The sequence below is a fragment of the Stegostoma tigrinum genome, chromosome 20 (genome assembly GCF_030684315.1).
Source record: "Stegostoma tigrinum isolate sSteTig4 chromosome 20, sSteTig4.hap1, whole genome shotgun sequence".
Lineage (NCBI taxonomy): Eukaryota > Metazoa > Chordata > Chondrichthyes > Orectolobiformes > Stegostomatidae > Stegostoma > Stegostoma tigrinum.
Window position 1 is genome coordinate 1,301,216 of NC_081373.1, and position 72,089 is coordinate 1,373,304.

The following is a 72,089-nucleotide window of genomic DNA, read 5'->3' on the forward strand; positions in this document are numbered from 1 at the left end:
ATCTGCAGTTCCTGTTATCACTCAGACTGCGACCATTACTGTCCCTGCAGACAGAGTGAATTACTCTATTTCTCATAATGCCACTGTATCAATTGTTTCTCGGACAACTAGTTCAGCAAGCGTTTAGAGTTAATTGATTAAATGATTTACCGGATAAATTGAAAAGGGACTGTTGGTGAGACTGTAGATGAACTGTAAGACTGAGTGTTAATAAACTCTAGCCAAAAAGAAAGGTGTTTTGGTTTCTGTTCTACTGACTGGCCTGGATATGGTTAGACATCTAGCTGTAATATTTGTATTATACTTCTTTGGAGCATTCAAGGATCATCTACATTTACAAAATAAAAGCACTCACACTTTCACTCAGTCAGACCTCCAAGCCCCACAAGAGGTTATTTAAGGTAAAAGAAAAACAGACTACTGTTTAATTGATGCTAATGAAGCACCTAGAATTATCTCTTGCGCCATGTAGGACGTGGGGATGGGGTGAGCTGTGCAGAGTAACATTTCGCTCAGTCCCAAACCTTTGGGATAATGCTCTAAAAAGTTTCTAATTGGCTGCAAAGCATACAAGTTAACACTGAATGCCTCTTCATCTTCTTTCTTGCTCACCTTGGTAATCACTGTGCTTTTTTAACCTTTTGAACTTGTATTCACTGCACTAAATCATACGTGCATTCACTATTTAAGTGGTTTTCTAGTTCATTATCTTGTACTATAGTCAGAATGAAATTCACAAAATAAAATTCCTTCCTCCAATTTAACAACGCGTAACAGTACGTCTCTTGATTTCCCCATGGCAGCTGGCCCACGGTTAGTTCCTAGCCTTGGCCTGCCTCACTCTGTGCAGCTCTTATAGAACACATTGTCACAACATGCAAACATTGGCATCAGCACCTTTAAACTCCTCACCCAAGTTACATGCTGAACTGCTTCGTTGTTGCTCTGGGATATCTGAGTCACTACAAATCCACAGCCAACACCAATAAACCAGATTGTCTGGTCACTATCATGGAACTGTTGGTATGGCTCTGATTGTTGGAAATTGGTGCCATGCTTCTCATTTTACAGCAGTAACTACACTCCAAAAGTATCACATTAGCTGTAAAACACTTTGGGACAACTTGATGCCCTTATCATGAATGTAATTATATTTTGCCTGCATGTTAAACAGCTGTCATGCAGTCACGTCCTAGCCAATAGTGTTTTTACAGGGTTACTCCAAGTAAAGGAGAACATTTAGGAAGACATTAATGCATGTGTTCTAATTTCTTGCATACTTTTGATTTTTCAAGTAGATCATTTGTCAATGTTTCGAGTTAGCTGAGGTGAGCCAGAGTAGACGTGTACTACTATAATTAACTGTCGGTAATTTCCAGAATGAGGTCAAAAGTCTAATCTGGTTCTAACTTCTGGCCATTATTTAATCACTTTAATTACTCGGGAGTGGATATACATTTGGTAAGTTGAAAAACTGCCTGATATAGCAATCCTACTTTTCCCTATCCTCCTGGGTTAAGTAGCCAGCTTTCCAACATAGGTTTTCTCTAGTATTCCTGTCACAGCACATCGAAACCTAAATCTCCAGGGAGTTACAGAGGAAACCAGTTTTGTTGGTTGCCGTCCCATTTGTGTTGTTCCAATATTGAAAGAGAGAAGTAGAAATATGTCACACCAGGACACAATGGAGGCTGGGAAAGACAACACAGGAAAAAATCAAATTTGTATGAAGCAAATTGATTTATCTTTAATGCTCATTTTTTTTCAGAACTAAAGAAGTAAATAAATTCAAAACAGGATAATTTTTTTTAAAAATCAATGATATAGCCCCCATTCCATTTAGTCAGCTCTACAATTACAGGGTGGCACAGTGGCTCAGTGGTTAGCACTGCAGCCTCACAGCGCCAGGGACCTGAGTTCAATTCCAGCCTCGGGTGACGGTCTGTGTGGAGTTTGCACATTCTCCCTGTGTCTGCGTGGGTTTCCTCCGGGTGCTCTGGTTTCCTCCCACAGTCCAAAGATGTGCAGACTAGGTGGATTGGCCATACTAAATTGTCCATAGTGTTCAGGAGTGTGGGGGTTGTAGGGGGATGGGTTTGGGTGGGATGATTCAACGGGTGGTGTGGATTTGTTGGGCTGAAAGGCCTGTCTCCACACTGTAGGGAATCTAATCTAATTACTCCACAATGACGCAATGAAATGCAATGGAACATATATTAAAGCACATCTCATTGATCATCACCTCCAACTTAGCTCAGTGAATATTGCTGTAAATCGATTTGGAGAACTTTATTAAGGATCACTATTTAGACAGTGGTTTACAGCTTAAAGAATATAAATGAGATACAGCGAGCGTGACAGAAAACATTTCGGCTTGGTAAAATCTGATTGATTTTGATACCCAAACCCCATGGCTTACCCAAGGCAGATCAGTTTCAAGTGAAAAAGTCCCACTGGAGAAAGTGAGCTTACAATGTTCCTGCCAGGGTGTGATCAAGAATTTAGACTCAAAACTATTCTCCTGATGTCTAGTTGCTCCCAAATTTTATGCCAATCTTATCAACACACACCAAAATGTGAAAATATAGAAGTGAAATTTGACATAAATAACCAGGCCGCGAAGAAAGTGACAAACTGGTGCCAAATATCCCCTGAGGTGCGATAGTTAAAATTTCAGATGAAAATGATCCATGCTGATTCAGTACAGGATCTTTAAGAAACAAAGAAACCAAAGAAACAAAGAAACCTACAGCACAGGAACAGGCCCTTCGGCCCTCCAAACCTGCGCCGATCAAGATCCTCTGTCTAACCTGTCATCTATTTTCTAACGGTCTGTGTCCATTTGCTCCCTGCCCATCCATGTACCTGTCCAAATATATCTTAAAAGACGCTAACATTTCTGCGTCTACCACCTCCGCTGGCAACGCGTTCCAGGCACCCACCACCCTCTGTGTAAAGAACTTTCCACGCATATCTCCCTTAAACTTTCCTTCTCTCAATTTGAATGAAGATGTCATTGTGGAGGGTTATTCATTTTAACATGAATTGTGCAACATTCACTGCAGCAGAAATACGTCAAATGAGAGGAGAAACAGTTGCACTAAAACAGCACAAATAGTACTGGTTCCTACAGCTATTCAAGTTTGGGATTAAATTTTCATCCATAGTGTAACTGCACGTGGATCTTCTGGGTCTCCTCATGAAGTGTCCAAACTTTGTGGCAGGTTCTAGCTAAGTGATACTGAGGATGACCTGACAAAGCTTCTGGAACTTCTGGCGATTTCAGTCAGTGACAGGAGTCACTAAGTCTTCTTGCTTTCTCATCTATTAGTGACTTTCCAGAACCTTCCCAAAAAATGGAGAAATAGACTGTCAACAACAGACACTGGTCCATGTTACAACAGAAACTGACTGCAATTTCTGAAAGATCTTTTTTTCACAGACTGAATGGGCTGAAGTTAATAGAATATGGAACAAAAGTGATGAGGGATTTCAACAAAGTTCAAAATTTAACAAAGTCAAGCAAAGCACACAACATACAATGGAACAAAATAATTTGACACGTAAGCAATATTACCGGAAGGATGGAGAGGCTTTGGGGAAAAGACAGGAACGGCTTACGAGAATGTTGATTCGTTTGGTGGGTATTAGCTATGGACAGAGTTTGGACAAACTTTCTTTGTTTTCAGAAGCACAAATACAAATTGCGAGAAAAAAATCTGCAGGCCTAGCAGCATCTGTGGACAGAAAACAGAATTAATATTTCAGGTCCAGTAACTCTTCATCAGATCCTGGGCCTGAAACATTAACTTTGTTTTATCTCCACAGGTGCTGCCAGGCCTGCTGAGTTTTTCAAGAAATTGTTGTTTTTGTTTCTGATTTCCAGCAACTGCAGCTCTTTGGTTTCTTTGTTTTTTTGTGATTTGTTTTCACTTGAACGTTGGAGGCTGAGGAGTGACCTGATAGAGGTTTACAAAGCCATGAGGGGATCGGATAGAATGGATAGTCAGAGCCTGCTTCCCAGGGTAGAAATGTCAGTTCCTAGAGGACATAGTTTTCAAGTAAAAGAGGGAAAGTTTAAAGGAGATGTGAAAGGCAGGATTTTTCTTCACAGAAGGGGTGACAAATACCTCGAAGACACTTCCAGAGTGGGGGATGGAGGAGGATACAATAATAATGTTTATGAGGCATCTCAACAGATGCATGAATAAACAGGCAAGAGAGGGATATGGATCACACAGAGACAAAAGGCTTTTTTTTAAGTTTAGAACATAGAACAGTACAGCAAACCTATTATCCTACTCTAAGATCAAACTACCCTGTATACCCTTCATTGTGCTATCATTCATGTGCCTGTCCAAGAGTTGCTTAAATGCCCATAGGCATTAGAAAGGCATGTGTCAGAGCAGTCTTGTTGGGACAACGGGCCTGTCCTTGTGCTAGACTCTTTTTTGTTCTTTGAAAGCGTAGGCTCAACAGGAGTAGACAGCAATATCCTCAACCCAATACCAGGATCCAGAGGCTGGTGGATACACAGTTTGGTTATGCCAGCTGCATGCCAGTTTGCCAGCACTTTCCCAACCCTAGTCCATTTTGCAGGATATGAGATTGGAAGTGGAAGGGCAACCTACCATCAAGCAGTAAGAAGCTAATGATCAGGGGCTGATTGGAATTGTCCAGTAGGCCTGAGGGATTCCAAAGCATTGGGAATAGAACATAGAACATTACAGCACAGTACAGGCCCTTCGGCCCTCAATGTTGTGCCGACCTGCCATACCAATCTGAAGCCCATCTAACCTATACTATTCCATGTACGTCCATATGCTTATCCAATGACGACTTAAATGTACCTAAAGTTGGCGAATCTACTACCGTTGTAGACAAAGCATTCCATTCCCTTACTACTCTCTGAGTAAAGAAACTACCTCTGACATCTGTCCTATATCTTTCACCCCTCAATTTAAAGCTATGCCCCCTCGTGCTCACCCTCACCATCCTAGGAAAAAGGTTCTCCCAGTCCACCCTATCTAACCCTCTGATTATTTTATATGTTTCAATTAAGTCACCTCTCAACTTTCTTCTCTCTAATGAAAACAGCCTCAAGTCCCTCAGACTTTCCTCGTGAGACCATCCCTCCGTACCAGGCAACATCCTAGTAAATCTCCTCTGCACCCTTTCCAAAGCTTCCACATCTTTCTTATAATGTGGTGACCAGATTGCACACAATACTCCAAGTGCAGCCGCACCAGAGTTTTGCACAGTTGCAGGCATAACCTCTTGGTTCCGGAACTCGATCCCTCTATTAATCAAAGCTAAAACACTGTACGCCTTCTTAACAGCTCTGTCAACCTGGGTGGCAACTTTCAAGGATCTGTGTACATGGACACCGAGATCTCTCTGCTCATCTACACTACCAAGAATCTTACCATTAGCCCTGTACTTTGCATTCTGGTTACTCCTACCAAAGTGCATCACCTCACACTTGTCCACATTAAACTCCATTTGCTACCTCTCAGCAGAGCTCTGCAGCTTATCTATGTCTCTCTGTAAACTACAGCATCGTTCGTCACTATCCACAACTCCACCAACCTTAGTATCGTCTGCAAATTTACTAACCCATCCTTCTACGCCCTCATCCAGTACATTTATAAAAATGACAAACAGCAGTGGATCCAACACTGACCCTTGTGGTACACCACTAGTAACTGGACTCCAGGATGAACATTTCCCATCAACTACCACCCTCTGTCTTCTTTCAGCAAGCCAATTGCTGATCCAAACTGCTATATCTCCCACAATCGCATTCCTCCGCATTTTGTACAATAGCCTACTGTGGGGAACCTTATCGAACGCCTTGTTGAAATCCATATACACCACGTCAACCGGTTTACTCTCATCTACCTGTTTGGTCACCTTCTCAAAGAACTCAATAAGGTTTGTGAGGCACGACCTTCCCTTCACAAAACCGTGCTGACTATCCCTAATCAATTTATTCTTTTCTCGATGATTATAAATCCGATCTCTTAGAACGTTTTCCAACACTTTACCAACAACTGAAGTAAGGCTCACTGGTCTATAATTACCAGGGTTGTCTCTACTCCCCTTCTTGAACAGGGGAACCACATTTGCTATCCTCCAGTCGCCTGGAACTATTCCTGAAGACAATGACGAATTAAAGATCAATGCCAAAGGCTTGGCAATCTCCTCCCTGGCTTCCTAGAGGATCCTAGGATAAATCCCACCCGGCCCAGGGGACTTATCTATCTTCATACTCTGTAGGATTTCTAACCCCTCTTCCTTGTGAACCTCAATCCCACCTAGTGTAGCAGACTGTACCTCAGTATTCTCGTCGACAATGTTGTTGTTTTCTAGAGTGAATACTGTTGAAAAATATTCATTTACTCCTTCCCCTATCTCCTCTGACTCCACACACAACTTACCACTACTATCCTTAATTGGGCCTAATCTTACTTTTGTCATTCTTTTATTCCTTAAATACCTATAGAAAGCCTTAGGATTTACCCTGATCCTATCCTCCAACAACTTCTCATCTCTCCTCCTGGCTCTTCTGAGCTCTCTCTTTAGGTCTTTCCTGGCTACCTCGTAGACCTCAAGCACCCTAATTGAGCCTTCACATCTCAACCGAACATAAGCCTTCTTCTTCCTCTTGACCAGAGATTCCACTTCCTTCGTAAACCACTGCTCCTGAGCTCTACAGCTTCCTCCCTGCATGACAGGTACACACTTATCTAGGACACACAGGAGCTTTTCCTTGAATAAGCTCCACATTTCTAATGTGCCCATCCCCTGCAGTTTCCTTCCCCATCCTATGCTCCGTAAATCTTGCCTAATCTCATCGTAATTGCCTTTCCCATAGGCCTGCTTCCTGGTAGCTGCCTCCCCATGGCAAAATTTCTGAAGCTGACAAGAATTGACTGGAGAGAGTGATAGAATCATACAGCACAGAAGCAGGCCCTTCAGCCTACTGTGTATTTGGTAACCAACAGACACCAACTGCTCTCAGAGACAACAAAGTGTGGAGCTGGATGGACACAGCAGCCCAAGCAGCATCTTAGGAGCACAAAAGCTGACGTCTCGGGCCTAGGCCCTTCAGGCCTAGGCTTCAGCTTTTGTGCTCCTGAGATGCTGCTTGGCCTGCTGTGTTCATCCAGCTTCACACTTTGTTATCTCGGATTCTCCAGCATCTGCAGTTCCCATTATCTCTGATCACCAACTACACTCATCTCATTTACCTGCATTTGATTGATAACTTTTGCCCAACTATTTCAAATGCCCCGGTTAAAGAAAACTGGCATCCTATCTGCCTTCTGAACCACCCTGCCTACCTGTGCTGACTCCTTCAGGGATATGGGCTTGTATACCACAGTCCCTTTGTTGCTCAGTACTCCCTCGGGATCTGCCATTCATTGTGTATGTCCTTCCCTTACTAGACCTCCCAAAATTTATCACTTCATACTTATCAGGAATGAATTCCATCTGCCATTGCTCTGCCCAATTTACCAGCTGATCAACATCAGACTATAGCCTGAGAGCATCCTCCTGTACTATCAACCATCCCATCAATTTTCATATCATCTGCAAACTTACAAATTACATCTTCTACACTCACATCCAGGTTGTTAATATACATAACGTGCTGCAATGGTCCAGCACCAATACCTGTGGTGTACCACTGGTCTCAGGCTGTCCATCACAGAAACAATCCTCCACCATCACCCTTTGCCTTCTATTTGTAAGCCACTTTGGAGCCAGTTTATCAACTTGCCTTGAATCGCATTATCTCTTACCTTGCAGATCAGCCTTCCATGTGGGATCTGGTTAAAGGCCTTGCTACAGCTCCCCCCTCAACATAGTTGGTCAGATTTTCAAAAAACTCAACTATAAAATCATGAGGTGCATGGACAGAGTAAATAGACAAGGTCTTTTCCCCAGGGTGGGGGAGTCCAAAACTAGGGGGACGTAGGTTTGACGTGAGGGGGGAAGATTTAAAAGGGACCTAAGGAGCAACATTTTCATGCAGAGGGTGTTGTGTCTATGGAATGAGCTGCCAGAGGAAGTGGTGGAGGCTGGTACAGTTACGGCATTTAAAAGGCATCTGGATGCATACATGAATAAGAAGGGTTTAGAAGGATACGGACCAAACGCTGGCAAATGGAACTAGGTTAATTTAGGATATCTGGTCAGACATGGGTGAGTTGGATCCAAGGGCCTGTTTCCATGTTGTACGTCACTGTGGCCCTATGACTTTAAGTTAGTCAGACATAATAATAAATTTGTGCTGACCACCCATGATTAATCCCTACCAGGTGTTGATTAATCCTGGCTCCCAGAATTGTTTCCAATAATTTACCTATCATTGATGTCAGACTAACTGCTCTGTAACTATCCGGCCTATCCCTGATGTCCTTCTTGAATAAAGAAACTACGTTAGCTATCGTCCAATCACCTGACACTTGACCTGCAGCCTGTGAAGCAATAATTATGTCAGCCAGGGCCTCGGCAACCTTGTCCCCACACCCCCTCCACCCCACCCCCCCCAACACACACCCCCCGCCCCCCACCACTGCGTAGCAGCCCGGAATACAGTTTTCTTTCATTCATATCTGGAGGTTGCTGGTCGGCCAGCATTAATTACCTGTCCCTAGCTGCCCTTGAGCAGCGTGGCTAGTTAGGTCATTTCAGAGGGTCAGTGAGAGTCAACCACATTGCTGTGGGTCTGGAGTCACGTGTAGGCCAGACCAGGTGAGGTTGGTACATTTCCCTTTCTGAAGGGCATTAGTGAACAGACGGGTTTTTCCAACAATCAACAGATTCTTAACCTCCACATATTTTCCTTCATTTGAATTCAAATTCTACCATCTATTGTAGTAGGACTCAAACCTGGATCTTTAGCGTTAAATGAGTTTCTCGATTATTAGCCTAGCGAATAGTACCACTTAGCCATCACCTTCCCTAGGATTTAGGCACCTTTATGTGCACTATAGCATCTAATATGTGCTCCTTATTAATTTTAGCATGGTCTCAAACCTCACCATCCGAACAAAAATCTCCAGCTACAATGTCTTTGTCCTCTGAATACAGATGAGAAATATTCATTTAAGTGCTTTCCCACATCCTCTGGCTCTCTGCACAGAATGCCCCTTGGTATCTAATAGACAACACTTTCCGCAGTAATCCTCCTGCTCTAAATATAATACAAAATAACGTGAGGTTTTCCTTAATCCTATTTGCCAAAAATATTTTGTAGTCCCTCTTTCCTCTCATAATGTCCTTTTGGGAAGTTCCTACACTCTCTATACTTACAAAGGGCCTCCCCTGTTTTAAATGATCTGTACTGACATATGCCTCCTATTTCTTTATAAAACTCTTGATACCCCTTAACATTCAGGGTTCCCTGAACTTGCTGCTCTTCCATCTTAGAGGAATGTGCTGGCCCTGAATTCCCACGTTACTACCTTAAAAAGGCTCTCATTTTCCAAATATAGACTTACCTACAAGTAGCTGCTCCCAGGTTGTTTGCTAGATCCTGTCTAATGATAATGAAATTGGCCATGAGCTATCATCTCTGCCATTTTTTTTTCACACACCAACAAACAATGCTTTCACACACTTATTGGAGAGAATGATAATGAGAGGAAATTGCTTGACCTGAAACTTTAACTCTGATTTCTCTCCACTGATACTGTCAGACCTGCTGAGCTTTTCCAGCAGTTTTTATTTTTGTTGCTCATCCATTGGTAAATCCTTCAGCAATCCGGGGAAAGCAAATGCTTCCTCCACAGCTTTGTGAAGATGAGCAGGTCAGATTGCAGCTCCCTGTGCCTCCCTCCCAGCAGCAGCACAAAGTTTGCTGCACATTTTTTGGGATCTAAAAGGCAGGCATTTCTGTCTCTGACTAGTCAAAAGATCAGAAATTTCAGGCATAGTTTGCTCGTCTCCTGTCTTGTAGCTGAACTAGTTTCCAATCTGCTGTGTCTGGAGACGTCGTTAATGCAGTTAAGCTTCGGTTACTTTGGTTTTCTGTGTTGTCAGAGATTATGAACTTGCACAAGGCCCTGCCACTGAGGTCAGCGTATAAGTTGAGTTTTGAAATCTCAAAACAGGGGTTAGTTTATGCCGTGGATGTAATAGTGAACTGTTGGAGTGTGTGGTCGTTCACTTTGTGGGTCTGTTTGTGGTGATGTGTCTTCGGCTCCTGTGTATCAGTGGAGAACAGCCTCTGCCACCTGATTGACCTCTGCCCTCAGTTAGGAGGTCATTTCTGCTCATGTTTCCAGAACTTTTTAAGATACTCATGGAAGGGCTAACAGTAGAACTCAGGTGAAGGTGTTAAACTGAGGGAAGGTGAACTACAAAATTATTAGGCAGGAAGTGGAGACTATTGATTGGAGCCAGCTGTTTGAGGGGGAATTTACATTGGACATGGGAGTGTATTTCAAACAGCAGTTGATATGAGTTCAGGGGCGGCACGTTCCTGTGAGAATGAAGGGTAGGTATGGGCAAGTTACATGAACCTTGGATGACCAGGGATATTATGACCCCTTGGTCAGAAAGAAAAAGGAAGCATACATAAGGTCTAGGAGAATGGGAACTGATGAAGCCCTTGTAGAATATAAGGAAAGCAGGAAAGAAGTTAAACAAGGAATTAGAAGGGTGCGAAGGGGTCATGAAAAGTCATTCACAAACAGAATTAAGGAGAATCCCAAGGTTTTTTATACATGTACAAACCAAGAGGATAGCTCAAGGAAGGGGTTGGCATGCTCAAGATCAAAGGAGGAAATCTATTTATGGAGCCAGAAGAGGTAGGCAAGCTCCTAAATGAATATTTTGTGTTGGTATTCACTGAAGAGAAGTGATTAGTGGAGGATGATCTCAGGGAAGGAAGTGTCAAGTTTCTAAGCCAAGTTGCCATTAAAAAGGAAGTAGTTTTGTGCATCTTAAAAAGTATTAAGGTAGATAAGTCCCCGGGTCCTGATGGGATCTATCTCAGAATAACAGGGGAGCCAAGAGAACAAATTGCTGGAGCATTGGCAGACATCTTTGTCTCCTCTTTGGCCACTGGTGAGGACTGGATAATAACCATTGTTGTCCCATTGTTTAAGGAGGGTAACAGGGATGATCCAGGATATTACAGGCCTGTAAGCCTCACATCAGTGATAGGGAAATTATTGGAAAAACACTCTTGGGAACAAGATCTACGTGATTTTGAAGACAATGGACTTATTTGTGATAGACAGCTTTTTTTTTGTACGGGGTAAGTAATACCACACTAACTTGCTTGAGTTTATTGAGGAGATGACGAAGATGATTGAAAAGGGAAAAGTGGTTGATGTTGTCTACATGGACTTCAGTAAAGCCTTTGACAAGGTGTCTAATGGTAGACTGACACAAAAGGTGTAGTGACATGGTATCAGGGTGAGGGGCAAGATGGATACAGAACTGGCTTAGGCATAGGAGACAGAGGGTGGTGGTGGAAGGATGCATTTTGGAATGGAGGGTTGTTCTACAGGGATTAGTGTTGGGGTTGCTGCTGTCCGTGATCTATATAAATAATTTGGATGAAACCATAGCTGTCCTAATTAATAAGTTTGTGAATGATACAAAGATTGGTGGAGTTGTGGATAGTGAGGAGGATTGTCAAAGGGTACAGCATATATAGATCAGTTGGAGGCGTGGGCAGAAAAATCTGGACAATGTGGGGTGATGCATTTTGGAAGGTCAAGTGCAGGTGGAAATTATACAGTGAATAGCAGAACCCTTAGGAATAACAATATGCAGAGGGATCTGGGTGTACAGGTCCACAGATCACTGAAGGTGGCAATGCAGGTAGATAAGGTAGTAAAAAAGGCCTATGGCACGCGATCCTTCATTGGAAAGGGTATTGAGTATAAGGATAGACAAGTCATGCTGCAGCTTTACAGAACTTTAGTTAGGCCACACTTGGAATATTGCATAATGTTACCACATGACCAGAAAGATGTGGATGCTTTGGAAAGGGTACAGAGAGGGTTACCAGGATGTTGCCTGGTATGAGGGGTATTTTAGCTGTGAAGAAAGGTTGGATAGACTGGGTTTGTTTTCACTAGAATGCAGGGGATTGAGGGGTGACCTGATAGAAGCTTAAAAGATTGTGAACGGCAGGGATACATTGGAAAGTATGAGGTTTTTTTCCCAGGGTGGAGGGCTGAGTTACTCAGGGACACAGGTTCGAGATTCAGGGGGAAGTGTTTAAAAGAGATATGAGAGGCAATTGTTTCACACAAAGGGTGGCGAGTGCCTGGAACGCGCTGCCTGAGGAGGTGGTGAAAGCAGACACAATAGCAGCTTTCAAAAAATACCTGGACAGTTGCATGAATAGATAGGGAATACAGGGATACAGATCCTGAAGACAGGTTTCGTATGGAAGGGCAAAATGTGCCGGTGCAGGCTTGGAGGGCCGAGGGGCCGGTTCCTGTGCTGTCTCGTTCTTCTGTTGTTTGCTATTTGTCCATTAGCCTAGTTTTCAGTGTAATGTGTCCATTGGCGTGACCATAACAGTACCTTTGTTCTGGAAATCTAACAGCTGCAATCACTCCTGTCAATCATTAGTTTCAGCTCTCTCTCTGATTAAGCAAATTATGAAATGCATAACAGTGTCAAGCAAGGCTGGACTAAAACGACTGTATTCCAGCAACATGACAAATTGGTAGGAGGAGTCAGGTCTATAATTGTTTATTTTCACGCATATACAAGCAGAACCAGTCTGCAACATGGTGAAGTGTAACTCTCCCATTTGCTTTTACAATATAACGAAGTTTAACCCTCGGATAACTGAAATTGATTGAACTCATTAGAGCAAACAAAAGTGCCGCAATTAAGTATTAGTGCAAAGTATTTGCTTTCTCTGTTGAACTGTCTGTGGCAGACGCACACTGCAAAATGCAGGCTTCATTTGCCCATGTTGTATAATTTATAATAATATTGTGTCTCAGTTAATCGATCCATTAAAAGCAACCTACTCAAATTGTAAATTAAGATCTATTATGAGCTGATGTGGGCTATTGTAACTTTAAGGTAAATGTCAAGCCATTTAAAATAAAAACTGCAATTGAGGTAGCGGACAAAGGAATATAAATAGAAAATGTTGGAAAAGTTCAGCAGGTCTGGCTGCATTTGTGAAAAGAGAAACAGAGGTTATATTTCAAGATCAAAATTATATCTTCAGACCCAGTTTTATAAAAGGCTAAAGAAAATAAATTGAAACTTTAATTCTGTCTCCGCAGATGTGCAGATACTGCCAGATCTGCTGCAATAGAATTACTCCAGCATTTTTTTATTTACTGCAGATCCCCAGCAATCTCAATGCTTTATTTTTTTTTGCTTGAGTGGACAAAGGGATGTTGCACAGAATATTGCATTTGAAACAATGACAAAAAAATTAATAACTGTGAAGGAAACAAGGAGCTCTTGCAGAGACGTTTTCTTGCAAACTTTCATCTCCCAGAGAGTCAGTGCTGCAGTTCCTGCTGAGTCAGAATGTCTCGTTGGACAACAAGAACCAGATCAGAAGAACAGATTTGTGGAACTTTAGACTCGCAGATGGTTTAAAGTTATCAACTGAAATATTTGAATCCATTGCTTTAACTTCTATCATTTAATTTCTCAGTTTCTCTCCCAACAAGCAAAACTACACCCTGGGAGATCTTACACAAAAAACTTACATCAATCCCTATCCAAAGCATTCAACTTCTCTTCAATGCTGCAGTCAACATTCAGCATACGTAAACATTTTATTCTTGCTGGCCTTACGAGAAAGAAGCCTTGCTTTTTTTAAAAATGAAAGATAAATCTTTCTTTATGTCAATACAAAAATTACTAATGCTCACCACCTGAAGTAAGAATTAAAACAGATTCAAAATATACTTTGGTCAATTCAGCAGCATGGTAGCTCAGTGGTTAGCACTGCAGCCTCACAGCGCCAGGGACCTGGGTTTGACTCCAGCCTCAGGTGACTGTCTGTGTGGAGTTTGCATGTTCTCCCCGTGTCTGTGTGAGTTTCATCCCACAGTCCAAAGGTGTGGAGGTTAGGGTGAATCGGCCATGCTAAATTGTACATAGTGTCCAGGGATGTACAAGCTGGGTGGAGTAGCCATGGGGAATTTGGGGTTACAGGGATAGGGTGATGGGATGTTCTATGGAGGGTCAGTGTGGACTCAATGAGTCGAATGACCTGCTTCCACACTGTAGGGATGCTATGGTAATTAAACAGAACAGAAAGGCTCTGAAGAAGAGTTGCATCAGTCCCAAAATGTTAACTCTGGTTGGATAAGAAACGGACACTGCCAAACCTGCTGAGTTTCTCCAGTACTTTCTGTTTTAGATTATAAAAGGTAACTGACATCCTTAGTATGAATCCCCTCAGTAAAACTAACAAGTTGGCTTGAAATGGATAATTAGCTAAAACTAGTCTAATGCTGTAAAGCAAATGGGTTAGAGCAGTACAGACTTTGAGCTTCTAACAAATGACTTACCATAAGAGGTAATCGTTGAATTAGGCATGCCTTGTTCAGTAATAATGTTTGCTGCCTACAGTTGACAATTTTGTGCTTGTTACTAACATTCAAGTAAATGTCCTCCTGCAACAAACTGCAAAGAAAGCAATTTAAATTGCTATTTTCCGTCATTGTAATTACAGTTATTAGGCAATTGTTGCTGAACATCCCATTGCACACATAGAGCAAGCTAGTTATCTTTTAAAATACCATTATTGCTAGAACAATTACGTTAAACGGTGAAAACTTGTCAGCCACGCTTAATTGAAATTGTAAACACAGAAAGCTGCCATTTTCTCCATGTACTGTAACTTTAGAAAGGGTATGATAGTGTAACTGCCACTTGCATACCCACCCAGCGTGTGTGTGAACTCTCAATCTGTTATGTTTAGGCAAGTTTTGAGGTTGCAAGACATCTAACTACATCCCCTGGATGATTTACTCTTGTACCCTTCAGTTCAAGGACATTTTATCCCCATAAATTCACTTGAAGCAGGGTTTGGTGAGACTCCCCCCTTCACCACTCCACCCTCCCCCGCCCCCCAGTGATCCTTTACTGGTGCAAAATGTGAGTGAGTGGTCTACCACATCACAATCAAGGCCGTAACAAAGAGGCTAGAACGATTTCCCTGAAGCCAAACAAACCCCACTTTAGCCATTAGGAACACAAGCAACAGTCTAATCTTGACAAGTTGGTTTACGCTGAAGAGTGACAGCAACAATGTAGTTACATTGAATTCCTGCACAAGTGCCACAAAGGTCCCATCTTCTCATCTTTGCTTCCTGCCTGAGGCACGGTGACCATCAGATTAAACTCTCTCCAGCCGCCTCTCTCCTACATGCAGTCCGGAATGGTCCTCTGGAACTATGATGGCTTTACCTTATAAACAAAATTTACCAAATGTTGGTTTTGTTTAAAGTCAGAAGTTGCATGACACCAGGTTATAGTCCAACAGGTTTATTAGAAATTACAAGCTTTCAGAGCGCTGCTCCATGAAGTGAACATCACTTCACCTGAAAAAGACAGTTCTGGAAGCTCATGATTTGAAACAAACCTGTTGAACTATAACCTGGCGTCGAGTGATTTCTAACTTTGTCCAGCCCAGTCCAACACCAGCACCTCCACATCTTGATTTTGTTTCATTGGAAAAATATGATACAAGTACACAAAGATTACTGTGATGATTCAGAAAGCTCCAAAACTCTTGGACTGTTAATCTTCATCATGTGAAAATGTCTAGAGACTTTTGTCTAGAATTGTGGATTCATAGAATTTTACAATAAGAAGGAGGCCATTCAATCATCATGTCTTTATCAACTCCCAGCTAGTTAATCTACAGCCCTATCTCCGTAGCCCTGTAACTGCATCCCTTCCAAATATATATACAGCTCTTCTGAAACATCCTATGGAATCCGCCTCCATCATCCTCCCAGGCAGCGCATTCCAAATCCTAACTCCTCCCTGAGTAAAGAAGTTTCTCCTCATCTCACTCTGAACTGTGTGGCTGACAATCTTGAAATTGTGATTCCTAGTTACTGACAACTAGAGGCAGCAGAAAATCCTTCTCTCCCCAGTCGAAATTGCTTACAATTTTGAATACCTCAATAAGGTCACCCCTTAATCTTCCCTCACCCAAAAGGGCAATAAACCCAATCTCTCTCATCTTTTCTTCTATTTAAAATCCCTCATCCCTGGTATCCTTTTAGTAAATCTCCTTTGAACTGTCTGCAGAGCTTTAACATCCTTCTTTAATTTAAAGTGCCTAATTCTCCAAATGTGGTCTCCAAAAGTAAACAACATTTATTTTGACTTCACCTAACTGCTGCAACTTTAACTCAGATAACACAGTGTGAAGCTGGATGAACACAGCAGGCCAAGCAGCAGTCCCGACCCAAAATGTCAAGCTTTCCTGCTCCTCTGATGCTGCTTGGACCGCTGTGTTCATTCAGCTTCACACAGTGTTATCTCAGATTCTCCAGCATCGGCAGTTCCTACTATCTCTGCAACTTTAACTCACTTCATTTAATAACACGGTGTGGAGCTGGAGAAACACGGCAGGCCAGGCAGCATCAGAGGTGCAGGAAAGTCGACATCCTAATGGGTTGCGTCCTAATGAAGGATCAGGACCTGATGAAGGGACCAACCCGAAACATCAACTTGCCTGCTCCTTTGATGCTGCCAGACCTGCTGTGTCCCTCCAGCTCCACACTGTATTATCTATGACTCCAACACCTGCAGTTCCTACTATCACTTTGTTTAATTTCACTTTGCCTTACATTATTTAATTCACATTGAACCCCAACTGTAACTCTATAAGTTTGGCTTCTATTGAATCCTAACCCAATTTAAGTGAAGTGGCTGACTTTGTTCTCCTTGTAGATCTAGCTTCATGATCCTTTATCGTCTCTGAAGATCACTCCAGGGAAAATATTTCTCAAACATTGGTCTCAAAGGCTTCTACTGAAAATCCTTTGCTCTTTTTAACTTTTATCTCAAAAATGGGTGCCCCTCTTCCCAGAAACTCCTCTGATAGTCAGGAATGAATTGATCAAATCCTGATCACACTGTTTGATCCTAGCCAATGGAATTTTACTAAATATAAAGAAAACTCCTGAATATTAAACAGCTAAATTCCATGCTTTAAATAAGGTAATATGGTACCAGTCTGTCTAGCTAGTCACATGACACCTACCTTATTTGGTCACATGTGGAACTGCAGGTCACAACATGTGCTGTTTCCAGTTTTAACCAAGGTCAAAGTTTAAACTAGCTTGACCAAAATTCCCAGCAAGCTTCATTGTAGCTCCTAACCAGCCTCAGGGCCATTTCAGCTGCTGGCCACCTCAGCACAAAGGGTCCCAACTTTTACCCCTTCTTGCCAAGGACTCATCAATCCCAAACATTTCTAATTTGTGAACCAACCTGCCGTGTAACACCACATCAAATGTTTTCTGAATGTCCAAATATAAAACTTTCACAGCACTACCTTCATCCACTCCCTGTGCCACCCTGTCAAAGAACACAATTAAATTTAGATTTAAATTAACAAGTTGAGGATTTGAGTATCGGATTAAGGATGCCTTGCTGCGGTTACACAGGGTCTTGGTGAGGCCACACCTTGAGTATTGTGCACAGTTTTGGTCTCCTCATGTGAGGAAGGACATTCTTGAAGAATGAGGTGGGGGTTATCTCAGAAACATATAAAACCCTGATGGAGTTGGGCAGGCTAGATGCGAGAAGCCCAGACCTTGGGGTCACAGTCTACAAATAATGGGTGAGCCATTCAGGGCTGAGATGAGTAAGAATTTCCTTAGGGAGTTGTAAGTGTGTCAAATTTTCTCCCACAGGAAGCTCTCAGAGCTAGTTCATGAGATATATTCAAGAGGGGGCTGGATGTGGCCCTTGTGGCTAAAGGGATTAGGGAGTATTGGGAGAATTGGGCGGGAATGGGATACTGAGATTGCACGATCAGGTATGATCACATTGAATGGTGGGGCAAGCTCGAAGGGCTGAATGGCCTACTCCTGCAACTAGTTTCTGTGTTATCACATGACATTTAATAACAAGCAGATGAAGTTATTACATTTAATAGCAAAATATTTAAAGTTTCTGTAAGCCTTCATAAAATCTGGTGGGATGTTTCTCTGGGCGGGGGGGGCGGTGGGGGAGTGAGTGAAAAATGAGAGAGCTGGGAATAGCAGATGGTTTCTGTAAGTTTGAGAATGAGCAATAGTGAATGGGGGGTGCTCTCAATAAACTTCCTCTGAACCCCCTCCAGTGTGGACACATCCTTCCTTACATATGGAGCCCAAAACTGCTCATAATATTCCAAATGCAATCTGAACAAGACCTCATACAGCCTCAACAGTGCATCACTGCTTCTGTATTCTAGCCCTCTTGAAATTAAAGCTTACACCCATTTTCCTTCCTAATTGCCATCTGAATTTACATATTAATCTTAAGAGAATCCTGAATGAGGACTGCCCAAGTCCCTTTGTGCTTCAGATTTACAAAGTCTTTTCCCACTTAGAAAATAATCTATGTCGCTATCCTTCCTACCAAAGTTCATAACGTCTCACTTTCCAACATTGTATTTTATCTACCACTTCTTTGTTCACTCTCCAAGTCTGACCAAGTCCTCCTGCAGCCTCCCCACTTTCACAACACTACCTGTCCCTCCACACTCTTTGTCTTATCTTCAGGCTTAACATCAATGCTCCCTCAGTTTCTTTGTCCTGATCATTAATGCAAAATGTGAATTGTTGTGAATTCGACACGGGACTCTGTGGAACTCTGCTAGTCACTGGCTGCCATCCTAAAGAAGAGCCCTTTTCCCCCACTCTCTGCCAGTCGGCCAATCCTCTATCCATGCCAGTACCTTTCCCCTAACACCCTGGGCTCTAATTTTATTTAGCAGCCTCCTGTGTGGTGCTTTGTCAAAGGTCTTCTGCAAAACCAAATAGCTCATGTTCACTGACCCTCCTTTGTCTAAGTTGCTCATTACCTCCTCATAGAATCCTAACAGATTGGTCAGGGATAACCTCCCCTTGATGAAGTTTTGCTGGCTCAGCTCTGTTTTACCAAGCATTCGCAAGTATTCTTCAATCACATCCTCAATGAGGTTCCCCAAGGCAGGCTCATTCATAAAGACAGGAGGTATGGGATACAGGGTGATTTGGCTGTCTGGATTCAGAATTGGTTGGCTGACAGGAGGCAGAGAGCGGTTGTAGATGGTAAATATTCTGCCTGGAGGTCAGTGCTGAGTGGTGTCCCGCAGGGCTCTGTTCTTGGGCCTCTCCTCTTTGTAGATTTTATAAATGACTTGGATGAGGAGGTTGAGGGGTGGGTTAGTATGTTTGCTGATAACACAAAGGTTGGAGGTGCCGTTGATAGTATCGAGGGCTATTGCAGGCTTCCGCGAGACATTGACAGTATGCAGAGCTGGGCTGAGAAACGGCAGATGGAGTTCAACCTGGATAAATGCAAGCTGGTGCATTTTGGAAGGTCGAACTTAAATGCTGAATATAGGATTAAAGGCAGGATTCTCGGCAGTGTGGAGGAACAGCAGGATCTTGGTGTTCAAGTGCATAGCTCCCTCAAAGTTGCCACCTAAGTGGATAAGGTTGTTAAGAAAGCATATGTTGTTTTGGCTTTCATTAACAGGGGATCGAGTTTAAGAGACGTGAGGTTTTGCTGCAGCTCTACAAAACCCTGGTGAGGCCACACTTGGAATAGTGTCCAGTTCTGGTCGCCCTATTATAGGAAAGATGTGGAGGCTTTGGAGAAGGTGCAAAGGAGGCTTACCAGGATGCTGCCTGGACTGGAGGGCTTGTCTTTTGAGGAGAGGTTGACTGAGCTCGGACTTTTCTCTCTGGAGAGAAGGAGGAAGAGAGATGACCTGATCGAGGTGTACAAGGTAATGAGAGGCATGGATAGAGTCGATAGCCAGAAACTTTTCCCCAGGGCAGGATTGACTGCCACGAGGGGTCATAGCTTTAAGGTGTTAGGAGGAAGGTATAGAGGAGACGTCAGAGGGAGGTTCTTCACCCAGAGAGTTTTGAGCGCATGGAATAGTTTACCAGTGGTAGTCGTGGAAGTGGAGTCATTAGTGACATTTAAGCAACTGCTGGACATGCACATGGACAGCAGTGAATTGAGGGGAATGTAGTTTAGGTTATTTTATTTTTGGATTAGGATTAATCCACAGCACAACATCGTGGGCCGAATGGCCTGCACTGTGCTGTACTTTTCTATGTTCTATGTTCTATGTTAATAATGGGCTCTAAAATCTTATCAATGACTGAGGTCAAGCTAACCAAACTATAGTTTCCTGTCTCCTGCATCCCTGTCTTCTTAAACAGGGGTGTTACATTGACCTTTTTCCAGTTCTCTGGGACCCTCCCTGACTACAGTGACTCTTGAAAGATCACCACCAATGCCTCTACAATCTCCTCAGCCACTTGCTTCAGAATTCTGGGGTGTAGCCCATCTGTCCTGCAGGATTACTCACTTTCAAAACTTTCAGCCTCCCCATCACCTCCTCCTTAGTGTTGGCCACGCCATTCACCACAGCCCCCTGTCCCAAAGTTCTGGTATCTTCCACTGTGGAGACCGATGCAAATTTCCTATTCAGTTCTTCCACTAACTATTTTGTTCCCCATTTCTATTTCTCTAGCCTCATTTTCCAGCAGTCCAATGTCCACTCTTGCCTCTCAGTTATATTTTATTTGCTTTTAAACAATCTTGCAATCTTCTTTTGCATAACTAGCTAACTTACCCTTATATTTCATCTTCACCTCCATATTGCTTTTCCAGTTATCCTTTGCTCAATTTAAGAATTTTTCCAATCATCTGGTTTCTTACTCATCTTTGCCGCATTGTATCCTTTTTCTTTTGCTTTAATACTGTTCCTGACTTCCTGGTTAGCCATGGTTGCCTCATCTTCCCCATAGTATGTTTCTCTTTCCTTGGGATGAATTTCTGCTGTTCCTCCCGAATTATCCCCAAAAACTCCTGCTGTTGCTTCTCCACTGTCTTCCCTGCCAGGCTCCCCTTCCAGTCAACTCAAGTCAGCTCCTCCGTCATGTCTTTATGGTTACCTTTACTCAATATTTTAATGCCATTGCACCTGATCCCAGCCCCTTCCTCTCAAATTGCAGGGTCACTATCCCCAGGGGGTTCTTTCACCTTAATCTCCCTAATCATATCTGCTTCATCACACATCACAAAGTCCAGAATTGTCTGTTCCCTCATGGGCTCTACCACACGCTGCTCCAAATTAAAATTTATTGATATTGCACAAACTCCTTTTTGTGAGCTCTGCTCCCAACCTGATTTTCCCAGTCCACTTGCATTTAAAGTTCCCCATGATTCCTGTCATGGTGCCTTTCTCACATGCCTTTTCTATCTCCTGATTTATTTTCTTCCCCACATCCTGACTGCTGCTAGGAGGCCTGTACATAACCCCCATCAGGGTCTTTTTCCCTCCACAGTTCATCAACTCTACCCACATAGGTCTTCAATCTCCTGACACTATAACACTTCTTGTTATCAATTTAATTTCATGTCTCACTCACAAGGAAACTCTGCCCACCTGTCTTCCTTTTAACAGGACATGCATCCTCAGATATTTAGTTCTCAGCCCCATTCCCATTGCAACCATGTCTCTGTGTTACCCACAACATTATTTCAATCTGCATTACAAGTTATTTTACTTTGTTTTGCTTTTGTTGCATTTAAGTCAACACATTACTGAGTGTGTTGTACTTCACCCCCTCCTATAGTTGTCCGCTCATCAGCTGTGCCTGAAGTTAAATTCCTGACCCTTTCCATACTCTCTGTCCTATTACTTTTTTCCGGAAATGTTCAAAACCCCTCCTGAGCATTCCAAGCCTTTCACTAGTTTAATGTCCTTGTGACACTAGGATCCTGATCCTAGATGGGTTCAGGTGGAGCCTGTCCAATGATGCAGATCCCTCCAGTTCCAATACTGTTGCCAGTGTCCTATGAAACAGAGTCACTCTTTCCCACACTACTCCTTTAGCCACATGTTTACATCCCCAATCTTCTGATTTCTTCATTAATTTGCACATGGCTCAGACATTACAACACAGTGGCTCAGCAGTTAACACTGCTGCCTCACAGCACGAGGGACGTGGCATCAATTCCACCCTCAGGTGACTGTCTGTGTGGAGTTGGCATGTTCTCCCCATGTCTGTGTGTGTTTCCTCCCACAGCCCAAAGATGTACAGGTTAGATAGATTGGCCATGGGAAATTGGTCATTGTGTGCAGAATAGGTGGGGAATGCAGGGAAGTGGGTTGGGTCAGGTCAGGGTGGGATGCTGTTTGGAGGGTCAGTGTGGACTTGATGGGCTGAATGGCCTCCTTCCACATTGTAGGAATTCTATGAAAACTTGAGATGCTGTTTTATCATGTTATTTCTATTTCCTGATATTCCCCAAACAGGACCTCTTGCTTATTCGTGTGGATATTATTGGTCCCAACATGGACAACAACTGGATCCTCCCCACCCACTCTGATATCTTTTAAGCTGGCTCAAGATGTTCCTTACTTTGGCATGAGGTATACAACACACCATGTAGCACAGTCAATCCTGCTCACAAACGATGTGATCTGCCCCCCCCCTAATTGTAGAGTGTCCCATCACTATCGCTTCTTTGTCCTCACCATGCTTGAAGGGCTCCATGGACCAAGGCGTAGTCGTCACTTTGACCATCCTTCCTGCTGACCCTTCCCTCATCCAAACATGAGGTAAGTACCTTGTGAATGTTGGACAAAGTCAAGAGCTGAGACACTTTTAACACTATGTTCAAGACAACTCTTCCCTACCTCACTTGTCACACCCTCCAGTTCCTGACCAAGGCCCAAATTTGAAATATTTAAGCTATAGGGTGTGACTGCCTGAAATACAGCATCAAGATAACTTGTCCACCACCCCATCTCCAAATATACCACAGTTTCTGAAGCTCAGATTCCAGCTCATCAAATTGGAGACAAAATTGCTTAATCTGCAGGCACACTCTATTGATGTGGTCAGTGTGACACACATTTGGATCCACCAGATCCAACATCATACAAGAGTAATAGAGCTATTTCTAACGTACTTTGTTTTTTTTAAAGTAATAAATAAAACCTTAATTCTCAGAGTTTCTAAATTACTGTACTCCTTTCTGAATCTATTACTACGTGATTGATAACAACATAACACCTTGCCCACACTGCTTCACATTCTTCCCATCTCATCCCCACACATGTAGGAGTGCTCTATGCAGGTCCCACAAGAATTCCTGTACTCTTCATCAACTGAGGGTGAACCAAATTACTGAAGTTCAGTCGTCAATATTTCAACTACTGGTTGAAATTTAGCATTGTCTGTCACTCTGGCTCTTAGCGTGGATGGCAGGCCCTAAAAAATTGGTGACTAATCAGCTGGAGAATATTCACCCCACCATCTGACTCCTGCTTTAAAAGGCCTGTCTTACTGGCAGGTAAGTTATGCTAGATTGTGGTCTTGATCCATATAAATCACAACTAATCATTGTTTTTTAAAATTATTAACTACACTGTGAATGATAGATTCTTTCCAACCAGCAATAGCTGAGCAAAAAAAAAGTATGAAATAGTGACACTACTGAATGGGCTTGATGTGAATGTTAAGTAATGAAGCTCATTCTACTGCTGGGATGAGAAATTCAATGATGTACAGCCTTAGCGTGCAAGTTAATATCTTTCCTGCATGATATATCAGCTCATATCATTTCCAATGAAACTCCAAGCAGGGAACAAATTCATATTGAGCTAAACAACTCAAAAATGATGAAAGCTACTCTCATCATAATATAAAACCAAGTAAGATGGTGCTTCTGTTCAATAAACATCACCATCGGCAAAAGTGTCCTATCTGTATGAAGAAAGGCAGCTGACACTAATGGAAGTGATTTTCTGAGTTTTCTCTAAAATCTGGGGTGAACGGATTAACAGGTGATTCTAACTCACTGCTGAATGACCTCAATCTATCATGGGCCAATCAACTCATTTCAAACTGGTAGGTAGAGAACAGGCAAGTTTCCTGACTTATCATAGGACTCAAAACTATTGTCCAGGGTCACCAGGAGGAGCTGACGAATCATACCTTGCTGGCCAAAGTCCACCCCTCAGTGACCCAATGACATGGTTAGTCATTTGGAAAGGGTGGGTCATAGGAGGGGGCCAGATGGACAGGGCCAGGCTTTCAAAAACCATCTCTATCGCCCTCCTTATGGCCTTTATTGCCTACAGTTTGGATTGATGGGTAGCCAACACCAACCTGGAAAGTAGGTTGATCTTGTTCCCCAGTTGGAAAAGTAAGCACCTGTGCTTCCCACCGGAGATGGCTAAACTGAGCAAACAAAGTAACAATTCACCAGCCATTTCAGGGCCTTACTTTGCTGGTGGGCCCAAGGGCACCTTAGAACCTTCCTTGTGGAAACTAATCATTGGATAGAGAGAAGGGAATTAATATCTCTTCAGAGCTAACTCTCAAAATGATATCCCCTCTGACCAGCTCTCTCTCTCTCCACCTCCAAAGTACTGTCAAATTGAGGTTGGTGCATTTCCGTCTGATAATCATTAGCTTCAAATCAGTTCCAAAGTTAGGAGTGAAACCCAAGTTTTCAGCACTTTTGGCCAATTAGGAAGATCGAGTAACAAAATCTTTTTTTTCTATTTGATAAATTAATCCTACTGCCACAAGAACAAAAGAGCTCTTCAATACTTCCCCCAAGATATTATATCTTATTTTTTTACTCTGCGCTCATCAACAAAATGACTGTCAATGATTCAGAACAGAGCATTTTTATTCTCATGTGCACCAGCGTTAGTCACACCATTCCAAGCAGCATAATTAAATCTAAAGTTGACGCCTCTCAATTCAGTCCAAGTGTGAAAGCTTCAAGTACCATGACGGAGTTTTACCTGCAGCTACAGAGCAGCTGATCTTCAGAGTCAAATTGTGGCAAATTTGTAACTGTGACTGGATAGATGCAGAATTAAATTTGCCAGGCTCACTTGACTACAGTCAAAATGGGGTAACAATAGCTATCCCATTGACTTGCAGGCATAAAGGACTGATACTACTGCAGAGATAAGCATAGCAAACTGAACCGTCCAACTTCAGTTGCACACAAATCAGCTCCCTTAAGATATGACCTTCTAAAGGTCTCATTGTTACAACCCACTGGGCTACTGGTCTTACAGCGAGCCCCACTGCTCCCAGAATTATCCCCACTGTTAAAGAAATTTAGGATGTGCATAGTTCCCCAATTTGCCTCATTTTCAGACCAAAGTTGATAAAACATATGGACCAGATTTCGATATTACTTCTGGCTTCCACACGATAGGAAAGATGTCATTGCATGGGAGAGGATGCAAAGGAGATTCACCAGGGCATTGCCTGGAGTGGAATATTTCAGCAATGAAGAGGCTGGATAAGTTTGGTTTGTTTTTTTTGGAGGAGAGAAGGCTGAGGGGGTAGCTGATTGAGGTGTATAGGATTATGTGGGGCATGAACAGGGTAGATAGGAAGCAGCTGTTCCCTTTACTTGAAGGATCAGTAATATCAGAGTATATTTTAAAAGTAAAGACAGAACGTTTAATGGGGACTTGAGGAAACAGGTTGTCACGAAGAGTGAATGGAAAGCACTGCCTTGGAGGGTAGTTGAGGTGGAAAACTTCACAACTTCTAAAAAGGTACTTAGATGAACAACTGAAATGTCATAACATTCACAATTATGGGCACGGTGTGGTAAAATGGGGATGTTGTAGGTAATAATGCATAATTGGCAGTAAAGACTAGATGGGCCAAAGAGCCCCTTTTCTACTGTGTGATTCTATGAATCTATTCTGTGATTAAATCAGTGCTATAATTATATAAGTAATTAGACAGCAGTTAAACAATTACAAACCATTGGTATTTGACATTACTAACTATAACTCTAACCCCTCACACATCCACGAATGCATGCACATTTGCACAAATTGGGAAAATAGATTATTGGCAAAGGACAGAAAACTGGGAAGTCACTTAAGCTTTGCTCCCCAGTTCTGGTGGTGAGATGATCCTTCTCCAGCCAGCCAGACCCTTTCTTATTCAGTCTTGAAATGCAGAGCAACTGAGTCATTTAGAAAATGCCTCTGATTTATCAATTCCTGATAATAGCTCATAGAAACTGCCACAGTAAAGGCAACTGGTTTTCTTCAAGTTTAAACAATTTTTTTGCTTACAGGGAAGAACAGGTATCTTCTGGTGGAGAGAACTACAGCATACTTCTGTGTCTGTGTGTAAGCAACTTGTTTCATCGTCCAACCTACTCAGTTGGCTGGAAACTAATCAGCTTCAAATGGAAATGTCTTCTTGGTTTCTGATCATCTGTACATTGCAGGAGCCCACAACCACAAACACAGAGTTCACAGTAAGGATCAAATTTCCTGCTGTGATTTTCTTTTAAGATTAGGTTCCCTACAGTGTGGAAACAGGCTCCTTCGGCCCAACAAGTCCACACCGCCCCTTGGAGTATCCCACCCAGACCCATCCCCCTATAACCCACACAGCCCTTCACGCAGACATGGGGAGAAAGTGCAAACTCCACACAGACAGTCACCCGAGGCTGGAATCGAACCCGGGTCCCTGGCGCTGTGAGGCTGCAGTGCTAACCACTGAGCCACCATGCCGCCAATCCTAGTAAATCTTTGATTTTAAAAACAGTTCTTTCTCATTGCAGTCCACTGTTTGTAAAGATGCAAGAATAAAAAGACATGGTTCTTAAATTATAATGACCTTTAAAGGTGTTCTGCACCTAAAAACAGAAGGACAGCAGATACATGAGAATACCAGCAGCTGCAAGATCCCCTCCAAGTCACTCGCCATCCTAACTTGGAAATATATCACCGTTGCTTCAGTATTTCTGGTTCAAAATCCTGGAATTCTCTCCTTGAGGCCATTGTGGATCTATCTACAGCAGGTGGACTGCAGCAGTTCAAGAAGACAGCTCTTTACTCTCCATCTTCGGTCCGCCTCCCCCTCTCTCCCTATTTATTCCAGTTCCCTCCCCCCATCCCCCTCTCTGATGAAGGGTCTAGGCCCGAAACGTCAGTTTTTGTGCTCCTGAGATGCTGCTTGGCCTGCTGTGTTCATCCAGCCTCACATTTTATTATCTTGGAATCTCCAGCATCTGCAGTTCCCATTATCTCTGATACTATTTTAACCTCACTGCGAAGCCTCTTCCAGGGATGCCTAACCTGAAGAAGTTACCCTCCTCCCAACGGACCAACCTCAGGGAATCTCTCTCCCATTGCAACTCTCTTGTAATCTCTTCGGCCTTGAAACTGCTCGACCATGTCCTGAAGCAAACCAGGTACCACAGCCACATCACCTTTCTCAGCACCTGCCTCCCTGGACTGACCTATCCCCTCCCTACCTCCCCACCTACACCCTCTCCACCTATCTTCTTTACTCTCCATCTTCGGTCCGCCTCCCCCTCTCTCCCTATTTATTCCAGTTCCCTCCCCCCATCCCCCTCTCTGATGAAGGGTCTAGGCCCGAAACGTCAGCTTTTGTGCTCCTGAGATGCTGCTTGGCCTGCTGTGTTCATCCAGCCTCACATTTTATTATCTTGGAATCTCCAGCATCTGCAGTTCTCATTATCTCTGATACTATTTTAACCTCACTGCGAAGCCTCTTCCAGGGATGCCTAACCTGAAGAAGTTACCCTCCTCCCAACGGACCAACCTCATGGAATCTCTCTCCCATTGCAACTCTCTTGTAATCTCTTCGGCCTTGAAACTGCTCGACCATGTCCTGAAGCAAACCAGGTACCACAGCCACATCACCTTTCTCAGCACCTGCCTCCCTGGACTGACCTATCCCCTCCCTACCTCCCCACCTACACCCTCTCCACCTATCTTCTTTACTCTCCATCTTCGGTCCGCCTTCCCCTCTCTCCCTATTTATTCCAGTTCCCTCCCCCCATCCCCCTCTCTGATGAAGGATCTAGGCCCGAAACGTCAGCTTTTGTGCTCCTGAGATGCTGCTTGGCCTGCTGTGTTCATCCAGCCTCACATTTTATTATCTTGGAATCTCCAGCATCTGCAGTTCCCATTATCTCTGATACTATTTTAACCTCACTGCGAAGCCTCTTCCAGGGATGCCTAACCTGAAGAAGTTACCCTCCTCCCTCCGGACCAACCTCAGGGAATCTCTCTCCCATTGCAACTCTCTTGTAATCTCTTCGGCCTTGAAACTGCTCGACCATGTCCTGAAGCAAACCAGGTACCACAGCCACATCATCTTTCTCAGCACCTGCCTCCCTGGACTGACCTATCCCCTCCCTACCTCCCCACCTACACCCTCTCCACCTATCTTCTTTACTCTCCATCTTCGGTCCGCCTCCCCCTCTCTCCCTATTTATTCCAGTTCCCTCCCCCCATCCCCCTCTCTGATGAAGGATCTAGGCCCGAAACGTCAGCTTTTGTGCTCCTGAGATGCTGCTTGGCCTGCTGTGTTCATCCAGCCTCACATTTTATTATCTTGGAATCTCCAGCATCTGCAGTTCCCATTATCTCTGATACTATTTTAACCTCACTGCGAAGCCTCTTCCAGGGATGCCTAACCTGAAGAAGTTACCCTCCTCCCAACGGACCAACCTCAGGGAATCTCTCTCCCATTGCAACTCTCTTGTAATCTCTTCGGCCTTGAAACTGCTCGACCATGTCCTGAAGCAAACCAGGTACCACAGCCACATCACCTTTCTCAGCACCTGCCTCCCTGGACTGACCTATCCCCTCCCTACCTCCCCACCTACACCCTCTCCACCTATCTTCTTTACTCTCCATCTTCGGTCCGCCTCCCCCTCTCTCCCTATTTATTCCAGTTCCCTCCCCCCATCCCCCTCTCTGATGAAGGGTCTAGGCCCGAAACGTCAGCTTTTGTGCTCCTGAGATGCTGCTTCGCCTGCTGTGTTCATCCAGCCTCACATTTTATTATCTTGGAATCTCCAGCATCTGCAGTTCCCATTATCTCTCACCACCACCTTCTCAGGTGCATCTAGGGATGGGTAATAAATGCTGGCCTGGTCAGTGAAGGCAACATTTCTGAAATGAATCCAAGGGAAAGAAATGTTCCTGGTCCCACAGGGATCAGTTTCACAGGGACCAGACTGAGAGTAAAGTGGGAGAACATCAGCTTGGAACGAAGTGTGAAGATGAATGAACACAACAGGCCAAGCAGCATCTTAGGAGCACAAAATCTGACGTTTTGGGCCTAGGCCCTTCATCAGAAAAGGGGGATGGGGAAAGGGAACACCATGACAGACACAGTGTCTAACCACCATTTGCTAAACTGATGTGCTACCCCATCTCTATCCTGAAGACAGACAATTCACCAGCTGGGTATCTTCCTACCTACCTATGCTGCCTCACTGTAGACAACTTAGTGTCAAGAGCTGAGCAAGTGGCTATAGGTATTACAGCAAGTTACATTGTTTTCACTTCACCTTTAGTATCTGAAAGTGAGATTATGCATAAGCAAAAAATAATCTTCAAGTGTTTCAGGCACATTACTGTCAAGTACGGTGATGGCGACCACTGTCCCCTGCATTGTGTACAGACATCTTTTTATTTCAAAAATATACTTTGTTCATAAAAATATCTTTATAAACAAGCACAGTCACTAAAGCAGTTCATTTCTGCACAGTAGCGCATGAGGAAGCAAACAAACATTGGAGGAACAAGTTACTGCACATGCTGGGATCTGTACTGAAAACAACAAATGCTGGAGATCACAGCAGGTTAGGCAGCATTCATGGAGACAGAACAATCTGAAGTTGAGTCTAGATAACTCTCCATCAGAGCTGACGAGAGCAAAGCAAAGAACAAAGAACATTGGAATTTACAGCACAGGAACCGGTCCTTCGGCCCTCCAAGCCTCCACCAATCGAGATCCTCTGTCTAACCGGTCATCTATTTTCTAAGGGTCTGTGCCCATCTGCTCCCTGCCCATCCATGTGCCTGTCCACATATATCTTAAAAGACGCTACCATGTCTGCATCTACCACCTCCACTGGCAAGGTGTTCCAAGCACCCACCACCCTCTGTGTAAAGAACTTTCCATGCATATCTCCCTTAAACTTTCCTCCTCTCACTTTGAACTCATGACCCCTAGTATTGAGTCCCCCACTCTGGGAAAAAGCTTCTTGCTATCCACCCTGTCTATACCCCTCATGATTTTGTAGACCTCAATCAGGTCCCCCCACAATCTCCGTCTTGCTAATGAAAATAATCCTAATCTACTCAACCTCTCTTCATAGCTAGCACCCTCCATACCAGCAACATCCTGGTGAACCTCCTCTGCACCCTCTCCAAAGCATCCACGTCCTTTTGGTAATGTGGCAGCCAGAACTGCACACAGTACTCTAAATGTGGCCAAACCAAAGTCTTATACAACTGCGACATGACCTACCAACTCTTGTACTCAATACTCCACCCAATGAAGGAAAGTATGCCGTATGCCTTCTTGATCGCTCTATTGACCTGCGTTGCCACCTTCAGGGTACAATGGATCTGAACACCCAGGTCTCTCTTTTCATCAATTTTCCCTAGGACTTTTCCATTTCCTATATAGTTCGCCCTTGAATTTGATCTTCCAAAGTGCATCACCTCGCATTTGCCCGGATTGAACTCCATCTGCCATTTATCTGCCCAACTCTCCAGTCTATCTATATTCTGCTGTAATTTCTGACAGTCCCCTTCACTATCAGCTACTCCACCAACCTTCGTGTCATCTGCAAACTTGCTAATCAGACCATCTACACCTTCCTCCTAATCAATTACGTATATCACAAACAACAGTGGTCCCAGCACAGATCCCTGTGGAACTCCACTGGTCACAGGTCTCCAATTTGAGAAACTCCCTTCTACTACTACTCTCTGTCTCCTGTTGCCCAGCCAGTTTTTTATCCATCTAGCTAACACACCCTGGCCCCATGTAACTTCACTTTTTCCATCAGCCTGCCATGGGGAACCTTATCAAATGCCTTACTGAAGTCCATGTATATGACATCTACAGCCTTTCCCTCATCAATCAAATTTGTCACAGCCTCAAAGATTTCTATTAAGTTGGTAAGACATGACCTTCCCTGCACTAAACCATGTTGCCATGAGAAGTGTGGAGGGAGCAGCAGTGCAACTGTGAGGGAATGGATTGCTGTCAGCGTGTCAGCATTGATGACATCCTCAAACTACTGGACATGTACCTCAGCACAGACTTTGTCTTGAGTGCTCAAGTATACAAATGGATCAATGACACAGCCATGGGATCATCCATCTCAGGATTCATGGCAAAAGCAATCATGCAAAGACTAGAACACACCACCTTCCCCCACATTCAACTTAAACTGTGAATCTTATACTTGGGTGACTCGTTTGTCATCATTAAATGCACCAGACTAGAAGAGATCCACCACCTCATCAACAACATATTCTCCAGGATCAAATTCATGAAAGAAGGAAAAAACCATAATCTTCTTTCGTTTCTGGATGTTAGAGTTGAACATATGACCAAGAGGGAGTTCCAAATCTTGAGAGACAATGCAATCTACACTGATCAAATCCTAACTTCCACAGCAACCACCCCACTGTCTACAAAGCTGCATTAGGACATTATTTAAACAGGCCAGGGCATAGTGCAACAACCCTGAACTATGCAGGAAAGAGGGAGAACACCTATATAAAATCTTTGCTGTAAGTCAATATCCCCTCAACTTCATCCACAGGTGCCTACTAAAGAGGCAACAGCAAGAGGGCCCTAACACACTGATCAAACTGCCTTGCATCAATTACATATCAGAACTGACAACGAGTCTCCTCTGACTACAAGGAATCATGGTAACATGCCAGCCCACAGCCACGTTACAAAAAACACTCACAAGGATTGAAGACTCCATACCCACAACATGTAGAATCAACGTGGTTTACAATATACTAATCAATGACTGCCACAAACATTACATTGGACTAACAGTGAGGAAACTAGCCATCAGAGTACATGAACATCAGCTAGCAGCAAAATGACACAACAAACTTTCCTCAATGTCAGTACACTCAGACAGTGAAGGCCATCAGTTTAACTGGGACAATATAACTACAGTATCCCAAGCCAAACGTAGACATGCACAAGAATTCCTCAAGGTGTGGTTCTCATCTCGTAATGCAATCAACAAACATATAGAATTGGATCCCATATACAAACCCACACAGAATAAAACCTGAAATGACACTACTCACCATAACAGACCGGACAGTATAAATTCTAAGTGGAGGAGAATAACATTGCTTCATTGGAGACCTCACTGATGATGTTACCTAACATGGTGACGAAACATCTGAATGAAAACAAGCCAGTTCAGTGAGCAAGTCAACAACGTCACCCACAACCCCAGCTACAGATCTTTGTAAAAATCTTAAACTAGAATGTCTTTCTTAACCACAATTTTTGTCAGGCATTTCATCCAATGTCTCTTGATCATGGAAAAGCAATTAAAATTTGTCTTAGCTATTAATGTCATGATTTTAAATTCTTTACATTTCTGGCAAATTATTATTTTCAAGGAGCCATATGACCCCTTTCCCACTGCTTCAGTTGTTCCATTTCAGAAACCATTGAGAGCAGAAATTGGGAAGGCTATTTATTTCGGGATGCGTATGATATCTCGGGCGGGCTGTACGTGCAAAATGATCTCAAATTGGATCCTCCTTGATTTTCAGTCCAGAGGATGTGATTAGTAACCCAAGCATGGGACCATATCCTGAGTTATCTTTCTGAGGACACAAAATGTTAACTCTGTTTTTTGCTTCAGAGCTGCTGCCAGATGTACTGAACTTTTCCAGCAATTTCTGTTTTTGACCTGTAACCTATTATTCCATGGCGCCATGGTTGCATTCAGAATGGAAAATCATTCCTCTTGCTGGAATTGTCAGCATGAGCTGGCACTTTCTTCAGTAGAAAATGTTTCAACTTGTCCAAATGACGTCAAGCATGCTTTAAATTTATAATGAGTTTTCTTCAACTTCCAATTTCAATACACGATCCAAAGGTTTCCAATATTTTTCTTGAAACCTCCCCATGATCCCACAAAGGAGCTCAAAAACCTTTACATTTCTAGTGAGTTGTATAAACTTCTGACAAAGTTATTTAACTTCTGTCAACTAATAAAATTGAATACTTCACACTGGCCCAATATTCAATGGTTTGACTCCTACACCTCCGCTTCTGAGAATATTCTACCAAAACTCAATAAAAGTGAGTGAATAAATCAATTATTTTTAAAAATCTGTTCTGAATGTAAGTGAAACTTATTGTAAAAACCAAACGAGATGTTAATCTTTGACTGTAAACTTACCATTCCAACCTTAAAAGGGCCTACTTGGTCTTCTGTATACTACTTCATATGAAACGTCTCCCCTATTTTGTCTTTGCTTATCTTGTTATTCATCTGTTAAACATGTGCCTTTTAAACACTGTAGCTGTGCTCTCATCAAATCATCTTCATTCAATCCTCAAATTTCTTAAAATATTTTTACTTTGGACATTTGATTATTAAAAGATCACTTCAAAGGTTTGAACTGATCTTTCTCAGCTTCCTGATCTGACCATCTCACTGAGTGAGTGCTATGTCCAGAATCATGCTTTCTTCAACCGAAAATTCTCCAGCACTGTGAAAGATAGGGGTCTCAGTGTGTCCAACCCATCTCCTGCACTTTTGCTTCCAGCCCTTTCTCCCGTCCCTCAATAGCAATATGGACCTCTTGTTCTCCCCTACTATCCCACCAGCACCCATGTCTAGAGGGTCATTAGCTGCCATTTCCGCCATCTTCAGTGAGATGTCACCACCAGACACATATTTCACTCCCCTGGCTTGTCAGCCTTCCACGGGTATAATTCTCCCAGGGACACGCTGGTCCATTCCTCCTCTACTCCCAACATGACTCCACATCCCCATGGTACCTTCCCCTGCAAACCAAAGGATGTAACACCTATCAGTTTACTTTCTCACTCCCCAGAATCCAAGAGCCAGACACCTTCCAGGTGAAGCAGTGCTTAACCTGCACTTAACTCAATCTAACCTAGTGCGTTCTATGCTCACTATGTGGTCTCCTCTACATGGGGGGAATGACACATAGTCTGGGTGACCATTTCACAGAACATCTACATTTGGTCCCCAAAAATAACCTGAGCTTCCAATTCCCTCTCATTTCAACACACCACCCTGTTGTCAGGCCAACATCTGTCTCAGAATTGCTGCAGTGCCCCAGTGATCCTCAGTGCAAGTTGGGAGAACAGCACCTCATTTTACTTATTCCCACCCACTGATGGTCCCCATTAGCAGCTTTTCATTCTTGCCAGCTCTCCATTAGCCATCTTTTTGTCTGCCCAGCCGCTAGTCTCTCTCTCTCTTTCTCTCTCTGCACTCTGTCTCCATCCAATTGGTTTACTCCTCCCTCCCTAACAGATTCCCTCTCCCTCTCAGCTGTCCTCAGCATACATACCTTCTCCTAGCCTCTAATGCTTCTGAAGAAGTGTCACTGGATCCAAAATGTTAACTCTGTTTCTCTCGCCACAGATGTTGTCAGACCTGCTGAGTTTCTCCAGCAATTTTTTTTCTTTCATCTCTCTCGGTAATGTGTCCCAGCATTTGAACATTTCAATTGCTACAGCTCTCCTGAACAATTAAATAGACAAAAGCAACATGGGATTTTGACACCAATGTTTGAAACCAGCCCATTCTGGTGTTGACTGATCATTGACCATTGCTGGTTGATCACAGAATCTATACAGTATAGAAGAAAGCCATTTGGCCCATTGAGTCCACACTGACCTTCCAAAGAGCATCTCACCCCCTCCATCTTGTAACCCTGCACTCCCCATGGCTAACCCACACTATCAGCAATTTAGCATGACCAATCCCCCTAACCTGCACACCTTTGGCCTATGGGAGGAAACGGGAGCACCCAGAGGAAACCCACACAGACACAGGGAGAATGTGCAAACTCCACAGAGACAGCCACCCGAGTGTGGAATCGAACCTGGGTCCCTAGCGCTGAGAGGCAGCAGTGCTAACCACTAAGCTACCCAATGGCGGGGAATTTTGCATAGGATTCATCAGATCTTTTCCCTAGGCTGGGAGAGTTCAAAATTAGGGGATGTATTTTTAAGGTGAGAGGAGAAAAATTAAAAGGGACCTAAGAAGCAACTTTTTTCACACAGAGGGTGGTTTGTTATGTGGAATGAACTGTCAGAGGAAGTGGTAATGCAGGTACAACATTTAAAACACATTTGGACAGGTGTATTAATAGAAAAGGTATTGGGGGCATAAGGGTCAAATACAGGCAAATGGGATTAGTTTAGTTTGGGAAACTTGGTTGGCATGCACGAGTTGGACCAAAGGATTTGTTCCTGTGCTGTATGACTGTATTACTCTTTGGCTTTCAGTTCCAAACCATTGTAGGTCAGATCACAAACAGTGGCAAGACAGAATACAGGAAAGAGATTGAGTACTTAGCAGCATGGTGTAAAGACAGCAATCTCTTCATCAACATCAGCAAAATGAAGGAGCTAGTCATTGACTTCAGGAAGTGGACTGCAGGGCACACCCCTGTCTGTATCATTGGAGCTGAGGTAGGGATGGTTGAGACCGTCAAATTCTGGGGAATGATGATCACCAACAATCTGTTCTGGTCCAGCCACATCAACATGATGGTCAAGAAAGCACATCAATGGCTCTACATTGTCAGGATGCGAAGGAAGTTCAGTATATCCACAAGGATTCTTACCAGTATTTATAGGATGTTTTCTATAGTGCATCTATCTGGATACATCCCTGTGTGGTGGCACAACTGCTCTTCATGGCAGCAAGAAACTACAGAGAGTTGTGAACATAGCCCAGACCACCACACAAACCAACCTTCCAACTACTTCTATACTTCCCACTGCCTCGGGAAAGCAACCAACATAATCAAAGGCCCCTTCCACCCCGTTATCCTCTCTTCCACACTCTTCTGTTGGGCAGAAGATTTAAAAGTTTGAATACTCATCCAAACAGATTCAAGAACAGCTTCTTCCCCACTGCTATCAGACTTTTCAATGGACCTTTCGAAAGTTAATTCTGATCTCTCTCTCTGCACCTACTCTATAGCTGTAACACTATATTCTGCACTCTGTTCTGCTACCCTGATGCACTTTGCATGATATGATCTGCCTGGACAGCACACAAAACAACACTTACCCCTATATCTCGGTACACATGACAACAATAAATAAATCAATTACCATCTGGTCATTTGCGGTCAATTACAGCCAACCCAATTGCAGTTTCTTTTAAGCAGAGGAATATAATTTCACTTCAGGAGATTAATATTTAACAAGAGCTTGTGTGAGCATATGCCAAATTATGGGATTCTTACTTTAAAACTGCTTTCTCCCTAACAGGGCATTACTGCACCCATCACTCTGTAACCTTACTGGCTTGTCTCAGTGTTACACAAGAACACAGAACTAGGGAGTAAAAGTAAGCATCCTGAGCCTTTCAGCCTGCTCTGCCATTCATTAAAATAACGATTGATCTGATTATGAATCTAGTGCCGCTGTCCTGTCTGCTCCCAAACCAATCCCTTGTTTGTCAAACTTAAATTAACTATGCCTTGAATAAATTTGATGACCTAGCTTCCTCTGCTTTCTGCGGAAGGGAATTCCACAGACTAATGATCCTGTGAACAATAAACGGTCTCTTCACCTCTGAGGGAGAACTGTTATCCCTAAACTGTGTCCCCCGATTTTACTCTTCTCCACAAGAGGAAGCAGCCCACTAGCATCCATTCTGTCCAGTTCCCACCAGATCCCATCTGTTTCAATAAAATCACGTCTTATTCTTCAAAACTCCAAAGGATGCTAGTCCTGCCTGTTCAAATGTTCATCGTAAGATAAGCTTTTCATCCCGGGAATGAGTCAAGTGAACCTTCCTATCTAGGACCACAACTTTCCCCACGCAGTGGTCAAGAACGCCCTTGACCGCGTCTCCCGCATTTTCCACAACACATCCCTCACACCCCGCCCCCGCCACAACCGCCCCCAGAGGATCACCCTCATTCTCACATACCACCCCACCAACCTCCGGATACAACGTATCATCCCCCGACACTTCCGCCATCTACAATCTGACCCCAACACCCAAGACATTTTTCCATCCCCACCCTTGTCTGCCTTCCGGAGAGACCACTCTCTCCGCGACTCCCTTGTCCGCTCCACACTCCCCTCCAACCCCACCACACCTGGCAACTTCCCCTGCGACCGCAGGAAGTGCCACACTTGCCCCCACACCTCCTCCCTCACCCCTATCCCAGGCCCCAAGATGACCTTCCATATCAAGCAGATGTTCACCTGCATATCTGCCAATGTGGTATATTGTATACATTGTACCCGGTGTGTCTTCCTCTACATTGGGGAAACCAAGCAGAAGCTTGGGGGCTGCTTTGCAGAACACCTCCGCTCGGTTCGCAACAAACAACTGCACCTCCCAGTCGCAAACCATTTCAACTCCCCCTCCCATTCCTCAGATGACATGTCCATCATAGGCCTCCTGCACTGCCACAATGATGCCACCCGAAGCTTGCAGGAACAGCAACTCATAGTCCACTTGGGAACACTGCAGCCCAATGGTATCAATATGGACTTCACAAGCTTCAAAATCTTCCCTTCCCCCACTGCATCCCTAAACCAGCCCAGCTCTTCCCCTCCCCCCACTGCATCCCAAAACCAGCCCAGCCTGTCTCCGCTTCCCTAACCTGTTCTTCCTCTCACCAATCCCCTCCTCCCACCCCAAGCCACACCTCCATTTCCTACCTACCACCTCATCCCACCCCCTTGACCTGTCCATCTTCCCTGGACTGACCTATCCCCTCCCTACCTCCTCACCTATACTCTCCTCTCTTCCTATCTTGTTTTCTCTCCATCTTCGGTCCGCCTCCCCCCTCTCCCTATTTATTCCAGTTCCGTCTCCCCATCCCCGTCTCTGATGAAGGGTCTCAGCCCGAAACGTCAGCGTTTGTGCTCCTGAGATGCTGCTTGGCCTGCTGTGTTCATCCAGCTCCACACTTTGTTATCTTGGATTCTCCAGCATCTGCAGTTCCCATTATCACTTGCTATCTGTCTGTTTGCTTCACTGCACAGACACAGATTAACAAGGTATCATTGTTGATCCAAGCTTTGTGTTGTGTCTGCAGCATATGCCATACGACGGAAAGTCTTTTCATTTTCCCATTTTGGAATCAATATATGTCATATGTGAATATTCTGCAATATTTTTCTTATTCCACATCCACAAATAATCCCTCTCTCTCTCTTACACACACACACAGTAACACACATGCACACACTCACACACTCGCACACACACACACGCACGTGCGCCCACACACACTCGCACACACACACGCACACGCGTGCACACACACACACACACACTCACACACACACACACACACACACACACACACACACACACACACACACACACACACACACACACACACACACATACACACACACAATGATCAGTTTTATGCATGAGTCATTACTCTGTTACAGGCTATTTTGAATCACTGCAGAAACAGTTTTGTTTTACATCAGGCCAACATCAGACCGACATTATCAAATAATTGGGCTGCTAGAAAATCGATATCTTATGAAAACTTCCTTTCTGTACGTTGTGCATTTCTCAAGATGCAATATGTGTGTTTATTGAAAATTAGTATAAAAGTAATACCTCCTAAAACTTATTGGAAAAGAGCCCAGTTCAGTAGATTTACAACCAGATATCCATTAGCAGTCTTTTTCATTCGACTCCATGATATAATTTTATGGTAAAGACTGAAACCAAATTCAGAACCTAGGTGAAACATTGTTTCCATTTTTGCACTGAACACTTTCAGAATATTACTTATTCGTAAGAAAAAAATAAATCCTGCATTTAACTTGCTGCCTAATCTTCACATTTGTTGGTCTGCCCGTGGCCATCAACATAGTTAACCATGCTGGCCTTTGGAAGGTAATAAATCTGCGCTGAGAAATTCATCTAATTGCTTTAACAGCCCCATGATGGGTCACACTCATATATCCTGGTGATGTTGAGTTTTCCAGCTGCAACTGGTCCCTAATAGAATTAAACAGGGCTGCGCTTCAGCAGCAAGGCCCTCAGTGTGTTGTTCTCTTCCATGCTCCCCAATGCCTTCATTGACAGTGATCCTGACATCAAAATCAAACATTGCCCATCTTTGAATCTGCTCCACCTGTGATGACTCCAGGCAAAGGTTAGGGTCTCCAAGAAGAAGCTTAGTGATTTAGCAGTTGCCTGCATTAAGTATCAGTTCAGAGTTGGGCATACAATTTAGAAGAGACTTTTCTCCAATGCATAAAGGTGACAAATGTGGCCATATGAATAGCAGAGGGGAAACTGAAATAATATACAAGCTTGATCCAGAAAATACTTGTCTTGAGTCTGAGGTTTCAACCCATGGCCAGAACCTGTCAGCAGTGAATGAGTTCACTTATCTCAGCAGCACATTCTTGGGCTGTGTGACTATGGGATACACTCAAGAATTTCCAAAGTAACTATAGGCTTTGGCGTATCAGCTTGGGAATGATGAAGAGTGAATCTGCCTGCCTCCCAAACAAAGCATGGAGAGAAATGGCCCTGCTGCTAGTCCACACTGCTATATGAAGGAAACACATGGACTCTGGGCTAGCATCCAGCCAAAACACTCAAACACATTCACAAGCTGTTTTAAAAACTTCTGCAGATCAAATACAGGACAAATACCAGGTACTGAGATGCTTACTTCTGTAACAAGTCAAGTGTCCCCAGTCTATTGAGACAGTCACAATGCAGTTGCTTTGGTTAAGTAGCTGGTCACACCTGACATTCACTGACCAAAATAAAGCTTCCATGGGACCTTTGGGTCTGGAACGACCTCTCATGATGGTCTAAGAAAACACGACAAAGTTACGCTAAAGATTTCACTGCAGAGTTTTGATAGAGGCTTCAAGCTCTGGGAGAAACTAAGTCAGAGTGACCAAGTCAAAGACAATGCAGCTTCCTTCAAAAACAAGGAACTTCTCAGAGGCAGAATGGAAATGAGAAGAGGAAATTACAAACCAGGAACTCATCCAGATCTCAACCATATGAAGCCCTCTACCCTGAAGGCATCTGAACCTTTTGAGCTGAGAGTCAAACTAATGGTCACCTACCTTTCTGCTGGAACCCCTCCAAACACCTTGACAGGACCATCTTCACTTGAAGGACACAGAATAATATTCAATATGTATAATAAATATCAGTAATAAAAATAACACAGATATAGAAACTAATAACGAGGTGTAGACCTGGATGAACACAGCAGGCCAAGCATCATAGGAGCAGGAAAGCTAACATTTTGGGTCTGGACCCTTCATCAGAAAAGGGGGAGGGGAAGGGGGTTCTGAAATAAATAGGGAGAGAGGGGGAGGAGAATCGAAGATGGATAGAGGAGAAGATAGGTGGAGATGAGGCAGACAAGTTGCAGTGGGAGAGAGATCCTCTGAGGTTTGTCCGGAGGGAGGAGGGTAACTTCTTCAGGGTCGGCATCCTTAGAAGATGCTTCGCAGTGAGGTTAAAATTGTATCAGAGATAATAGGAACTGCAGATGCTGGAGAATCTGAGATAACAAGGTATAGAGCTGGATAGAAACTAATAACTGTCTGTTTTGGATCTTCCTATTGTTAACTGCAAATTCAGAATTTTCAACTTCATATTTGTCATGCAAGTTGTTGATATTTTATTCAGATTTTTTCCAACATGATTATTCACTGCTGATGTAATTTGAGATTCATTGCTATACTTATGGCTTATTTTGTAGTTATGTGGCACAGTTACATAAATTTGTCATTATTATTCAAGCAGCATTTACGTTCTTCAGTAATTTCTGCCATAGAGTTATAGTCGTTCAGCACAGAAACAGACCCTTACATGACATGATCACAAGTCATGGTCTCAAAATGGGAAAAATCAAGGAAGCAGATCCCTCAAGGACTACTTCAAGGGTCCAGGACCTGCACCTAAACTGTTGGCATCATTTTGCATCATTCCAGCCATTAAGCCAAACTGAACAGCTTCTTTAACCTATAAGGTTCAAAAGATGCTTCAGAGGCACCAGGCCAATATTCAGTCCTCCCTGAAGATCTATACAGGCATACAAATGCCTCTGAGAAACAATGCAATGGTCGTCATGTGGGTATGCAAATATAACCTCAGTGTGAATAGGTGAGGTAGGACGCCACATGATGTATAGAGTAGTTACCTATTACAACCATAAACAACATTTTTTTTCTTCTTAGAATTTTTATCCTTAGACTGGCAGGAAGGTGTCTATTTGCTAAGTAAACTTCTGGTTTCTTAAAAGCATTACCAACAGGCCCTTTACTTGTGGCATTTTCAGGTTTACAAGAATCATGTAGTATTAAAAGTTGGAAGTGAACACTAAAGGCTTGGGGACATGGTGATGTAATGATGATGCCACCGGAGGAGCAACCCAGAGTCTCAGGCTCATGCACTTTGGGCAGAGGTTGGAACCCCATCAGGCTACTCACTGGAATTAAATGGAAACAATTAATAGGAGCTGAAATTGAAATCTACTCTCAGTGATGGTGACTGAGAAGCTGTTATTGATTGTTATAAAAACCCATCCCATTTACCACAGTTCATTATGGGAAGGAAATATGCTGTCTTTACCTGGTTTGGCCAAGTCAAATTTGCAGGGGATGATATGAGGTAGCATTTATAGAATGTATGCAGAAGTTTCCTGAAGCAAGATGCCATGCCTGAAATCAGGGATCAGGGTGACCTGTAATCAGAAAGGTCTAATAATTTCTCAAAGTAAACCATCCCCGAGGGAACAGTGACATGGGAGAAGTCAGCATTCATTTTGAGATTAAGAAACTTGGAGTTGCAAACAACTGTGCTAGAGCTAACTCAGGGTAATTACAAAGGAATGAGGGTAAAGTTGGCTGAAGTGGACAAGGAAAGGGGTTTAGCAGAAAACAATGGTTAATGAATAATAGCAGATGTTGAAGAAAATAGTTCATGACTTACAACAAAGATATATCCCAGTGAGGAAGAAGGAATCTGAAAAGGGAATAAAGTAAACACAGTTAACTGAGGAAGTAAAGGATATTATCAAAGAAAAAAAATACAATGCGACAAAGATTAGTAGTAAATTAGAGGACTTAAAAAGTTCCAAAAGCCGAAAGAATTCCACAAATATAATAAAATGAAACAAAATCAACATATGAGGGTAACTGGCAAGTAAAATAAAAATGGACAGTTAGAGCTTTTCAAAAATATAAACAGGAAAGGAGAGGCCAAATTGAACATAGGTTCCTTACAGGAAGGAAGCAAGGGAAATAATAATGGGAACTAGGAAATGGAGAGGTGTTGAATAAATTTGCATCAGCCTTTCAAAAATATTAAATAATGAGGCAAAATGTGGGATGGAAGTATGGAAGTAACAAACAATAGAAAAAATGGAGCTAAATGCCAATGTATCCTCTCAGCTTAGAATCATATAATCATTACAGTGTGAAGAATGCCATTTGGCCCATTGAGTTTACAGCAACCACCTGAAGAGCATCCCCCCGAGACCCATCCCCCACCCACATGCCTGCTACCAATGTCTAATCCTTCTAACTTACACATCCCTGGACCCTGCAGGCAGTATAGCGAGGCTAATCTAACTAAACTGTGCATCTTTAGACTGTGGGTGGAAACCGGAGCATCCAGAGGAAACTCCCATACACACGGGGAGAAAGTGCTAACTCAGGCATAGAATCAAACCCGAATACTTGATGCTGTGAGACAGCAATATTAGTCACTGAGCCACCTCTAACAGTGACAAGAATGGGATTTGAATGCACATGTGCAGAGCCCATGGCCATAACATCAAGGTCCCCCTTACCACTTGGTGGAGAGCAATGTAGGATTTCAAAGAAAGTAGCTGCAGAGCAAGAAGATGCACTGGTGCTAATTGTTAGGTTCTAGAAAAATCCCAGGAGATTGGAAAACTACCAAAGTAATACCCTTACTTGAGAAGGGAAGAGAGAGAGAGAGAGAGAGAGAGACAAAATAGTTAATTATAGGCTAGAAAGCCTAACATTTGCCATTAGGAAAATACTAATCTACCATAAAAGGCCATTTGAAATCTATAACACATAAAAGTAAAGCCAGCATGTCTTTGTGAAATATTTTGCCAGATAAGTATAAGAACATAAGAACCAGGAGCAGGAGTAGACTATCTGGCCCACTGAGCCTGCCCCACCATTCTATAAGATCATGGCTGATCTTTTCATGGCCTCAGCTTCACTTACCCACCCTCTCACCATAACCCTTAATTCCTCTAAAATTATCTATCTTTGCTTTGAAAACAATCAGCGAGGTAGCCTCAACTGCTTCACTGGGCAGGGAATTCCACAGATTCACAACCCTTTGGGTAACAAAGTTCCTCCTCAGATCCATCCTAAACCTGCTTCCCCCGACTTTGAGGTTGTGCCCCTTAGCTCTAGATTCACCCACCAGGGAAACAACCTCCCTGCTCCCGTCTTATTCATTCCCTTCAAAATTTTATGTGTTTCTATAAGATCCCCCTCATTCTTCTAAATTCCAATGAATATACGCCCAATCTACTCAATCTCTCCTCATAACGTCAAAAATCAGGCAAATCCAGGTTATAGTCCAACAGGTTTATTTGAAAACACAAGCTTTCAGAGCCTCAGTCCTTCAGGTGTTAGTGAGAGACGGAGTATCAGATATAGAATTTAAAAATTTAACGGCATCTTAGGTTTGTTTAACACATCCTCATCAGTGTGTGACCCTTTGATCTTTTACTTATAATCAGTCAGAAGGTTTTAATTGATTAGTATGTATATGTAAATCTCTAAATTTCTTTCAAGTCACTGCCCTGAGAGAATAAAGGTTTTAATAGTTTAAAGAAGAGGTGACATTATAAGTCAGACAACGCGGGTTAGATGTCAGGTCGTGTTTAGAATCTGTGTTTTGCTTTGGAGTCAGACTGGTTTTATTTCTAAAGTAGGAATTTATAAAACACCGCATTGACTGATGGTGTATAAATTGTCTACTTTTTGAACAAAATAGAATGAGAGAGGGAGTGTGTGTGTGTGTGTGTGTGTGTGTGTGTGTGTGTGTGTGTGTGTGTGTGTGTGTGTGTGTGTGTGAGAGAGAGAGAGGCAGGGTGGGAGTATGTGTGGGAGTGTGTGTATGGGAGCGCGTGTGTGAGAGTGTGGGACTGTGTGGGTTTGTGTGGGTGTGCATGAGTGTGTGTGTGAGAGAGAGTATGTGAGTGAGTGTGTGTGTGTGTGTGTGTGAGAGAGAGTATGTGTGAGTGGTGTGTTTGTGAGTGAGTGTGTAAGGGAGGAGAAAATGTGTTTGTGTGTGTGAAAGAGTGAGGGGGAGAAAGAGTGCATGTGTGTATGTGTATGTGTGTGAGTGAGAGAGACAGAGGGTGTGAGTGTGTGTATGGGAGTGTGTGTGTGTGTGTGTGTGTGAGAGAGAGAGAGAGAGAGAGAGAGAGAGAGAGAGAGAATGTGTGAGTGAGTGTGAGAGCATGTGTGTGAGTGTGTCAGTGTGTGGGCATGTGTGTTTGCGTGTGAGTGAGGGGGAAGAAAGGGTTCATGTGTGTGTGAGAAAGAGAGGGTGTGTGTGTGTGTGTGTGTGTGTGTGTGTGTGTGTGTGTGTGTGTGTGAGTGAGTGCGCGTGTGTATCTGAAAATGTGTGTGTGTGAGTGTGTGTCTTGAATTTGGCATTAGCTTTGGGCTGGGAGTCATTAAAAAAAAGCACATAAGCAGAAATTCAATATGTTGACAGGTAACCTGGCTTATTTGTGACATAATCAAAATTTTCTTACAGTGATAGTGGTGAGGATTGAGCTGGCTTTCCATGGTTCAGTTATTTGAGGAATGAGTGTATCTGAAAGGGTAAAACAGAGAGGCTGCCATTCCAAAAGGATAAAAGCAAATGGGCTTCAGGCACTTGTTCTTCCGAACATACCCTGTGGTGAATACAATAAACTGGAGGTTGGGCTGTAGCACCTTATTTCACAATAAATCTGAGTAAATGAATTCATAAAAACTACAGCACATGTGAAGCTCATGATAAGTGCACGAAATACACTCGTAATCATTGGTTTCAAAAGTATTTATTTGACTGAAAATTGAACAACGAGGCTTGGAATTTTTTACAAAGCTCAATTTTTTATAAATGCTCAAAGCATGTTAGAAATCCACTTCAATCCCATTTAGGAAAATCAGACATTCCTGGAGCAATTTCCTTGTGATTTATAGCATCACTCAAGCTTGATTAGATTGCAATCTACAATACTCGGAGTAATATTCTTTCTATTACAAAACACGTCATGTAATGGAACGGAAACTGCTTATGTCTCCAAGTACCACCCTCATTTTCAGATCAGGCTTCCTTCCGGCAGCGGTTCTCACTGTTCGGAATGATTCTGTGGTGCAAAATGGGCCACTTGCTTCCGACACAAAAGACAGGAAGCACAAAGAACATGGGGTGGGGGGGGGGGGCGGTGGGTGGGGGGATGTTAATGATCTAAAGTATATTATTTTAATACCAGGGGTATAACAGGTAAGGCAGATGAACTCAGAGCCTGGATTAGTTCAGGGAGAATATAGCAGAATATAGATACAGCAGAATGTAGATAGACTGGAGAGTTGGGCAGATAAATGGCAGATGGAGTTCAATCCGGGCAAATGCAAGGTGATGCATTTTGGAAGATCAAATTCAAGGGCGAACTATACAGTAAATGGAAAGTCAGGTCCATTGTTCCCTGAAGGTGACAACGCAGGTCAATAGAGTGGTCAAGAAGGCACATGGCATGCTTTCCTTCATTGGGCGGGGTATTGAGTACAAGAGTTGGCAGGTCATGTTGCAGTTGTATAGGACTTTGGTTCGGCCACATTTGGAGTACTGTGTGCAGTTCTGGCGGCCACATTACCGAAAGGATGTGGATGCTTTGGAGAGGGTGCAGAGGAGGTTCACCAGGATGTTGCCTGGTATGGAGGGTGCTAGCTATGAAGAGAGGTTGAATAGATTAGGATTATTTTCATTGGAAAGACGGAGATTGAGGGGGGGATGTGATTGAGGTCTACAAAATCATGAGGGGTATAGACAGGGTGGATAGCAAAAAGCTTTTTCCCCAGAGTGGGGGACTCAATACTAGGGGTCATGAGTTCAAAGTGAGAGGAGGAAAGTTTAAGGGAGATATGCGTGGAAAGTTCTTTACACGGAGGGTGGTGGGTGCCTAGAACGCGTTGCCAGTGGAGGTGGTAGACGCAGACATGTTAGAGTCTTTTAAGATATATGTGGACAGGTACATGGATGGGCAGGGAGCTAATGGACACAGACCGTTAGAAAATAGATGACAGGTTAGACAGAGGATCTTGATTGGCGCAGACTTGGAGGGCCGAAGGGCCTGTTCCTATGCTGCAGCTTTCTTTGTTTCTTTATTTAGATACAGGAACCTGGTTGAGAAAAGGACAGGATTGGCAGGTCAATGTTCCAGAGTTTAGATGCTTCAGGTGTGATAGAGATCGATATAAAAGGAGTTACTGATTACGGACAATATCACAGCTGTATTAAGAGAGGACACCTTGGAAGGCTTCTCCAGCAAGGCCATATGGGTAGAACTCAGCAATAAGAAAGGTGCAGTCACTATAATGGGGTTATATGATCAGCAGATCATTGAAAGGTGTAAAAACAACAGAATTGTTGTGGCGCGTGATTTTAACTTCCCCCATTTTGACTGGGATTCAGTGCCAGGGGCTTATGTGGGGCAGATTTGTTAAGCACATCCAGCAGATTATTGATTACTGGAGTACTCAGTCAGCTTTGTATCTTTTTTGGCCACAGGTGACGTCCCAGAGGACTACAAGATAGCTAATGTTGTCCAATTATTGATTCTAAAACAATCTGTAGTTGCTCTAACTCATGAAGGGACAGTGTTAGAGCTTGCATTGGGAAATGAACCTGGCCAGGTGGTCAAAGTTACATTTGGGGTCCTCATGTGAAAGTGTTAAATTGGGGATAGGCTAATTACAACAGTATTACATGGTAACTGGAAAAATTGGATTGAGGGCGAATCCATATCTGTCACATGGGAGTCTTTTAAAAACCAGTTGATCAGAGTTCAGGACCAGCATGTTCCTGCTAGGATGAAAGATAAGGATGGTTAAATTCAGGACAACGGAAGTTGTATAGTTGAAAAGAAAATGGAAGCATATATAAGGTTTAGAAAACAGAAAGCAAACAAGGCTTTTGAGGAGTATAAAGGAAGCAGAAAAGAACTTAACAAAGTAAGTAGGAGGTTTAGAAAGGGTCCTTGAATAAGGAGAATTCCAAGGCATTTTATCTGGGGAGGTGGTATAATCGCTAGACTGTTAATCCAGAGGGCCAGGTAATACACTGGAGAACATGGGTTCAAACCCTGCCGTGGCAGAGTGGAATTTTATTTTTAAAAACTGACTTGAGAGTCAAATTATGGCCGTTTACCAATTGTTGGGAAAAACCCATCTAGGTCGCTAATGTCCTTTAGGGCTTACCTGGTCTGGCCTTGATGTGATTCAAGACCCAAAGTGATGTGGTTGAATATTAACTGCCCTCTGGGAAATTAGGGATCGGTAATAAATGTTGCAGTAGATAGTCGTGCCCACATCCTGTGACTGAATAAAACAAATGACCACTATGAACAAGAAGGCAATTAGAGAAAAAGTAAGTCCATTCAAGGACAAAATAGAATTTTCATGTGGAGGTGAAGGAAGAGTTGAGGCCCTAGAAAAAATCATAAAATGGAAGCATATATAAGGTTTAGAAAGCAGAAAGCAAACAAGACTTTTGAGGAGTATAAAGGAAGCAGAAAAGAACTTAACAAGTCCCCGGGTCCTGATGGGATCTAGCCTAGAATATTGAGAAAGGCAAGAGAACAAATTACTGGAGTACTCAGACATCTTTGTATCTTTTTTGGCCACAGGCGACGTCCCAGAGGACTACAAGATAGCTAATGTTGTCCAATTGTTGAAGAAGGGTAACAGGGATAATCCTGGAAATTATAGGCCTGTAAGCCTCACAACGGCGATAAGGAAATCATTGAAAAAGATTCTCAGGAATAGGATGTATACGACATTTAGAAGCAAATGGACTAATTAGCGATAAACAGCGTGGTTTTGTGCATGAGGTTGTGCCTCACTGACTTGATTGAGTTTGTTGAGGAGGTGACAAAGATGATTGATGAGGTAAAAGCATTTGAAGTCGTCTATATGGACCTCAGTAAAGCCTTTGACAATGTCCCTCATTGAACACGGGCACAAAAGGTGTAGTGACATGGTATCGGGGGTGAGTTGGCAAGATGGATACAGAACTGGCTTAGGCATAGGAGACAGAGGGTGGTGGTGGAAGGATGCATTTTGGAATGGAGGGTTGTGACTAGCGGTGTTCCACAGGGATCAGTGCTGGGACCGCTGCTGTTTGTGGTCGACATAAATGAGTTGGAGAAAACCGTAGCTGGCCTAAGTAGTCAATGTGCAGATGATATGGAGATTGTCGGAATTGCAGATAGTGAGGAGGATTGTCTGAGGATACAGCAAGATTTCGAACAGTTGGTGGCATGAGCAGAAAAATGGCAGATGAAGTTTAATCCAGACAAGTGTGAGTTAATGCATTTTGGAACGTCAAATACAGGTGGAAATTATACAGTGAATGGCAGAACCCTTAGGAGTATTGATATGCAGTGGGATCTGGATGTGCAGGTCCACAGATCACTGAAGGTGGCAGCACAGGTAGATAAAGCAGTAAAAAAGGCCAATGGACACTTACCTTCATTGGAAAGGGTACTGAGTATAAGGATAGACAAGTTATGTGGCAGGCTTATGGAACTTTAGTTAGACCAGACTTGGAATATTGTGTACAGTTCTGGCCACTACACTTCCAGAAAGATGTGGATGTTTTAGAGATGGTACAGAAAAGGGTTACCAGGATGTTGCCTGGTATGAGGGGTGTTTTGGCTGTGCAAAAAGGTTGGATCGACTGGGCTTGTTTTCACTAAAATGCAGGAGGTTGAGGGACAACCTGATAGAAGTTTAATAGATTGTGAATGGCAGGGATACAGTGGAAAGTATGAGGCTTTTTCCCATTATGAGGCGAACAGTCAATGGGAGACACAGGTTCAAAGTTCATGGGTGGAGGGAGGGGAGTTTAAAAGTTTAAAAGATGTGTGAGGTAAGTTTTTCACACAAAGAGTGGTGAGTGCCTGGGGCGTGCTGCCAGAGGAGATGGTGGAATCAGACACAATAGCAGCTTCAGAAAGCACCTGGACAAATACATGAACAGGAAGGGAATAGAAGGATATGAATCCTGTAAGGGAAGATAGTTTTAGTATGGAAGGGCAAAATGTGCCAGTGCAGTTTTGTAGAGCCAAAGGGCCTGTTCCAATGCTGTATTGTTCTTTGTTCTTGTTTAATTCAGTTCTTCTGACATTTCTTTGTCCCGATTACTACCACTGAAGACTCAATTTCCTGCTGCCCAATGTCCACTCTTGCCTCTCTTACCTTGTAGATATTAAAAAAAACTCTTGCAACTTTCTGTTTTGTTACAAGCTGGCTTAGTCTCACATTTCGTCTTCTCCCCTGTCTGTTTTCTTGGTTTTCCTCGGCTGGTTTCAAAGGCTACACAGCACTTACAATGTGATTGAAAACTTTGCTGGAACTTTACAGGTTGGTTTGCTGGTCTTTACAGGCTTCCCAATCCTCTGGCCTCCCACTAACCTTCACCCTTATCAGCCATGGTTTCCTCACCCTCTTCTTCTTTGGGATGCTGTGGCTCGCAAATTACCCCCAGAAATGAGTACTTTGTGTTGGTATTCTCCAAGGAAAGACAGGATAATGGCAAGTTTAGGGACAGGTTCATTGATGGTCTGGGGCATATTTATATTAATTAAGGGGCAGTGTTCAGTGCCTTGAAAAACATCAAAGTAAATAAGTTTCAAGGCCTGATGGAATCTATTCCAGGATTCTGAGGGAGACAAAGGAAGAGATTGCTGGAATCTTGTCAGAGATCCTAATATCCTCTTTAGCCACAAGTGAGGTCCCAGAGGACTGGAGAATGGCCAATGTTGTTCTTTTGTTTATGAAGGGCAACAGGGATAATCCAGGAAATTATAGGCCAGTGAGCCTTCTATCAGTGTCAGAGAAATTATTGTCGAAGATTCTTTGGGACAGAATTTACTCACATTTGGGAAAGAATGGACTTGTTACGGAGAGTGAGTGTGACTTTATGCAACGGAGATCTTGTTTCACAAATCTGATTGAGTTTGAGGAAGTGATGAAGGTGATTGCTGATGGTGGGGCAGTGAATATTTTCTACATGGACTTTACTAAAGCATTTGACAAGGTCCCCCATATAGTCAGCTGCTCCAGAAGATTAAAACACATTGAATCCATGGTGAGTTGGCAAATTGGATATAAAAATTGGCTTGGCCATAGTAGACAGAGGGTAGTTGTGGAGGGGTGTTTTTCTGGCTGGAGGTTTGTGACCAGTGGTATTCCACGAGGATAGAACATAGAACATAGAACAGTACAGCACAGAACAGGCCCTTCAGCCCACAATGTTGTGCCGACCATTGATCCTCATGTATGCACCCTCAAATTTTTGTGACCATATGCATGTCCAGCAGTCTCTTAAATGTGCCCAACGACCTTGCTTCCACAACTGCTGCTGGCAACACATTCTATGCTCTCACAACTCTCTGTGTAAAGAACCAGCCTCTGACATCCCCTCTATACTTTCCTCCAACCAGCTTAAAACTATGACCCCTCGTGTTTGCCTTTTCTGCCCTGGGAAACAGTCTCTGGCTATCATCTCTATGCCTCTCATTATCTTGTATACCTCAATTAGGTCCCCTCTCCTCCTGCTTTTCTCCAATGAAAAAAGTCCGAGCTCAGTCAACCTCTCTTCATAAGATAAGCCCTCCAGTCCAGGCAGCATCCTGGTAAACCTCCTCTGAACCCTTTCCAAAGCATTCACATCTTTCCTATAATAGGGCAGCCAGAACTGGACGCAGTATTCCAAGTGCGGTCTACCAAAGTTTTATAGAGCTGCAACAAGATCTCACGACTCTTAAACTCAATCCCCCTGCTAATGAAAGCCAAAACACCATATGCTTTCTTAACAACCCTGTCCACTTGGGTGGCCATTTTAAGGGATCTATGTATCTGCACACCAAGATCCCTGTGCTCCTCCTCACTGCCAAGGATCTCTGTCCTAACATATAAAAATGATTTGGTTGAAAATTTCAGTGATACAAAAATTGCTCAAGTTTTGGGTAGTGAGGAAGGATATCAAATAATACAGCAGTATATAGATCAACTTGAAATTTGGGCAGAGAAAAGTGTGAGGTGATGCATTTTGGGAGATCAAATGAAACAGGAAAATGTACAGTAAATAGCCAAACCCTTAGGAATATTGATTTTCCAATGGAATCTTGGGGTACAAGTCCATAGCTCCCTCAAAGTGGCAACTCAAGTGGATTAGGTGGTAAAAAAGGCATATGACTTGTTACATACGGTCAAGTCATTGAGTATAAAAGTTGGCAAGCCACGTTGCAGCTGTTTAAAAATTTGGCCAGACCACATTTGGAGCGCTGTCTGCTGCACTATAGGACAGATTTGGAGGCTTTGGAGAATGTTCAGAAAAAGTATACCTGGCCATAGTCTGCATTGGAATAGTTAGCTTTACAGAGAGGTTGGGCACTAGTGCATCAGAGGCTGAGGGGGTGGCCTGACAGAGGTACACAAAGTTATGAAAAGCATGGATAGGATGAATAGTCAGAGTCTTTTTTTAGTGTAGAAATGTCAATAATGAGGGCGCATAGGTTTAAGGTGAGAGGGAAAACTTTGAAGGAGATGTGCAAGAAAGCTTTTTACACACAGAGTGGTAGATGCCTCGAACACTTAGCCTGGGGAGGTTGTAGGAACAGTTATGATAGTAATGTTTAAGAAACATTGAGGCAGACATATGAATAGGCAGGGAAGAGAGGGATATGGATGATGTGCAGGCAGATGTGTTTAGTTTAGAATAACATCATGTTCAACACAGCCATTGTGGTCAAAGGGCCTGTTCTTGTACTACTTTGTATGCTGTGTTCTTAAAATCTTTATAGAGACTTGACTAAAATATCCACAATCACCATTGACCAGAAACTCAACTGGACTCATGACATAAACACAGTGGCTACAAGAGCATGTCAGAAACTAGGAATACTGCAGCAAATAACTCTCCTCCTGATTCCCCAAAACCTTTCCACCATCTAAATTCAAGAAGAGAAAACAGTCAAACTTGTGAATGGCATATTATGATCTGACTCACCTTCCATACTTTGGTGCAACCAGAATGTTCATTCTGAAACAATTCTGTATTTTTACTGGGCGTTCCCTCTGGGAAGGCACATGTCAGGAGTGTGAGGGAATACTCTCCACTTCCCTGGATACACACAACTCCAACAACACTCAAAAAGCTTGACACCATCCAGAATCGAGTACCTTTCTAGATTGGCATTTTTTCGCCACCAGTGTGTATTGTCTGCAAAATGCATCGTAGCAATTCACCGAGGCTTCTTCAATAACAGCTTATAAACTGGTGAGGTCTACCACTTCAAAGGACAAGACCAACAGATGCATGTGAACACAAAGATGTTCCCTTCCAGCCACTCACCTTTGACTCACCATCACTGGGTGAAAATACTGAATAGCAAACAGCCTGCAGAGGTTCACAAATGTCGTTTATAATCTACATCTCTGCAGTAAGCCGGGATAGGCAATAAATACTTTCCTGGCCAGACACAGCCATATCCTGGGAAAATAATAAAGGAAAAGATTGTTTAACTCCTCAGAAGCAATCTAATACCTTCTGCTCTCCACACATCCCAAATCTGCACACAAGTAGGCAAGGGAAGGATAACAAGGAAAAGATCACACTCAAGATTTGAAAAGAAGCATCTTCTATATTTTTTACAGATTATTTTAATTGACAGTTTTAGATATAAATATGCATCCCTGCTAGACACCTGGAAGGTTTAATTTTTCTACTCAGAATTGTATTTATAACATGTACATTTATTCAGTCATCACTAAAGTTTAGCATAAACATTATTGACCCATTTCCTTTGTGTACCCTCACATGGGATAAACAGTTCATTACTCACTTCTTGTGTAATGTTGTCAGGTTGAGGTTTGGTAATGAACAATGAAAAACCACATAAGCGAAATAGTCAAGAAAAATTATATCTGAGATATGGGATACAGTTAAAGATGGCCATTCAAAATTTCCAGGCCTTCAGTGCCAAAGTGGAGACTTGATTTTAACCGCTGCCCATCAATGAGATCAGAGTGGCTGGGTGATTCTAGAAGTTATGGAGTACACAGAGTTGCACTCCAATGGCACCTTGGCCAGCTATTTTAACAGCACACTTTATGGAGGAGGCTGAAGTGTGTGTTGCAAACTGACAAGAGCCACAGGACTGAATGAAGATTAAGACCCTAATGCTAATGTAGAGAATTGTCATGTTGGCCCTAGCCACTAGGTCCAGCAGGAGAAACCAGCATCAGGGGGAACTTGGCTCAAAGGAAGCCCAGAAAGTTGTCATTTATTTTTACATTTGTTTCTTTGTGAGGTCAGCTGAACACCTCCAAGGCTTCAGACCCAAACCCTAGGCCTCCTCTCAGCCCCTGCTCCTTCATAAATATCACAGGGCTGTGAAGGGCTGGTGTCTGCCCCGTTCCTCTTCTCCATCTGGCTGATGGTGTGCTTAGAGGCACCTACCCTTTGGCTGGAAGACAATCACCTGTTTCAGGTATTAGGACCTTTTAAAGAGGCAAAGAAAGACCCTATGATATTCAGATTTCCATTTCTGGGAGACATTAACATGATCTTTGTATTATACAACCAAAGAGTCCATGACCAATACTCACTGATTTCAATCCACATGGGCAAGGAGAACCATCATTTCAACTGGAACAACACCAAAATTCTGGGACAAGCTAAGCAGAGACAGGCATGAGAATTCCTAGAAGCCTGGCACTCCACGAAGCATGCTATTAATAAACACATTGAACTCGACCCCATATACATTCCACTACGACAGAAACCCGGAAGTGAGGCAATCCATCGTAACGGATCCCAGAGTTTAAAAACCAGGCGGGAAAACACACTGATGCTTCATCAGAGGCTGCACTGAGGATGTTACGAAGCATGGTAACGAAACGTCTGCGGAACAGCAAACCAGCTCAGCGAGCCAACCAACCTCAACACGAAAAACCAAAATGATAGCTTTGGAAATAATCCTGGTGGGAGCAGAAAAGCTGCAAAAGGTGAATGGAAGATGTTTTTGCTGCAAATAGCTCGCCTTCTGCCAGTGACCAGCTACCTCCTTCCCAGCTCACCCTCCAGCCCATTCCCAAATCCAGCCCTGTGTGGAATTGGCAAGTTCTGATGAAATGCCTGCAGTGCTGTGTCAAGAGCAAAGACAGGTATATTTTCCCTCCACGTTAGGTACATTTTTCAGTTTGTGATATGGGGAAGGAATGTGTGACTCTATGAGCCTGTAAGACTCTACACAGCTTCATTCTGTTGATTTAAACTGAAGGGAAACATTAATTAAATAGGTTTTAAATTAATTATGGTAAAGCAAATTACACTTATTCAGCCACTGAAAGTTAACTGCAATTCCAAAGGACATGCTTTTTATTTGAAATAGGCCAGAACTACTCAGCTAACAAGAAAGGTGAAACATTTTAATGAGAATTACAAGAATCAGCTCAACCAATCACATTGTGGCTAAGGGCAGTGGATAATATGCCATTGAACTAACACAGCAGGCAAGCTCCTGATTAAACTCTCACTTTGTGCTGAGCTAACATTTTTTATCAGAATGGGAGTGGGCTTCGGGGGGGCTGGATCCAAATGTCTTCATTGCTATTATAAATGGATAGGGAGAAGACCTGGTCCTCTGGCACAAAGGAGCTCAGTGACACTGGACATTTCTGCATGTAGGTGTGCCAAATATCTCATTGGCACGAAAATTGGTGGTGTAGAGGACAGAGAAGAAGGTTATCTCAGAGTTCAATGTAACCTTGGTCAGATGGGCCAATGGGCCAATGAGTGCAAGGTGGAGTTTAATTTAGATAAATGTGAGCTGCTGCATTTTGGAAAGGCAAGTCAAGGCACGGTGTATGCACTTAATGATAAAGTCCTGGGAAGAGTTGCTGAACAAAGAGAACTTGAAATGCAGTTTTATAGTTCCTTGAAAGTGGAGTCACAGGTAGACAGAACATGAAGAAAGCATTGGATATGTTTGCCTTTATTGGTCAGTGCATTGAGTTGAGGAATTTGGAGGTCATGTTGCAGCTGTACAGGAAATTGGATAAGGCACATTTTGAAATTTTACATGCAATTCTGGTCTCCCATGTTGTGGAACTTGAATGGTTTACAGGGATATTGCGGAGGTTTGAGGGTTTGAGTTATTGTGAGAGACTAAACAGGCTGGGGCTATTTTCCATGGAGTGTTGGAGGCTGGGGGTGACCTTATAGAGGTTTATAAGATCATGAGGGGCATGGATAGGGTGAACAGACAGGGTCTTTTTCCTGAGGTGGGGATTCTAAAACTAGAGAAATGAGGTTTAAGGTGAGAGGGAAAGACTTAAAAGGGATCTAAGGGGAACTTTTTTACGCAGAGGGTGGTGTGCGTATGGAATGAGCTACCAGATGAAATGGTGGAAGTTGGTACAATTACAACATTTAAAAAACATCTGACTGGATACGTGAACAGGAAGGTTATAAAGGGATATGGGCCAAATGCTGGCAAATGGATTTCTAGGTTAACTTAGGATATCTGATTGGAATGGACAAGTTGACAGAAGGGTCTGTTTCCATATTGTACAGCTCTATGATTCTACGAGTCAATGATCATTGAGGGCCTGACTGATGAATGGTCACTTGAACGATGTTTGACAAAAGAGCAGCACTATGTTCCAAGTCTTTCACTCGGTGTGTGGGGGGAGGGGGGGAGGAGAGTGGAATGAAGAGACCATTTGCCTGTTAACAGAGAGAAGGTGGCCAGGAATTAGCTCGCAACCTAAAGGTAGACATTAAGTTCCAGACTCCTGTTTTATAAGAAAGGCATTGGAAGTTCAATCCAAAAGGATGACAAAGGAAGTGGAAGACGAGCTGTTTCACCTTCATTTTCAGAAGTTAATGACCGCACTCCCTAACATAGATGCAAGGGAGTATCAAACAAGAAGATGGGAATGTTGGTGGTAATGTTGGTGGTATTGTTGGTTGTAATATTGGTGGTAATGTTGGTGGTAATGTTGGTGGTATAGCTGGTGGTAATATTCGTGGTATTGTTGGTGGTAATTTTGTTGGTAATGTTGGTGGTATTGCTGGTGGTAATATTGGCGGTATTGTTGGTGGTATGGTTGGTGGTAATGTTGGTGGTATTGCTGGTGGTATTGTTGGTGGCAATGTTGGTGGTAATGGTGGTAATATTGGTGACAATGTTGGTGGTAGTGTTGGTGGTAATGTTGGTGGTATTGTTGGTGGTAATATTGGTGGTAATGTTGGTGGTAATATTGGTGGTAATGTTGGTGGTATTGCTGGTGGCATTGTTGGTGGCAATGTTGGTAGTAATGTTGGTGGTAATATTGGTGGTATTGTTGGTGGTAATGTTGGTGGCAATGTTGGTGGTATTGCTGGTGGTAATATTCGTGGTATTGTTGGTGGTAATATTGGTGGTAACGTTGGTGGTAATATTGGTGGTAATGGTGGTAATATTGGTGGTAATATTGGTGGTAATGTTGGTGGCAATGCTGGTGGGAATGCTGCTGGTAATATTGGTGGTAATGTTGGTGGCAATGTTGGTGGTATTGCTGGTGGTAATATTGGTGGTAATGTTGGTGGGAATATTGGTGGTATTGTTGGTGGTAATGTTGGTGGTATTGCTGGTGGTAATGTTGGTGGTAATGTCGGTGGGAATGCAGGTGGTAATGCTGGTGGTAATATTGGTGGTATTGCTTGTGGTAATATTGGTGGTAATATTGGTGGTATTGCTGGTGGTAATGTTGGTGGTAATGTTGGTGGTATTGCTGGTGGTAGTACTGGTGGTAATGTTGGTGGTAATGTTGGTGGTAATATTGGTGGTATTGTTGGTAGCAATGTTGGTGGTAATATTGGGTGTAATGTTGGTGGTAGTGTTGGTGGTAATGTTGGTGGCAATGTTGGAGGTAATATTGGTGGTAATGTTGGTGGTAATATTGGTGGTACTGTTGGTGGTAATGTTGGTGGTAATGTTGGTGGTAATATTGGTGGAAATGTTGGTGGCAATGTTGGTGGTAATATTGGTGGTATTGTTGGTGGCAATGTTGGTGGTAATGTTGCTCGTATTGCTGGTGGTAATATTGGTGCTATTGTTGGTGGCAATGTTGGTGGTAATGTTGGTAGTAATATTGGTGGCCATGTTGGTGGTAATGTTGGTGGAATTGCTGGTGGTAATATTGGTGGTATTGTTGGTGGCAATGTTGGTGGTAATGTTGGTAGTAATATTGGTGGCCATGTTGGTGGTAATGTTGGTGGAATTGCTGGTGGTAATATTGGTGGTAATTTTGGTGGCAATGTTGGTGGTAATGTTGATGCTAATGTTGGTGGGATTTATGGCACAGTTAAGCTTGACATTTTACACAACAGATTTTATAAATGGGGTTTACTGAATCAGTTCAGAATTTCAACATGGGTTAGTGCCTAGGACTTTGATGTTGTGGCCACTTCGGAGACATGGACAGAGAAGGGGCAGGAATGGTTGTTGCAGGTTCCGGGATTTAGATGTTTCAGTAAGAACAGAGAAGACGGTAAAAGGTGGGGGGGGGGACAGTGTGGCATTGTTGGTCAAGGACAGTATTACTGTTGCAGAAAGGATATTTGGGGACTCATCAACTGAGGTAGTATGGGCTGAGGTTAGAAACAGGAAAGGAGAGGTAACCCTATTGGGAGTTTTCTATTGGCCTCCACATAGTTCCAGATATGTAGAGGAAAGGATAGCAAAAATGATTCTCGATAGGAGTGAGAGAGACAGGGTAGTTGTCATGGGGGACTTCAGCTTTCCAAATATTGACTGGGAACACCATAGTTCGAATACTATAGATGGGTCAGTTTTTGTCCAGCGTGTGCAGGAGGGCTTCCTGACACAGTATGTAGACAGGCCAACGAGGGGCGAAGCCACATTAGATTTGGTACTGGGTAATGAGCCCGACCAGGTGTTAGATTTGGAAGTAGGTGAGCACTTTGGTGATAGCGATCACAATTCTGTTATGTTCACTTTAGTGATGGAAAGGGATAGGTGTATACCACTGGGCAAGAGTTATAGCTGGGGGAAAGGCAATTACGATGAGATTAGGCAAGATTTAGGGAGCATAGGATGGGGAAGGAAACTGCAGGGGATGGGCACTTTAGAAATGTGGAGCTTATTCAAGGAAATGCTCCTGTGAGTCCCAGATAAGTATGTAACTGTCAGGCAGGGAGGAAGCTGTAGATCGGGAGCTGTGGTTTACAAAGGAAATGGAATCGCTGGTCAAGAGGAAGAAGAAGGCTTATGTTAGGATGAGATGTGAAAGCTCAGTTAGGGCGCTTGAGAGCTACGAGGTAGCCAGGAAAGACCTAAAGAGAGAGCTCAGAAGAGCCAGGAAGAGACATGAGAAGTTGTTGGTGGATAGGATCAGGGTAAACCCTAAGGCTTTCTATAGGTATTTAAGGAATAAAAGAATGACGAGAGTAAGATTAGGGCCAATCAAGGATAGTAGTGGTAAGTTGTGTGTGGAGTCTGAGGAGATAGGGGAAGCACTAAATGAATATTTTTTGGCAGTATTCACTGTAGAAAACAACACTGTTGTCAAGGACAATACTGAGATACAGGCTACTAGACTAGGTGGGATTGAGATTCACAAGGAAGAGGTATTAGAAATCCTACAGAGTGTGAAGATAGATAGGTCCCCTGGGCCAGATGGGATTTGTCCAAGGATCCTCTGGGAAGCCAGGGAGGAGATTGCCGAGCCTTTGGCATTGATCTTTAACTCGTCATCATCTACAGGATTAGTGCCGGATGACTGGAGGATAGCAAATGTGGTTCCCCTGTTCAAGAAGGGGAGTAGAGACAACCCTGCTAATTATAGACCAGTGAGCCTGACTTCAGTTGTTGGTAAAGTGTTGGAAAAGGTTACAAGTGATAGGATTTATAATCGTCTAGAAAAGAATAAATTGATTAGGGATTGTCAGCACGGTTTTGTGAAGGGAAGGCCATGCCTCACAAACCTAATTGAGTTCTTTGAGAAGGTGACCAAACAGGTAGATGAGAGTAAACCGGTTGACGTGGTGTATATGGATTTCAGCGAGGCGTTCGATAAGGTTCCCCACAGTAGGCTATTGTACAAAATGCGGAGGAATGGAATTGTGGGAGATATAGCAGTTTGGATCGGAAATTGGCTTGATGAAAGAAGACAGAGGGTGGTAGTTGATGGGAAGTGTTCATCCTGGAGACCAGTTACTAGTGGTGTACCGCAAGGGTCAGTGTTGGGTCCACTGCTGTTTGTCATTTTTATAAATGACCTGGATGAGGGCGTAAAAGGATGGGTTAGTAAATTTGCAGACGACACTAAGGTCGATGGAGTTGTGGATAGTGACGAAGGATGCTGTAGGTTGCAGAGAGACATAGATAAGCTGCAGTGCTGGGCAGAGAGGTGGCAAATGGAGTTTAATGCGGACAATTGTGAGTTGATGCACTTTTGTAAGAGTAATCGGAAGGCAAAGTACTGGGCTAATGGTAAGATTCTTGGTAGTGTAGATGATCAGAGAGATCTCGGTGTCCATGTACACAGAGCCTTGAAAGTTGCCCCCCAGGTTGACAGGGCTGTTAAGAAGGCATACAGTGTTTTAGCTTTTATTAATAGAGGGATCGAGTTCCAGAACCAAGAGGTTATGTTGCAGCTGTACAAAACTCTGGTGCAGCCGCACTTGGAGTATTGTGTACAGTTCTGGTCACCGCATTATAAGAAGGATGTGGAAGCTTTGGAAAGGGTGCAGAGGGGATTTACTAGGATGTTGCCTGGTGTGGAGGGAAGGGTGAAGGACTTGAGGCTGTTTTCGTTAGAGAGAAAAAAGTTGAGAGGTGGCTTAATTGAGATATATAAGATAATCAGAGAGTTAGATAGGGTGGATCGGGAGAGCCTTTTCCCTCGGATGGTGACGGCGAGCGCGAGGGGGCATAGCTTTAAATTGAGGGGTGAAAGATATAGGACAGATGTCAGAGGTAGTTTCTTTACTCAGAGAGTAGTAAGCGAATGGAACGCTTTGCCTGCAACGGTAGTAGATTCGCCAACTTTAGGTACATTTAAGTCGTCATTGGACAAGCATATGGTTGTACATGAAATAGTGTGGGTTCAATGGACTTCAGATCGGTATGACATTTCGGCACAACAACGAGGGCCGAAGGGCCGGTACTGTGCTGTAATGTTCTATGTTCTATGTTCTATTAAAGTACTTTTGACCCAGATTGTGCTGTTAGCATCACTGCTATTTCTGGATACAACTGACAGCAATTCCTGACCACCACAGAGACAATATCTGACAAACTGTGTCTTTAACAGTTTATAAGAAATCATATTCTTGGACGACCGCGCTGGCCCTGAAATTTAATTTCACAAATGTAGAGCTGTATTTGGAATGGTAGCACGGTGGCTCAGTGTTTAGCACTGCAGCCTCACAGTGCCAGGGACCCAGGTTCGATTCCAACCTCGGGCAACTGTCTGTGTGGAGTTTGCATATTCTCCCCGTGTCTGTGTGGGTTTCCTCTAGCTGTTCCAGTGTCCTCCCACAGCCCAAAGATGCACAGGCTAGGTGGATTGGCCATGTTAAATTGCCCGTGGTGTTTGGGGGTGTTTGGGTTATGGAGGATGAGTCTGGGTGGAATGCTTCAAGGGGCAGTGTGGACTTGTTGGGCCGAAGGGCTTGCTTCCGCACTGTAGGTAATCTAATACTGCAGATTCTTAAAAATGACTTTATGTTTAACACTGTTATCTGAAATGTTTCTCTCTTAATTCCCTGTGTTTTGTCATCTCCATATTGCAGTGTGTACAATGATTCTTAACAGTGAAAGTAGAAAACCAGGGAGTTACAGGCCAACCAGCTTGTAACTGATGTCCATTTCAAGCCCACCGACTCCCACAGCTACCTAGAATACACCTCCTCCCACCCACACTCCTGCAAAAATTCCATCCCCTATTCCCAATTCCTCCGCCTCCGCCGCATCTGCTCCCACGACAAGACATTCCACTCCCGCACATCCCAGATGTCCAAATTCTTCAAGGACCGCAACTTTCCCCCCACAGTGATCGAGAACGCCCTCGACCGCGTCTCCCATATTTCCCGCAACACGTCTCTCACACCCCACCCCTGCCACAACCGCCCTAAGAGGATCCCCCTCGTTCTCACACACCACCCCACCAACCTCTGGATACAACGCATCATCCTCCGACACTTCCGCCATCTGCAATCCGACCCCACCACCCAAGACATTTTTCCAACCCCACCCCTGTCTGCTTTCTGGAGAGACCACTCTCTCCATGACTCCCTTGTTCGCTCCACACTGCCCTCCAACCCCACCACACCCGGCAACTTCCCCTGCAACCGCAGGAAATGCTACACTTGCCCCCACACCTCCCCCCTCACCCCTATCCCAGGCCCCAAGATGACATTCCACATTAAGCAGAGGTTCACCTGCACATCTGCCAATGTTGTATACTGCATCCACTGTACCCGGTGTGTCTTCCTCTACATTGGGGAAACCAAGCGGAGGCTTGGGGACCGCTTTGCAGAACACCTCCGCTCAGGTCACAACAAACTACTGCACCTCCCAGTCGCAAACCATTTCCACTCCCCCTCCCATTCTTTAGATGACATGTCCATCATGGGCCTCCAGCACTGCCACAATGATGCCACCCGAAGGTTGCAGGAACAGCAACTCATATTCCGCCTGGGAACCCTGCAGCCTAATGGTATCAATGTGGACTTCACCAGTTTCAAAATCTCCCCTTTCCCCACCGCATCCCTAAACCAGCCCAGTTCGTCCCCTCCCCCCACTGCACCACACAACCAGCCCAGTTCCTCCACTCCACCCACTGCATCCCAAAACCAGTCCAACCTGTCTCCGCCTCCCTAACCTGTTCTTCCTCTCACCCATCCCTTCCTCCCACCCCAAGCCGCACCCCCATCTACCTACTAACCTCATCCCACCTCCTTGACCTGTCCGTCTTCCCTGGACTGACCTATCCCCTCCCTACCTCCCCACCGACACTCTCTCCACCTATCTTCTTTTCTCTCCGTCTTCAGTCCGCCTCCCCCTCTCTCCCTATTTATTCCAGTTCCCTCTCCCCATCCCCCTCTCTGATGAAGGGTCTAGGCCCGAAACGTCAGCTTTTGTGCTCCGGAGATGCTGCTTGGCCTGCTGTGTTCATCCAGCTTCACATTTTGTTATCTTGGATTCTCCAGCATCTGCAGTTCCCATTATCTCAGTTACAGGACAATTAGCCTAACAACTGTGGGCAGTGAGAATTTAGAATCATAGATTCCCTACAATGTGGAAACAGGTTCTTTGGCCCAACAAGTCCACATCAACTCTTAGAGCATCCCAGCAAGATCCATCCTGCTATAACCCACTTAATCCACACATCCCAGAACACTACAGGCAATTTAGCATGGCCAATCCACCTAGCTGGCACATCTTTGGACTGTGGGAGGAAACCAGAGCACCTGGAGGAAACACAAGCAGACACGGGGAGACTGTGCAAATTCCGGTGAGCCTGACGTCAGTGATAGGGAAGCTCCTGGAAAAGATACTGAGGAATAGGATCTATTCCCATTTGGAAGAAAATTGGCTTATCAGTGATAAGCAACATGGTTTTGTGCAGGGAAGGTCATGTCTTGCCAACTTAATAGAAATCTTTGAGGACGTGACAAAGTTGATTGATGAGGGAAAGGCTGTAGATGTCATACACATGGACTTCAGTAAGGTGTTTGATAATATTCCCCATGGCAGGCTGATGGAGAAAGTGAAGTCACATGGGGTCCAGGGTGTGTTAGCTAGATTGTTAAAAAACTGGCTGGGCAACAGGAGACAGAGGGTAGTAGTAGAAGGGAATTTCTCAAATTGGAGACCTGTAACCAGTGGTGTTCCACAGGGATCTATGCTGGGACCACTGTTGTTTGTGATATATGTACATGATTTGGAGGAAGGTGTAGGTGGTCTGATCAGCAAGTTTGCAGATGACACTAAGATTGGTGGGGTAGCAGATAGTGAAGGGGACTGTCAGAGATTACAGTAGAATATAGATAGACTGGAGAGTTCGGCCGATAAATGGCAGATGGAGTTCAATCCGGGCAAATGCGAGGTGATGCATTTTAGAAGATCAAATTCAAGGGCGAACTATACAGTAAATGGAAAAGTCCGAGGGAAAATCGATGAACAGAGAGATCTGGGTGTTCAGGTCCATTGTTCCCTGAAGGTGACAACACAGGTCAATAGGGTAGTCAAGAAGGCATATGGCATGCTTTCCTCCATTGGACGGGGTATTGAGTACAAGAGCTGGCAGGTCATGTTGCAGTTGTATAGGACTTTGGTTTGGCCACATTTGGAGTTCTGTGTACAGTTCTGGTCGCCACATTACCAAAAGGATGTGGATGCTTTGGAGAGGGTGCAGAGGAGGTTCACCAGGATGTTGTCTGGTATGGAGGGCGCTAGCTATGAAGAGAGGCTGAGTAGATTAGGATTATTTTCATTAGAAAGACGTAGATTGAGGGGAGACCTGATTGAGGTCTACAAAATCATGAGGGGTATAGACAGGGTGGACAGCAAAAAGCTTTTTCCCAGAGTGGGGGACTCAATTACTAGGGGTCATGAATTCAAAGTGAGAGGAGGAAAGTTTAAGGGAGATATGCGTGGCAACTTCTTTACACAGAGGGTGGTGGGTGCCTGGAATGCGTTGCCAGCGGAGGTGGTAGACGCAGACACGTTGGCGTCTTTTAAGATGTATCTGGACAGGTACATGGGTGGGCAGGGAGCAAATGGGCACAGACCCTTAGAAAATAGATGACAAGTTAGACAGAGTATCTCGATCGGCGCAGGCATGGAGGGCCGAATGGCCTGTTTCTGTGCTGTAGTTTTCTTTTTTCTTTGTGCTTTGTTCCTCACAAACTGCCACCCGAGGGTGGAATTGAAGCCGGGTCCCTGATACTATGAGGTAGCAGCGCTAACCTCTCAGCGACCATGCCGCCCCCAAATTATTGGAGACTATAATCAAGGATGGGGTAACTGAACACGTTGTGATTTTTCAGTTAATCCAGGAGATCCCGCATGTATTCATGACAGGCAGGTCATACCTGACAAATCACAAATGACATGGAATGTTTTGAAGAAGTGACTCAGGCAGTGGTAGGAGAATGTTTATGGGTGTTGTTTATATAGACAGAAAATAATCAGGAAAGCTAATGCAATCCTAGCCTTTATATCTAGAGGACTGAAGTTTCAGGATGCAGAGGCTATACAAGACCCTGGTTAGACCCTACTTGAAGTAGCACTGAGCAGGAGATTTGAGCATCACACCTCAGGAAGGATATATTGGCCTTACAGGGAGAACAACATAGGCTTACAAGAATGATATTGGGTCTTCAGGAGTTAAGTTATGAGGAGAGATTATACAAATTGGACTCATTTTCTCCAGAATTCAGAAGGTTAATGGGGTGGATTAATTGAAATCTTCAAGATATTAGTAAGAAATGACTGACAGATAAAGATATACTATTTCCATTGCTTACATTCTGTGTTCTGAGGAAGGGCCACTGGACCCAAAGCATTAACTCCACTTTCTCTCTGCTGATGCTGACAGACCTGCTGAGCTTTTCCAGCGCTTTCTGTTTTTCTTTCTGATTTCCAGCATCCGCAGTTCTTTTGGATTTTATTTCCATTGTTTGATGATTCCAGAACCACGAGCATAGTCTGAGAATTATGGCCAATCTCTTCAGGAGAGTTGTTAGGAAACACTTTACACATAAAGATTAGATTAGATTAGATTCCCTACAGTGTAGAAACAGGCCCTTCAGCCCAACAAGTCCACACCGCCCCTTGAAGCATCCCACACATCCCTGAACACTACCGGCAATTTAGCATGGCCGATCCACCTAGCCTGCACGTCTTTGGGCTGTGGGAGGAAACCGGAGCAACCGGTGGAAACCCACGCAGACACAGGGAGAATGTGCAAACTCCAGACAGACTGTCACCCGAGGCTGGAATCGAACCTGGGTCCCTGGTGCTGTGAGGCTGCAGTGCTAACCACTGAGCCACCGTGCCGCCCCAAAGGGTGGCAGAGGTTTGGAACTCTCTTCCTCAAATGGCAGTGAATAGTAATCAGTCGTTAATTTTAACTCTGAAACAGATAATTTTCTGTTAAGCAGAGGTATTACGGTGGCTCGGTGGTTAACATTGCCGCCTCACAGCACCAGTGTTCGACACAGAACCCGAGTTTGACTCTCGGGCGACTGTCTGTGTGGAGTTTGTACATTCTCCTCATGTCTGTGTGGGTTTCCTCTGGGTGCTCCAGTTTCCTCCCACAGTCCAAAGATATTGAGGCTAGGTGGATCAGCCATGCTAAATTGCCCATAGTGTTCAGGGGTGTTTAGATTAACTGGATTATAGGGGGATGGGTCTGGGTGGGATGCTCTGAGGGTCGGTATGGACTTGTCTGACCAAAGGGACTGTTTCCACACTGTAGGGGTGCCATGAAATGGGCCAAAGGCAGCTTTTTGGAATTGGGCCATAGATAAGTTCATTGAACGCAGAACAGGCTTGAGGGGCTGAATGGCCCAGTCCTGTTCCATTGTTCCTCAGATTTACATGCATTTTATATTTCCCATCTTTATGTTCCTGCTTTTCTATGTGGCTGACAGTCAGGATTCATCAGGCTGACTGATTAAGCTATCTTCCTGCTGTTTGTGCAACTCAGCAACACCTCAGTCCTGGGGCGATGTGGGGGGTGGGATTTAAACAGGGTCTGGGAGACTGCGGTTGTCTGTGGATTAGCCCATTAAAAATCAGTGGGCAATTGAAAGCAAGGTGACCAGCAAAAGATGTTCTACCACACACCAAAATCCAGGTTGTTATATTTTTTTTTTAAATTTCACACATTAAAGCAATTTTTAAACTATAATCCATTTTTAAAAATCATTTAAAAAAACCATTTAAGTTAATCACTTTAATTTCCATGTTTGATGTTCCAGATACCTTTCGTCTTGACATACCCCACTTTGAGGGAAATACAGCAGGTTATAATGAAGGTTATTGTTAACATTTAGTCGTGGAGATTAAAATCAGATGATGCATTGTTACGTTTGTACAGCACGTGTTCAGCCTCCTGTATAGCTTCATGTGTGTTATAATGCAGCCAAGATACGTTGCATGAAATAATCCTGATGTTTTACAACATTCTTGAAACAAATTCTGCCACTAAGCAGCTTTGATTCTAATTTATTTAATTCTTAGTTTTGCAAACTGGTGGAAGATATCACCAGGAAACTAGTTATTGACAGTTCGTACTAAGGGGGTAAATTTACTAGAATTTTGTTTACTCTCGAGATTGTTATTATAGTTGATTTAAAGTTTGATTGTTAGCTATGATATGGAATAATAGCAGGCAGTGTATTCTTCGCACTGCTTTCCCATGACTTAATCAGCTGCTTTAGGGGGTGGCTAAGTTGTGTTGCCAGCAGCAACTCTCAGTTTCTCAAATCCCTTGAGCCTAAGAAACCTGCCTAGGCCTGGAAGTCAGTTTGACCTCATATGAGAGCGTAATCAGTAAGCTGGAAGACACCCCAGTACAGTAAGATCAGAATACAACTCATTCCTGAGTCGCTACTTAACAGAATCCATTTCAAGGTGAAAAGGTAGCAGCAGATTTGCACTGTAAGCAATGCCTTAGCTTTTCAATGTCCTTTTCCACAACCAACCCCACAAATTCCCAAATCTTACTTTGCAGTGCATCTTCTCAGCAAGCACATTTTTTGGTGGGTAATTCTAAAAGAGGTTGGTGAGTTCTTTTGCATACAATTCTAAACATTGTGGCTCATTTTTACTTTAGGCTAAACTGTAAATTTGGTAGTTTGATCAGCGACTGATGATACATTTTCCATGATGTTTTTATTTCTCGTTGACATTGTCCTGATTCTTGTCCCTTCCTTGCCTTTAGACATTTCAGTAAATCACTGCATTGGTGCTATCCATAAAAAGATAATGAACCATACAGTGAAGTATTGAGGTCCTGCGCTGAATGAATCGCTACAAGTGCTGAGGACTCAATGACCAAGATGTGCAAGTAACAGTAGGAGACCATATCCATTGAGTAATCCTATCAGGACCATATCAGTGGGAAATGCCTCAACCTCTCTACCCCTCTCACCCACTCCAATCACTCCCCCGCAGAACGGGCAGCCCTCTGCTCCCTCCGCTCCAATCCCAACCTCACCATCAAACCCGCAGACAAGGGTGGCGCAGTGGTAGTATGGCGCACTGACCTCTACATCGCCGAGGCCAGACGCCAACTCTCCGACACCACCTCCTACCACCCCCTCGATCATGACCCCACACCCGAGCACCAAACCATCATCTCCAACACCATTCACGACCTCATCACCTCAGGGGACCTCCCACCCACAGCCTCCAACCTCATTGTTCCCCAACCCCGCACGGCCCGTTTCTATCTCCTTCCCAAAATCCACAAACCTGCCTGCCCTGGTTGACCCATCGTCTCAGCCTGCTCCTGCCCCACCGAACTCATCTCCACCTATCTGGACTCCATTTTCTCCCCTTTGGTCCAGGAACTCCCCACCTACGTCCGTGACACCACCCACGCCCACCACCTCCTCCAGGACTTCCAATTCCCTGGCCCCCAACACCTCATATTCACCATGCACATCCAGTCCCTATACACCTGCATTCCGCATGCAGATGGCCTCAAGGCCCTCCGATTCTTCCTGTCCTGCAGGCCCGACCAGTCCCCCTCCACCGACACTCTCATCTGCCTAGCTGAACTCGTCCTCACCCTCAACAACTTCTCTTTTGACTCCTCCCACTTCCTACAGACTAAGGGGGTGGCCATGGGCACCCGCATGGGCCCCAGCTTTGCCTGCCTCTTTGTAGGTTACGTGGAACAGTCCCTCTTCCGCACCTACACAGGCCCCAAACCCCACCTCTTCCTTCGGTACATTGATGACTATATCGGCGCCACCTCTTGCTCCCCAGAGGAGCTCGAACAGTTCATCCACTTCACCAACACCTTCCACCCCAACCTTCAGTTCACCTGGGCCATCTCCAGCACATCCCTCACCTTCCTGGACCTCTCAGTCTCCATCTCAGGCAACCAGCTTGTAACTGATGTCCATTTCAAGCCCACCGACTCCCACAGCTACCTAGAATACACCTCCTCCCACCCACCCTCCTGCAAAAATTCCATCCCCTATTCCCAATTCCTCCGCCTCCGCCGCATCTGCTCCCACGATAACACATTCCACTCCCGCACATCCCAGATGTCCAAGTTCTTCAAGGACCGCAACGTTCCCCCCACAGTGATCGAGAACGCCCTTGACCGCGTCTCCCATATTTCCTGCAACACATCCCTCACACCCCGCCCCCGCCACAACCGCCCTAAGAGGATCCCCCTCGTTCGCACACACCACCCTACCAACCTCCGGATACAACGCATCATCCTCCGACACTTCTGCCATCTACAATCCGACCCCACCACCCAAGACATTTTTCCATCCCCACCCCTGTCTGCTTTCCGGAGAGACCACTCCCTCCATGACTCCCTTGTTCGCTCCACACTGCCCTCCAACCCCACCACACCCAGCACCTTCCCCTGCAACCGCAGGAAATGCTACACTTGCCCCCACAACTCCTCCCTCACCACTATCCCAGGCCCCAAGATGACATTCCACATTAAGCAGAGGTTCACCTGCACATCTGCCAATGTGGTATACTGCATCCACTGTACCCGGTGTGGCCTCCTCTACATTGGGGAAACCAAGCGGAGGCTTGGAGACCGCTTTGCAGAACACCTCCGCTCAGTTCGCAATAAACAACTGCACCTCCCAGTCGCAAACCATTTCCACTCCCCCTCCCATTCTTTAGATGACATGTCCATCATGGGCCTCCAGCACTGCCACAATGATGCCACCCGAAGGTTGCAGGAACAGCAACTCATATTCCGCCTGGGAACCCTGCAGCCTAATGGTATCAATGTGGACTTCACCAGTTTCAAAATCTCCCCTTTCCCCACCGCATCCCTAAACCAGCCCAGTTCGTCCCCTCCCCCCACTGCACCACACAACCAGCCCAGTTCCTCCACTCCACCCACTGCATCCCAAAACCAGTCCAACCTGTCTCCGCCTCCCTAACCTGTTCTTCCTCTCACCCATCCCTTCCTCCCACCCCAAGCCGCACCCCCATCTACCTACTAACCTCATCCCACCTCCTTGACCTGTCCGTCTTCCCTGGACTGACCTATCCCCTTCCTACCTCCCCAACTATACTCTCTCCACCTATCTTCTTTTCTCTCCATCTTCGGTCCTCCTCCCCCTCTCTCCCTATTTATTCCAGTTCCCTCTCCCCATCCCCCTCTCTGATGAAGGGTCTAGGCCCGAAACGTCAGCTTTTGTGCTCCTGAGATGATGCTTGGCCTGCTGTGTTCATCCAGCCTCACATTTTATCAGTGGGAAATGGGCTCTTCCTGCGGCTTTATGATTTTATGATTATCAGAAACTTCTGCCTCATATTTCATGATCTCTCAGGATATTAAATATGCCAGAATTACTTTTTTTTTATTCATTCATGGGATGTGGACATCACTGGTTGGCCAGCATTTACTGCCCATCCCTAATTGCCCAGAGCTGAGAATCAACCACGTTGCTGTGCGTCTAGAGTCACTTGTAGGCCAGACCAGGTAAGGATGGCAGCTTCCTTTCCCTGAAGGACATTAGTGAACCAGCTGGGTTTTTCTTGACAATCGACGATGGATTTTTATTATGTTCAAATGCCACCACCTGCCATGACAGGATTTGAGAGCAGGTCTCCAGAACATTACCTGGGTCTCTGGATTATCAGTCCAGCAATATTACCACTTGGCCATTCCTTCCCCATTAATGTAATGACTTTAAGTATTGCTGAGAAAGACAGTTTGTCAAAGATCTTTAGTTTACACTCATCAAGGCAATTTTCAAGAATAACAATTTAGGGGAAACTGAAAATTTACACTGTTTCTTGTTTTTCATTCATGGGACATGGGTATCACTCACTGGGTCAGAATTTATTATGGATCTCTAGCTGTCCTTGAGAAGGTGGTAATGATCTGTTTGCTTACACTGCAATAGTCCATATGCTGTAGGTTGACGCACAATGCCCTTAAGGAGGGAGTTTCACTCAACAACACTGAAGGAACAGTGATATATTTCCAAGGCAGGATGGTGAGTGGTTTGAAGCAGAACGTCTCATGTATCTGCTGCAATTGTCCTTCTAGGTGGAAGTGGCCGTGGGTTTGGAAGATGCTGTCTGAGGATCTTTGATGAGTTTCTACTGCTACTGAGTGTCAGTGGTCGAGGGATTGGATATTTGTGGATGTGGTGTCAATCAAACAGGCTGTGTTGTCGTGAACGGTGTCAACCTTTTTGAGTGATTTTGGAGCTGCCTCCATTCAGGCAAGTGGGGAGTATTCCATCACATTCCTGACCTGTGCCTTGTAGATGGTGGGCTGGTGTAAGCGAGTCAGGGAGTGAGCTATTCTCTGCAGTATTCCTAGCCTCTGACCTGCATTTGTAACCACTATATTTATAGGGGGAGCCCCGTTGAGTTTCTGGCCAAAGGTAACCCCCAAGATGTTGATAGTGGGGGATTCAGTGATGGCAACATCATTGAATATCAAGGGGCAGTGGTTAGATTGTCTCTTATTGGAGATCATCTTTTCCTGGCATTTGTGTGGTGCGAATGTCACTTGCCACTTGTCCAGATCTTGTTGCATTTGAACATGTACTGCTTCAGCATCTGAGGAGTCACGAATGGTGCTGAATGTTGAGCAATCATCAGCAAACATCCCCACTTCTGACTTTTATGATGGAGGGAAGGTCATTGATGAGCAGAAGAATGTGGTTGAGCTTAGGACTCTATCCTGAGGAACTCCTGCAGACATGTCCCGGAGCTGAGTTGACTGATCTCCAACATCCTAAGTATCAGGGATGACACCAATCAACAGTGAGTGTGCCCCCAATAACCATTGATTTAAATTCTTCTCGGGCTCCTTGATGCCACATTCAGTCAAATCTGACCTTCATGTCGAGGGCTGTTACTCTCCCCTCACCTCTGGAATTCAGCTCTTTTGTCCATGTTTGAACCGAGGCTGTAATGAGGTCAGGAGCTGAATGGCCGTGGTGGAACACAAACTGAGCATCGATGAGAGCAAAGTGCTGATTATTTGGCAAGTGGACTCTGAATGGGAATAGAGATAATGGGAACTGCAGATGCTGGAGAATTCGAGATAACAAAGTGTGGGGCTGGATGAACACAGCAGGCCAAGCAGCATCTCAGGAGCACAAAAGCTGACGTTTCGGGCCTAGACCCTTCATCAGAAAAGGGGGATGGGGAGAGGGTTCTGAAATAAATAGGGAGAGAGGGGGAGGTGGACCGAAGATGG